This window comes from Dunckerocampus dactyliophorus, chromosome 14 (assembly GCF_027744805.1).
Source record: "Dunckerocampus dactyliophorus isolate RoL2022-P2 chromosome 14, RoL_Ddac_1.1, whole genome shotgun sequence".
In the NCBI taxonomy this organism is placed as follows: Eukaryota; Metazoa; Chordata; class Actinopteri; order Syngnathiformes; family Syngnathidae; genus Dunckerocampus; species Dunckerocampus dactyliophorus.
The window spans coordinates 16833868-16905956 of NC_072832.1; the positions used below are offsets into that span (position 1 = coordinate 16833868).

Sequence of the window (72089 nt, forward strand, 5' to 3'; positions counted from 1 at the left end):
ATCAACATTCACTTTCACATAAGTCCACAATTCATTCCTTTGATACAGTAACCTATGACCACAAAAAATGTCGGCGTTGATTAAAAGCTATTCACAGCAATTTTTTTTCATGGCGTTCTCGTCAGTCCCTTCAATTAGGCCATTAAAAACATTGACGGATGGCAGTTAGCAGAGAAGATTCAAGCAAAGCCCTTTTTAGTTGGCATGGGTTTGAAATGCGCAGTCATGCGACTGGACTCGTAATAAGCTGCCCATTCTTTGCAAAGAAGTAGCAAGAGTTCAACTGGATTGAAAAGGGTTTCCTCCGGTAAGACGACCTGCACTTCTATTCGGAATTCAAGGGGGAAAATGCCCTTTTAGTGTGAGAACGGAGGGGAGACGCCTTCACGGGCTGGTGGTTACGCTTTGGCAACGGCCTCAGCACCGCTTGCCCCAGACAAAAACAACAAAAAAGCCCCAAAAAGTGCCTCAATGAGGGCTCGTTTCATCTGCAAGGTCATCAGGATTCTCATTAGCATCCATCCCTAGAATTTAGATGGCAGACCGTGTAAAGAATGAAAAACACAGAATTTGCAGTAGTGTGGGAGTGAGTGTGTGGGTTGTTTGACGTTTGGAGGGTCCAGGGGTCATTCGGTCGTAATGAGGTTTCCGCTGTCGGACCAAAGTGAAGAGCTCGCCCTGACGCTCAACCTCTCTGACTGCTCGCCAAACCAGATGATGACACGGCGGCGGGTTGATTCATCTTCAATAGCAAGTCATTAACAAGACGGGACCACACGTACAACTCTCGTGTGTGTGTGACTGACATGTTTATGTGAATTTGAGGACATTTGAGGGCAGCAACATAATGATAACTTGATAACTCGTCCTGACCAGTGTTTGTTATTTGCAAGCTTTATTCTATGAATCTTTAAGTTGTAGATCAAATGCCAATGGTGTGCATTGTGAATTATATATATGGAATACGAAGGATTTAGACCTTCCACGATCTTGCGATGTTGCAATCGCATCAGCTCTCGCAAATTTAAGCAATCTCTGCAAATTATGTCCAATTTTTGTCCAACTTTTGTCCGACTTTGTCCAACTTTGTCCAATCCCTTCAACTTCCCCGTACATTTTGGCCAATCCTCAGCATTTTTGCCAGTCGTATCTGTCCCTGAGCAGTGCCCAAACGCGGAAGTCAGTCTAAACTAGGGATCTAACCTAAGGGTATCCAAAGTGTGGCCCGGGGGTTATTTGCGGTCTGCGGCACATTCTAAAAATATAATTAAACAATAAAAGTATGTAAAGAAAAATACAGCAACAGCAAAAATGGAAAAATCACGAGTAACGTTAAAAGAATAAAGTCAAAAGATTAAGAGCAAATAATTGTAACAGGAAAAAGTTGTAATTTTACGAGAATAATGTCACTGGAAATGTGAATTTCTTTCGAATATTAAGAGGAAAAATAATGTCATTTTAGGAGCATAAAGTTGAAATTTCATTTTTTAACAAGCTTACGATGAGTTCAGTGTCGGCTTGTGCTTGCCCCTGCAAGTGCCTCTGAACTTGCTCAGGCTTTGCGGACCACACTCATACTGACCTTTGAGTAGAGGGCCACAAAATATGTCCCGATAGACTGGAAATGGTGCAGGGCCTGCTAGTTTGAGACCCTAGTTTTAACGTATAAAATGTCTCGGTACTCACCGCTATTGAATGGTAATGTAAGATGATCAATGAACAAATGGAATCAGAGGAACGGTATAGAAGTTACAGGAGTGTGAAAAAGTGTTTGCCCCTTTTCTGATTTCTTTCTTTGTGTGCATGTTTGTCACATGTAAAACAACTGAACACAAAATGCAGTTTTTAAATGAAATTGTTATTATTAAGGGAGAAAAAGAAGAGAGAGTAATTGAGATCTATCTGTCTGGAAAAGCTTATAAAGGCATTTCTAAAGCTTTGGGACTCAAACCAAAGTGAGAGCCATTATCCTCAAACATGGAAAAGTGATGAACCTTCCCAGGAGTAGGCAGCCAAACAAAATTACCCCGAGAGCGCAGCGACAACTCATCCAAGAGTTCACAAAAGACACCACAACAAAATCCAAAGAACTGCAGGCCTCACTTTCCTCAGTTAAGGTCAGTGTTCATGACTCTGCTCAAAAACTGCTCAAAAACGACCTGCATGGCAGAGTTCCAAGACAAAAATCACTGCCGAACAAAAAGAACATTAAGGGTCGTCTCAATTTTTCCAGAAAACATCTTGATGATCCCCAAGACGTTTGGGAAAATACTCTGTGGTCTGACCAGACAAAAGTTTACTTTTTGGAAGGTGTGTGTCCCATTACATCTGGTGTAAAAGTAACACCACATTTCAGAAAAAGCACATCATACCAGCAGTAAAATATGGTGGTGGTAGTGTGATGGTCTGGGGCTGTTTTGCTGCTTCAGGACCTGGAAGACTTGCCGTGATAAATGGAACCATGAATTCTGCTGTCTACCAAAAAATCCTGAAGGAGAATTTCCAGCTGTCTGTTCATGATTTCAAGCCGAAATGAACTTGGGTTCTGCAGCAGGGCAATGATCCAAAACACACTAGCAAGTCCACCTCTGAATGGCTGAAGAAAAACAACATGAAGACTCATATTTAAATTTGTTTGATGATCTGAAACATTTAAGTGTGACAAACATGCAAAAAAAAAAAAAGAAATCAGGAAGAGGGCAAACACTTTTTCACACCACCGTATATAAGTTTCACTTTGGCGTCACACAGCAACCATGGTGCCGCCGAAGTGAGAAATCTCAGTGCTTGAAAAAAAAAAAACATGATCAGCAAAAAAGGGCCAAACAACACTACACCACGAAACACAAAACCAAACGGTAAAAAACACCCATAAAATATAAAATATCACTTTTCTGCAGAACTACAATAAGTCTTCAAAAGCTTGCTTGTCTGACCCTTGATGACACGCAGGCTCAAGCTGCTCTGCGCACAGACCCAGCCGACTCTTGCTTTCGTTTCTGCCTGGAGCTGCTGTGACGCACTTCCTGTGACTACAGTAATGACCTGTGCATCACTGCAAAGTGAAGAATCTCTCGCTTCAGAAACCATTGGAATAATTTTGATAATACTTAAAAAATAGCTTTGCAAATCAAAAAAAAAATCTAATTAAATAAATTATGTAATATATTAAATATAGTTTGCCTATGTCTCATTTTAAATGTTTATTTCATTAAATTTGATTTAATTCATGTGTCAGAACAAAAACTTGAAATACCCTGTCATCTTCTTTCTCATGCTAACACGTTCATGAATTGTCCCCAGAGGCGGAGCCGGGTTTAGTGAAGTTGTCAGTGTTGACATCCTTATGATGAAGCACATGTGCGTGACAACTGCGTGTTACTAAAATTCTTCCAACAGGAGCCCCGTCTACTTCCCCACAGGTTCACAGCCCTGATGTGGAGAGTAAGATAAGCCGAGTGTGTGCTTGGAGGTCATGTGTATAGGACCCACATGAATCAAAGTAATGGATGGGTTTGTTTCACAACTTCCTGTGCAAAGTCGCTCCAACTTCCCCTGTGTGGAATAATATGAAGGGCGAGAAATGAAGCTGCGTGGTCAGGCCAGAAACCTCACAATGTAAATGTACCTTTGCTGCCGGTGCAAATCATCACCTGTACACACCTTCCTGTGAACTCCTCCCTGACCTCCATTCTCACTCACACGCGATGAGCAATTGAACTGTCAGTCAAGAGGGAAGCGGGACTGCTGTTCAGGCTGTGCAAAGCGGCTGTGCAGTCACCTTGCAGCACCTATGAGTGGATTAAGCAACAAACACTAAACTATGCGAGGTTTACAAGCTCAAGTAGGCTTATGCATGAACAGAGGGGTTGAAATAAAAACATTTTATGAAAAAAAGGCAGGTATAAAATGCTAATGGGTCACGACACAAGGCTCAAGACAAAACAGACATGCACACGGAGCAGACTTGAATTACACTGCATCTCAGTGACAATAGACTATCACCTTTCCTACCGGAACACAACAAAATACACACAAAAAAAAAACGCCATTTCATTTCCAGCATTGCTCGCAAGTCAAAACTAAACTAAATACTTGTAGAAGAAAGAGATTATTGTTATGGATTGAACAGGCATTATAGAGTGTGGTATTTTAACAAAAGCCCTTCTGAAAAAGAAAAAGTCAGTGACATGACCGTGGGATGTTCAGGATCACTAGTTCCCCTCCTACAATCACACAGACTTTCTGTCTTGTTTGCGAGTGTGTGCTCATATACAAAATACATTTCAGACCAACGCTGGCCACGGTGGTAATGGTTTGTTCATTGCGGTACAACAGAGGTGATATACATTTACATTTAAAGAGAAGTCAGTGGGTTCATATGAAATGATCAGGCTTTAAGGACACGGAAATGTGTGTGTGTGTGTGTGTGTGTGTGTGTGTGTGAAGGGAGCAGGAATAAGTGATGCTCAGAAGAAAGAGTGTACAGTAGGTTTGATGAGACAGACACAAGTGACAAGTGACTACAGAAAGCGACAGTGTAAACAGTGAATGTTATTCAAACAGACGAGAAAAAAACAAGTATAACAAGGCATCAGCTACTCTGAAAGCACATTTCGAAGCTGTGGTCAAAGCTGTTGTTATATAAATAATATATTGTCTACATAAATAAATATATACAGTATAACAGCAATTTCAGTAGAAATTGCGTGTGAGTGCTTAAGCTGAACTGCCATGTAGAATGAATGTTGAAATATTCGACAAATGCAGCGAAATCTATTCACAGACAGTTCACAGAGGATCGAACCGGCAACAGTCAGTCTGGGAGATGACCACTCTACAACCCGAGTCACGCCACACATATAATGTTAAATGTAAAATGGAATTTCACCAACAGGGGGTGACATTGAAATTGTCCATTTTCACTGAAAAAAATGTCACAGAAAATATTGAATTATAGAAAATGCGATAGCCTACATGTCCTGAATGTCCTGAATGAACTGAAAATTTTGGTGTTGAAATGATTTGAAATGGTTGAGAAATGTGGGAGTGGTTAGTGGACAAAAAAAAAGGCGGAATATGAAAGGTTGGAAAGTAAAAATGCAGACTGAGTGTTGAAATGTATAAATAAGGGGAATGATCACGGCGGGATTGAGGACTGGACCACCAACAATCAGGCTGGGAAATAACCACAGGACCTCCTGAAGCATGTCACCCTGTAAAATAATCAGGATGTTATAGTAATCCATTCATCCATCTTCTTCCACTTATCCGATGTCAGGTCGTGGGGCAGCAGCCTAAGCAGAGAAGCCCAGACTTGCTTCTTGCCTACTATTTTGTCGAGCTCCTCCCGGAGGATTCCAAGTTATTCCCAGGCCAATTGAGAGATATAGTCTCTCCAACGTGTCCTGGGTCTTCCCAGAGGCCCTCTACTGGTTGGTAGTGCCCTGAACACCTCCCCAGGGAAGCGTCCGGGAGGCACTCTTACCAGATGCTCGAGCCACCTCAGCAGGCGTTTGTACTTCAAGTTTCTCCCGGATGACTTCTCACCTTATTTCTAAGGGAGAGCGCAACTACTCTATGGAGAAAACTCATTTCGGCCACTTGTACCCACGATCTTGTCCTTTTGGTCACTACCCAAAACACCTGACCATAGGTGAGGGTAGAAACATAAATCAACCAGTAAATTGATGAAGAAAGCGCTAAGCCAAGAGGCAAAGCTCCTTCTTCATCACAACAGACTGATGCCGAGTTCGCATCACTGCAGACGCCGCACCAATCCGTCTGTCGATCTCGCGTTCCACCCTTCCCTCACTCATGAACAAGACCCCGAGGGACTTGGAGGTGCTGATTCTCATCCCAAAGGCTTCACACTCAGCTGCGAACTGATTCAGTGAGAGTTGAAGATCACGGCCTGATGAAGCCAACAGGACCACATCATCTGCAAAAACCAGAGACCCAGTCCTGCACCCACCAGACCAGAACGCCCTGGCTGCGCCTGTCCATAAAAGTAATAGCGATAAAAGTAATGAACAGAATCGGTGACAAAAGGCAGCCCTGGCAGAGTCCAACCCTTACTGGAAAGGAGTTTGACTTATTGCCGGCAATGCGGACCAAGCTCTGACACCGGTACAGGGAGCGAACCGCCTGAATTAGGTGGTCAGGTGCCCTACACTCCCGGAGCCCTCTCAACAGGATTCCTTGAGGAACATGGTCAAATGCCTTCTCCAAGTCCACAAAACACATGTGCACTGGTTGGGAAAACTCCGATGCACTCCAAGGAACAAGCCGAGAGTGTAGAGTCGGTGCACAGTTCGACGACCAGGACAAAAACCACACTGCTCCTCCTGAACCCGAGATTCAACTCTCCGGCGGATCCTCCTCTCTAGAATCCCTGAATACGGTCTCCCTTCTTAAAAAGGGGGACCACCCCTCTGTCTGACAATCCAATGTCCAAACAATGCTGCAGAGTCGTATCAACCACAACACCCCACAGCATCCAAGGCCTTAAAGAACTCTGTTCTCATCTACCACCTGGGCCCTCCCACCGAGAAGCTTCTTGAACAGCGACAGGAGAGCCCACCAAGGAGTCTCCAGGCACTGCTTCCTCAGTGGAAGACGTGTCGGTGGGGCTGAGGAGGTCTTCGAAGTATTCCTTCCACTGGTCCACAACATCTCGAGTCAAGGTCAGCAGCACACCATCCCCACCATACACTGCGTTGACAGTGTACTGCCTCTCCCTCCTGAGACAGCGGACGGTGGTCCAAAATCTCTTCAAAGCCGTCCGGAAGTTATTCTCTATGGCTGTTGCAGTAATTAAAATGTAATATGATTTTTTTCACCAGTAGGGGGGGACAAAAAAATGTTACAGAAAATATTGAATTATGGAAAATGTGGGAATTTTGTTTGAAAAGTCCCGATAGATAGCCTCCATGTCCTGAAAGAGCTGGACATTTTGAAGTTGGAATGGTTTGAAGCGGTTGAGAAATGTGCGAGTAGTTAGCGGACAAAAAAACGATGAAGTTTGAGAGGTTGGACAGTAACAAATGTATACATAAGTTGAATGACTACTGCGGGATGGAGGCTGTGTTGCATTGGCGTCTTTGTCGCTAAACCCTCTTGGCAACATATTTTCTCAAAAGCGACAAGCGACTTTTTCTGCAGTTTTTGGAGAGTTTTCCGGTATTTGGGGACTTAAAAGTGAAAGCCCGTATTGTCCTGCAGTTTCTGTTCTCACTGAGCAGCAACGGGTGCTGCTGAGAGGTCCGCCCCACCCCAAAGCAGTCACAAGCCATCAGTGTGTAGTCAGCTTCCGCGGCACGCTGAGAAGACACTGGAGCTCCACGCATCCATAAATCACACATGCATGAGGCGCGATGCTGCCGGGGTGGATCTTGCCCTGTTTTACAGAGCGGGATCTAAAATTAAATGTTTCTTAATCTTCATTAAATTACTATGCATTACACTCAAGCCTCATTCGGACTCAGTCACTTCCCTGTCAGTGTGTCAGAACGTGTGATGGAAAAATGTTGTGTGATAAATAAAACAGGTAGTCCTAACTGCAAGATAAAGGGTGGCAGGCACTGGCCGAGATAACAAATTAAAATTATTTTATTTTGATGAAGTGATGGCCAGTAGTAAATTAACAAAGCAAGAATAAAGTTTATTTACAGTACTAAACGTAATTAAGGTTATACTTTTTTCCTACAGCATCTGTTACGTCATATGCAAGTGTTAAAATGGTAAATGGTCTTTCCCTTGTATAGATAGCGCTTTTCCACCTCCAAGGCACTCAAAGCGCTTTGCAGTGATATGCAAATTAGCCGATGACGCCATCCAGCGACTTCTCCAACAGGCATTAGCTACTTTTCTTACTGAGGAGCTGGCAACAGCGGATCGAGGATCGTACCAGCAGCCATCGGGTTGGAAAACAACACTGCCTCCTGAGCCGTGTCACCCAGTCGAATAAGCAGGCTGTTACAGTAATGGAAAATGTAATATGATCCTTCACCAGCAGGGGGCGACAAATAAATGTTCCATTCATTTTCAAGGGAAAATTGTCACATGAAATATGAAATTACAGTAAATGTGGAAATATTATGAAAAGCCAATGTGCTTGAATGAGCTGAACATTTTGACGATGGATTGGTTTGAAACGGTTGAGAAATGTGCGGGGATTTAGCGGACAAAAAACAATAAGATTCACACAATACGTATAGCTATGTACAATACCTATATATAAATAATATTTTGTCTGTGTGTGCATGTGTGTGAGAAATTCTACAACAAATGAAGGAAAAAAAAGGTTAAAATAAAATGTGATTATTGACCCCCAGAAAATGTAAAGATACATCTGGTAATACATTTGGTCATTTGGTTTATAAACTGTGCAAGTGAAGGAGGCTGGGTCCACTTCACTCTTGTCTCCACCCTCCTGGACCAGTTTCCTGAACTACAAAAAAAGCCACACTAACATCTTACCTTGTGAGAGGATCATCAAGGAAGAAAAGTGGACACCCGGTAAGTTAAATCACTCTATGGTCACTACCAGTTGTTCTTTTTGGATCATCATTCTCCTGCATGGTCTATTTATCAGTATGTGACAATTATTTATTTATATAATGTTTTATATATATATATATATATATATATTGCATTAGTATGTCTTTTGTGAAGCATATTTCCGTACATGCAATGGACTAAGAGGATGGTTATGGTTTTGTTCGTTTCAAGCATGCTCAAAAAAGTTACATTGGGGAACATCAATATGTTTACACGTGCGCAATTCATGTTTGAAAAAGGGTAGGCCGGAGCAGAGCTTATATAATCCTACCCTTGTCTCCATGTTTCAACAATTACTGATAGTTTGTGTTTAAATGTGGCCTTTTTCGAAATGGAGAACGTGTCACATTTTTAAAATGATATTAAGTGGTTATATAAATGATGACTATAGTAATATTAAATCATAAATGAATACACAAAATAATCATACAAAAATTAATTAACTACATTATAATTACATGAATAAATGAAAATACCAAAACTATACTGACAAAATAAATAGAAAACTAAATTACATGACGATAAACAAAGAGAATATAGATAGCTGAATAAATACAGGGATAAGAACCTGACAGAAACATTGTACAGTATAATGTACAACGCATACTAGATTGCCTGGAGAGCGCCAAATTGAAATATAATAATGTTAATAAATTGTTCCAATACTATTATGAATGAATAATCACAGAAAAAGTGGGGCTCAGTGGACCTCACCGTGATGGAAGTTGCTGTCCGCGGTGCTGAAGTGGATCCCCAAACCCCTCACAAGGCCGTGATTGAAAAGGACACCCAAGTTTCCATTTAATTGTGCCTTCTCATCACAATCAGGTAAGTAAATATCTTATTCATCCTTCACCATGCTTCTGTTAGTACCGTTGGGGGATTTAAAAAATTACATGAGACAATCAAGGATCAGTGCAAGTCAATACACACACACACACACACACATATATATATATATATATATACACATATATATGTACATATATATACACAGGTATATAGTGTATACTTACAGTATATACAATATATATGTATCTATACATATACTGTATATGTATAGATACATATACTTTATGTATATATATGTACTGTATGTATTTAACGCTCCCTCTCTAACAATGACAGCCTTTTTTTTTTTTTTACCAATTTAGTAACATGTTTAATATAGGTGGTGAAATGATGCAAACTGCACATGCCAGACTGTTTCTAATTCTCGCCTAATTCTAATGGGAATTTTCTCTTGGAGATTAATTAAGTATTCAGATGTCTATCCGATTTCTAACTAGTAATTCTGTGACATAAAGCCATCTCTCTTTGTACAGCTTTTTTTATTGGATTTATTAGATTGTGCAAGTAGCCTATACCTGATCATGTGGCCTGTGGCACGTATCCAGCAAAAACAAGTAAAACATTGCACGTCGAAAAGTTATTATGTAATTTTTAAATAGCTGCACATGTGAATTATTAGTAAATAATAATTTAAAAAAAACAATTGACTGCAATACACATCTAAAATTATGTACATTCTTTTATATCTATTATAATCTTACTGCATTTGAAAGTTGAAACTATTAATATGAATAACGAATGCATTTCGACATTGCAAATAAACTGGTAATAATTTTAAAGCAAAATAATTTCAAACAGTGCAAATGTAACCACTATCCTCAAATGCACTAGTAATAATAATGCCAGTCACTATATATACTGCATATATGTTAAATATTTAAATTAATGCACCAACTCTTCCTTTGCATGCATCGTTTCAACACACAGTGGTGCACAATGCCGCCTGTTGCCAGTATTGTATAGCTGAAGGGAGGTAGCTGTGCTGTTTTGGAGGAGGGGATATCCGCAGGGTGAGGTGACACCCTCTGGAACAACACCTAAAAAAAAAAAAAAAAAAAAAAAAAAGAGTATCAAAGCGGCGCACAGACGCTGTCGGGCTGTGATGTTGCAGCCTTGGCACTGCAAAGCATGCGTAAAAGCGCGCACATTAAAGCAGAGAGAGCAACAGGCTGCAGGCCACACATTCATGGGTTGCTGAGCAAAATACACTTTTTGCAAAGAGTTTATTTCAATTTCAGAGTTTTTTGCAAGTTAAGGACATGGGCAGGTATTTGAATGCACGTTACAGATGATGTCATGTATGTGCGTTTGACACTGATGTCGTCCCTTGTAGGATCCTCAAGATGGCTCTTAGGTTGGAAGAGAGCGGCGGAGAGGCTCTGACGGCCCTTTTGTTGTCGTGTGTCACACTCTTGCTGTCCTTCCAAGTGCGTCGTTGGCTCCAGCAGCGCCCGGGCTCGTGTGTCCCGGGCCCCTTCGCCTGGCCCATTATCGGCAACGCGGTGCAACTCGGCAGCGCGCCGCACTTGTACTTCATGCGCATGGTGAGGAAATACGGCGACATCTTCCAGATTCAACTGGGCTCTCGAACCGTGGTGGTGCTGAACGGGGACGCCATCAAGCAGGCGCTCATCAAACAGGGGTCGGAGTTTGCAGGGAGACCCAACTTCGCCTCTTTCCAGTTCATCTCCAACGGGGACGGCTTTGCCTTCAACACCACGTCGGATTGGTGGAAGATGCACCGCAGGGTGGCCCACTCCACTGTAAGGATGTTCTCCACGGGGAACCAGCTGACCAAAAAGACATTCGAGCAGCACATCCTCTGTGAGTTTAAAGCACTTCTGCACCTTTTTCTGGCCAAAACCCAGGAACAGCAGCTCTTCGAGCCCATGACCTACCTGGTGGTGTCCACTGCCAACATCATGAGCGCAGTCTGCTTTGGGAAGAGGTACCCCTACGAGGATGAGGAGTTCCTGCAGGTGGTGGGCAGGAACAACCAGTTCACGGAGACTGTGGGCGCAGGGAGCATCGTGGATGTGATGCCCTGGCTCCAGTATTTCCCCAACCCCATCAAAACCATGTACGATAACTTTAAAACCCTCAACCGGGAGTTTGGAGCCTTTATTCTTGACAAAGTGAAGGAGCACAGGAAAACCATGCAGTTGAGCACCATTAGGGACATGACCGATGCTCTGATTGTGGCCGTGGACAAACTGCACGATCAAAGTGGCTACTTACCAGAGAAGGACGTTGTGCCTGCCACTGTTGCAGATATATTTGGTGCAAGTCAAGACACACTGTCAACATCCCTGCAATGGATCATTCTCATCCTTGTCAAGTAAGTCCGTTTTGGCCATCTCCCCTTTCTTGACGATGCTCACTTTGAAAATAACACAGATATGAACGCTTGCTAAGTGCGATGAGATACTGTTGTGTTGTAAAAAGTGTCAAATAAATAACAGGAGTGTAAATGCTACATCACAGCATATCATAGCAACCCCAAACAGTATGAGCAGGAGTGATTGGATGCTTTTGTGATGCCCTGATCTCATTCTTGAACTCCTGAGTTGTTCCAGAGAAGCAATAGAAATGAAAGCATTGCCGCATATCATAGCAATCCCCAGCCACCATGCCTTGTTAAGACAACAGTGAACAGTATATACAGAAGGGATGACATCAGTTCAATATGACTGGGTGCTTCGTACATTGTTTAAGGTGACAGTGGGACCATTACCAGACTCTAGCTACTTTATCCTCCATGGCCTCATGAGCTGTGATCGTCACCACTCAGACAAGTAATGGCTTTTGGCCTCGGTTAGCAGATGGTTACCACTGCAAGTCAAACACATGAATGGTTTTGGCTTAGTTTTTACACCGGATGCCCTTCTTGACGCAACCCTGACTGGGAATCGAACCCATGCCCTCTGCCATGGAATGTAGAAGAGTGTAGGAAAATGATTCTCACAAATTTGGTTCCTTCACTTCTTTTTTTATGGTCCAAGCTTCTGCCTTTAATGGCAAGGAGCCTCGGTTTGATTCCCAACCAGGATTGCATTAGAAAGGGCATTTGGTGTAAAAACCCAAAACATCTCATGCGACTGCCTGTGAATGCCAAAATCTAATTTTTTTTAAATTAAAAAAATATTATTGTCAATGGGGATTGTAAAAGTAAGGATGGTAAAATTTGGGAAAATGCTTCATAATAATAATTTGTAAATAAAGAGGGTGCAATTCACTCAAAAATGCATCAGAGATGCCCTGTAGAGGCTGGGCTTGTATGGTGATGACATAAAAGCATTCTGCATACACTTTCTGTTTTGTTTTTGCACAGTTTTTTGTCCATGAAATCACCCTTGATATTTTACTAGTTAGCACAGAGAAAAGTAATTGCCCACCCATCCCAAATGAGTTTGATTGGGTTCAAATTGGTTGAACTGCTAACGGACACGATAGCAATGAAAACAACATATGGCAGAAATGCCCACATACCATGCACATACTCCACCCTTCAGGGCAATGAACAGTATAGGAGTGGAACATCAGATCATGGCGGCATTACTGCTTTTTTTGTTCATGATATTATATTTCATCATCATGCAAAAACATGTCAAATATTTCATGAATATTTCTCTCACACAACACACTTTTTGGATTTTAGTCGTTCATAATGCAGGATGTGTTATGCAACATTAGAGTGGGGGAGAATATCATCATTTGTCAATTGTATATTGCTAATTTAGCCTAACCATTCCAAATATTTAGGTAACATGAGTGTGCTTGAAATATCATCAAATTTACAAAAACAAAAGAATAAATGAGTTACAACAACTTACTTTTGTCCTTTCCACATCCTGCAGAGGATTTGATTGATGCAACTTCCTGTCACATTTTTCAGAGGGGGTAATGTGCTTGGGTAGCAGGACTGAGTGAAAACCCAGGGACATGAAAATTAAATACATTTTAATAGTGTATGATTGAAATTACACTTTGAACTTGTGTTGATTGCATTGGACGTGCAAGCTAAAAGCACTTACGAGTACGTCCTCTAACATGTGGGTCTCACCGTGTGACCGAAGGTACCCTGAGTTGCAGCTGCGTCTCCAGGAAGAAGTGGACAAGGTGGTGGACCGCAGCCGTCTCCCGTCCATCGAGGACCAGCCTCAGCTGCCGTATGTCATGGCCTTCATCTACGAGGTGATGCGCTTCACCAGCTTCGTGCCGCTCACCATCCCTCACTCCACGACCACGGACACCTCCATCCATGGATACACCATACCAAAGAACACAGTTGTCTTTGTAAACCAGTGGTCCTCCAATCACAACCCCACCATCTGGTCAAATCCGGAGAAGTTCGATCCCCAGCGTTTCCTGCACCCCAACGGTGATTTGAACAAGGACCTGTGCAACTTTGTGCTCATCTTCTCTATGGGTAAGCGGCGCTGCATCGGAGAGGAGCTGTCCAAGCTTCACCTCTTCCTCTTCACCGCCCTGCTGGCCCACCAGTGCAACATCAGCACAGACCCGGCCAAGCCACCCGGCCTCGCCTACACCTACGGGCTGACTCTGAAACCCAACGCTTTCTCCATAGCTGTCTCGCTGCGGGATGACATGAGGCTGCTTGAAGATGCGGCCAGTCAGAGTTTTGCTGAGGACATGAAGGTAGATCCCTCGGACTCCTAAAAAAAAATTAAGACAAATAAAAAGACACAAGAACTAAATATTTATGAGCTGAAATGTATACGCCACATGTTAATTCCAAGGCGGGTGTAGAATAAAACATGATTACCAATGGCTAATCTACAGCGAATGTATGTGTTATTGGGACACACAGACACATGACTCTGGACATTGCAGAAAACACCTGCACTCATCTAAGTGAAGGACGACATGGAGGCGGCACTGGACATCCTAAAGTGGTCCTTTTATTGGAGTGCATCTAGATAATGTCCACTTTACAGGAGTGCCCACTGGGGTAAAGACCTTCTCATGCAAGCTCCTGCCTAACAGTGACTCAGTGTACAACCCGGCACATGAGCTCATAGAGCATTTTTCAGCCCTGGACATACAGTATGTTGGGATGTATGACTGCTGACATGTAAGATAGGCCTACGTAATGCCAAATATTGCCAATAGTAAAGCTATTTGAAAGCTACAAACATGATTAGCTTGTGAGCTGCTGTATGAATGCATGCGATTCATTTGTGGAAACCTGCTTATGTCGACAGACCGTCTACGTGAACCAACTCGGCATGTTCACCGCATTCTTCTTATTACTAAAAAGTGCCCACTTAAGTCGACGTCGACATATGGTTGGCAGCTTTTGTCTACATAAAGTTTGAGACGCAAAGGGATCATTTCTATGACAACTCGGTTTTGTTTATGTTGATGTGTTGTACGATTGTTAACTTCCTCATTATTGCAAAACAGCGTAAAACAGCAACATGACTACTGTCAACTCTCAGGGCATTTAATAGATCACAGCTGGGCTGTGTAGGTTGTCTTGGAAGACGTTTCGCATCACATCCAAGCTGAAAAGAGTGGAGGCATCTACGTTAAAGTTGAGAAACCATCAAAGTGTGAGGTCTACGACGCCACCTCTCCCCCACCTACAATGCTGTCCTTTCTTAAAAGATGTAGACATTTAGCCTCTAACAAATAGACAACCTTGGTTTCAGGCGTGTCCATGACCACCATTACATCTGAATGGATTGCTAACGATGGTGATACCACCCAAACGACTGCCGTTGGCTGGCAGAGGCCCCATTCAATTGTATCTTAACGACTGTCATTTGACAATACAAAAGAGCGAAACCGTTCTTGTCTGGACATGCCCCCACCCAAGCGCCAATCACTTTACTCTCCACTGTAGTGTGACTCACATTCTACGTCCCGTGCTGGGATATACTGGCGACAGCATCCTTCAGGAATGAAGTTCTTGGCTGACGTAATGAGGAGTTTGCATAAGACTGAGTAGGCATCGTCAGGGGTGGGGGATAACGGTGGGGGAAGGCTGACTGCGCCCAATTCCACCAGCTCTGTGAACTTGTTACAGTGAGTTTCGAGGAAGTCTTCCAGTGCAGTGCCATCCAGGTTGGAGGAGTTACAGTATATCCCCGGGTGGTGCTGTGGCAGTTGAAGCGTAGATGCAAGGGGGGACAACAGCAGGGATGATATCTACATGACGCTGGTGAAGGGGGAGGCTTGTAGATGTTAATGATGGTGACTCCTTCAACAAGTGACAGACAGCGAGACAAGAGAGAGCACCATCAAATTTAGGATGAAACCATCATTAACCATTTTATGTACTGTGAACTTTACAGTAATGCACTTCCTATCACATTAAACCAAACAATATACTGTAACTTTAAATTCCACCAAACAGCAAATCGCTGGAGTAGCAGCAGAGTGCGATCAGCATCATAACAAACCAATGTGACTGGACACGCTCCTCCTCCTCAACTTCATCATCATCACGTTCATCGTCAACATAAACGGTAAATGGGCTTTCACTTGGCTTTTCCACTTCCAAGGCACTCAAAGCACGCTGACACAGTTAGCACATTTACCTACTGAGCCAGGTCCAGTAGGAACAAAGGGGAAGTGTTTGGGAGATCCAGCTGTTATCTTCCCCTGACAGGGACATCTCGTGCTTGATCAGCCAGAGATTTGCAGAGTGCATAACAAAGTGTGATAAAAGTACAGTAGATGATTCCTGATATGCTTGCCATCATGCTGCTTTTATCACTGGCACATTCAAGCTGAAGACTTCATGCTGAGCCAGACATCATAGGCAGCCATCCATGTTGTTAAAGGCTCTATCCCAGACTGCCTTCTTCATATTTATGTCAGACGATGTTATATGGCGGCAAATTAAATTTTTTTGGACATGGAGGGTAGAAAGAACAGCATCAGTAACGTCTACAAGTATATGTAGTGAAAGAAACGGCTGAAATACGTCTGAATTATTATCTAGTTAGCGTATTCTAAAAGACCACGCTCCACCAATCGCCTCAACGGTCGTAGCTCCCCGACAGGCCACATCGCTTTGTTTTAGATTTGGATCATGATTATCTTGGAATACTATTATTTTGGAGTACCATCACACTTCAAGGTCCTGCATAAGAAACTTGCTGAGTTCCATAAGCTGCCCTGCAGGACATGGAGCGTGACGACGAGCGGGCTGCCTCCATGAAACATATGAGTATACAACATGTCATGGCTGTGAAAACATGATTTTTTTAATCCTACTCTTGTTGAAGTGTTGTTGTGTTGTGTATGGTGACTTCAGTGGGATTAACGCTAAAAATAGCAACAAAAACCCCCGCCAGAGTACCATGTGAGAAACGGCAGCGGCTAGCCAAAGCTGGCTGTCGGAAATTTTGAACATGTCCAAACATTGGAACAACTAGCGCCATCTGTAAACCACCTTAAAAACAAATTTAAAAACTCCAAAAAAATGTACCTCTATGTTTTTCCGACGGAATTGTTAAATGGCACAGTGGGACAGGGCCTCAAAGTGCTCATGACACCAAAACACATTGATACTGTTATCTTTTCATCTAATATGGCTGGCTTTTCCTACAGACGGAGTACGTGCACACACACCAGTTATTGGGTTTCACTTTTTCACACAGGGCCTTGTAGGTTTGGATCTTTTTCTCCCTTAATAATAAAACGTTTCATTTAAAAACTGCATTTTGTGTTCAGTTGTGTTGTCATTGACTCATATTTAAATTTGTTTGATGATCTCAAACATTTAAGTGCGACAAACATGCAAAAAAATAAGAAATCAGGAATGGGAAAACAATTTTTCACACCGCTGTATTTAGGAAGAACCCTCCCTCTCGGAACTACACCATGGAATACATTGTTTCCATATTGTTGTGGTGCATTTTTTGTTGAGTTTCTGTTGTTCTTAAATACCTTTTTTCATATGAGGCCCACTTATTGTGTGGCTGGCTTTTGCTCGACCACTCGAGCAGACCGAGCCTGTTCACATTTCCAAAAGACGGCATTCACTGCGTCAGATTCTTCTAAATTATATTTTGCCACATTGTTTTCATACTGGGTCGCACGGTGGTCTATTGGCTAGCATGTTGGCCACACAGTCACAGTCAGGAGATTGGGTAGACCTGGGTTTGAATCTCCGTTGGGAGTTTGCATGTTCTCTCCGTGTGTGGGTTTTCTGCGGGTACTCCGGTTTCCTCCCACATTCCCAAAAACATTCATTAATTGGCGACTCTAAATTGTCCATAGGTATGAATGTGATGGTGAATGGTTGTTTGTCTATATGTGCCCTGTGATTGGCTGGTGGCCAGTCCAGGGTGTACCCCACCTGTCGCCCGAAGTCAGCTGAGATAGGCTCCAGCATACCCCCGCAACCCTAATGAGGATAAGCGGCATAGAATTGATGGCTGGATGGATGCCAAATGCGCTTGTCATTCGTCTTGTATTTGCAGTCGATCTGTCAGTGTCAGTAAGTAAATTCACATTTTTTGTGGTAGATATATTCTCCGAATCTTAGGATAATTTGGGTTTTCATGGCGAATTTGAAGTCAAACAACAGTCAAACACCATACCTGTTGTTATTGATTTTTAAATGTGTGTTATATCTAGGGTTGGGCATTGAGTCTCAAATGTTTTTATTTCGATTCATAGATTCAACGCCCACTTCGCCGATCGTAAGAAATAGCTGCGAACACCAACAAGGAAGAAGCCAGCCAGCATCAGAAAAAAAAGTTTGGCTTAACTTCAGAAATAAGAGCAACACAATGATATTATGCTAAAAGGAGGGTGCCCAATCAACATGATTAACGTTCACACATTCATGGTGTAGAAATAACAGTATCTCGTCTTTGAAGCCCTAAGCTGGACTTCCTCTAAGCAATCACAATCAGGGAAGTCATGTGAAGTCAGTGACATCTGTCTCATGCCGATGTAACCGAGGGCTTCAGGATGCTAGCTGATGTGGAAGTTCAGTGTAAATAAATGACAGGAGCTACGGCTACGGCTAGGCAAGTTTATCATTTGAACAGTAAGTCTCAATTAGCAACAGTCAATGAACTTTCTCAACTTTAAACACACTTCTGGCCTTCACAATAAGAGCGCTTTGGGCTATATTCTGTTTAGTTGTGTTAACAAGGGTCAGGGTGTCATAAAAAATAGTGTACATCAACATGAGGCAACAAACAAACGTATACTACTTCTCTAAAGTAAACATCTTTTGTGAAAGTGTACTCCTGTAAAAAGAAACAAACAGTTTGACATTTATTTATGTACTGCATGGTTGAAAATATGGAGAAGTTCAGACATTTCATCCAAAAAGAACTCTAGTTTATGACCCTGCCTCTAAAAAGCATCGTGTTTTGTTGCTCGACGTGACGTCACAGCCAAGATGGCGGCTGTTCCGAAACATGCTGGTGGCCGTCTGAAAATCACAACTTCATTTCACTTGTATTTTATGATTGTTTACTGGCGGATGACAGCAGTATGACAGAAACACTTTATTAAGTGAGTACTTTCATTTTGTGATTGTTCTTTGGTGTCATGATCACTTTAAGGAAGGAAAGAAACTCAATTTTAATGACATCAGAACTGGCAAGGACGTTCCGGATTGAAATGGTGGTTGGGACCTCTCAATTTGCATCTTATTCGTGCGTGGACATAAGTGTGGATGATTCTTTATATGTGTTCTGTGATTGACTGGTTCCCAGTTCAGGGTGCACCCCACCTCTTGACCAAAGTCATATGGAATAGGTTCCAGTTCACCTGAGACCCTTTGACAGGATCAGCAGTAAGAATGAAAATCAATGAAAGGAACGGACGAGTTGCCAGATGAGAAACTGATATGTCAGACCACAAAGGTTGAATACTGGCACCTGTAAGACTGCAAAGTGAATAGGAAAAGTTCTTTGTATTTAGATGCATTGATTGGCATATTTATAGCAGTTAGCTTTCAATATTGCATGACGTAAAACGTCATTAAAGCTTTGTTCTGTCAAGACTGCATTAACAAGATTGGCAAGAATCTTCGCATTTAATCTCGTGCTTTTCCTCAACAGCAACAATAACATGTTGACATGTAGGCAACACATTCACATGACAAGCTCCTGCCCTTGTGCATTATTATGGCCGACTTTTTCTACACACGGACTGCATGCGCACATGCAGTACAACATGTCACATCAGCATGGTTCTTGACATAACCAGCAAAAGTGTTGCTGCAAAATTTGAGTTCATTTTGGAATATTTTGCATGGAAATTCTACAATGGATGCCCTCTAAGGCAGGGGTGTCAAAGGTTTAAGGTTGAACACAGACCACTCTAGGATGCTGATCAACATTCAATTTGTTCTGATAAAAAGTGATGGTTGGAATTATTAGATTAGATTCAGCTCCAGAACCCTCCCCTTCGCTCTTCAAATGCCACTGTCATCTTGGGATACAATCCACACACAATCCTCACACACTACCATCTATCTATCCATTTTCTACACCACTTGCCCTCACTAGGGCTGCGGGAGGAGGGGTACACCCTGGACTAGTTGTCAGCCAATCGCAGGACACATATCAGCCATTCACACCTATGGATAATTTAGAGGCCTCACACATTCATTAAACACATTTCATGTATGACATGGATAGGTACTCACCGCTAATGAATGCTAATGGAGATGATCAATGAACAGATGGAATGGGATTCACGGTGTAGCCTTTAGCCTTATCGTCAGGCTAGCGCTAGAGGCTAGCAGGCTAGAGGAGGCGTTTCTCCAATTTTTTATATTTATTGCTGCTTTTGCAATATTGCCTTCAGCAGCCATGGCAGAGACATACTGTACAGTAGGTACCCCATGATATGGCGCAATAACATCTGCTTCTATGGTTATCATCACTGGCACCCTTCTGTGGTGCTATGGAAAAAAAGTAGTTACAATTATTTCACAATAACAACAACAATGTACAGTATAACACACTGTAAATGCTGGGAATGTCTGGGATAATGGCAAAGTTCTCTCTTGTGGGACAGCCTAGAGTGAAAGAAGATAGTTTGGTTTAGTTCAGAGGAAATAAATCACTCACAATTTAACAGCATGATCAAGTCTTGAGTTTGAGGACATTCGTGCTTTCACGATTAACGCTTACTTGAGGAGCAGGTAATTAATCCTAACCCCTAACCTTGTAACTCTACCATGAAATCAGATGAGATAAGACATTCCACAAATGATTGGTAGTGTAGAAAAGAGGAGAAACTTAAGTGTAATTATGTCATATGAGACGCTAAAAAAAACGGGTGGGAAAGCCAAAAAAGAATTGAAAGAATCAATTCAGCAATTTGAGCCTGAGGAGACAGAACACCTAAAAGCTGTGCTGTGCTCTTATGCAACCAAGTTCATTCCGTAAAGCCTGCATATACCAAAATCAAGATTAGAGGCAGCGCTGTGCTCCATGTTGCACGAGAAGACATATTTCATACAGTTCTGCAGCCGTCTTACATGAGCCCCTTTTATGCACAGGAGGAAGAGGATGACAATATTTACATGGATGTCACTTTAACTCATTTGGGAAGTAACTATTTTGTCAATAGGCACAAAACATGCCTTGCAAAGTGACTACAGTAGTAGTAAGGGGTTGCGTTCCAGAGGTTCCAGGAAAATCACAAGTAACAATGTCTACATCGTGGTTAGAATATCGCTCTCGCACCCTATAGTGCTTTTTCAAAAATTAATTAATTACTAAATGATGGCCGTTTTGTGGGTGACTATGGCCCATTATTAGTCAAAAAAATATTGAACTACAAGTTATATTTAGTATTCTGGCCACTAGGCGTCAGTAATGTCACAAAACATTGATGAGGCATGACATTACATCATATTACCGTCACACTCCATCACGTCTGCCATGCCATGACAGACGTGATGGAGTGAAAATAAGTTCTCTTCCCATGTGGAAGTGGTACGTTTTTGGCTTCTTATTTTGAAACACTAAATTTAGAATACGGAGATCCCGCGCATCAGCAATACAGTGTAAACGACGAATAAATAGATTTGTAAAGGTGACTATTGGGGCTCTAATAATGGTAAAAATCGTTTTCAATTAACTGCAATAAATGAAGGACGACTGTGTTTTTGACACACAGCTTGTTCCCCCCTCCTCCAAACACTCCTCCTAGCTTGGCATTCTCTGATTTTGTATCACCATTTTCAATAAAAGTGACTGTTGGAATCATTAGATCAGATTCAGCTCCAGAACCCTCCACTTCTCTCTTCAATATGCCTCACACATTTATCAAACACATTTTAAAGTATAAAATGTACAGGTACTCAGTACTAACGAATGATAATGTAAAATGATCCATGGACGGATGGAATCACAGTCATGGTATAGAAGTTATATATAAGTTTCACTTTTGAAAAGAACGCATTCGTGGGCTGCCGAACAAATTGCAAAATCTCAATGTCTGATGAAAAAACATTATTAGTGAAGCATAAAGACATAAACGTAACCTTTTTTTTTTTTTTTTTTTACAATGGCACATGTGGGCTGTCCATTTTGTTATCCGTTTTATCTGTATTATCCGTTTGTTCTGCATTTATCCGTATTTATAAATTGTTTCCGAATCAGAATGAATGAGATGTGCTTTCCATGGAAAAAATTGCCTATTTTCGGACAAATTAAAAAAAAATAAAAAATTGGGCCCAAACATCTGCAAATTTGCAGGGCCGTGAATGCTGAATCAGTACGAGGGGATCCACTTTCTATACTTCAAGCAAAAATCATTACAAATTTCCATCATTCCATCAATCAATCATTACAAATGATGTTACTCAAAGAAGATGTCCTTCAAATCACAACAACAGACTAAATAATGAAAAGTGCATTGGTTTTGCAGATTTAATTATAGATTCTAGTAGCATCCATGATGGAGTATGTCCATTGGGAAAGTTAAATATAACCTTCATGTCATGTACCTGCAAATTTAAAACCCTCACAAATATCACAATTGCCTTGGCGATAAATTAAATCTAATACAGTACATTCAACATCTGTACAAATATGTAAAGAGACATTTTTTTTTAAAAAAAAGCAGATTTAAAGTGATTGCACACATAAAAGAAATCTTAATCTTAAAACAAATCCATGTCTGGCCTGCATTATGCATACATTTTCATTTGACAGCAAAACCATTTAAACAATTAGGAATGGATAAAACAGTCTTAAAATTAACACCCCCAAACGATATAATTTAATATTCATTCATCACCCCCACCCCCCTAAAAAAATCTAAATTCCATGAGTCACAAGTAGGGATGGGTACCGTTCACATTTGAACCGATACCGGTACTCAACAGTACCAATTTTCGGTACTTTTGTGTGTTCATGTGGTAATAAATGTTAAATTTACTATTTATTTTTTTCAATTGAAGATATTTACCTCTCCATATACACTGTATAATCTTTATCAAATGGATCAAAACAACGTCCAACTGTTTATATTGTAACATCGCGGTTGTTTCACAAAATTCTTCCAACAGTTAAAACAAATGAGTACATTCCAGGCCCGTAACCAGATATTTTTCGGGGTGTTCGTTCGAACCCCCTGACCCCCCCTGGTTATGGGCCTGCATTCTATCTTGGTTCCTTGTGCACTTCAAGAACTCCAGGGGGCGATTGTAATCACTGAATGGTTGTGTGTGTGTGTGTAGAAGAAGATGAAGCCACACGTTATCTATCAGATAAGAATCAAAAGCCGTCGGTCTAACGGATAATATAACTTTCTACAGCTCTTTCGAGATGTCGGTAATGTGTGTTTAAATGACATCCGCTTTGGTTCTTGTGGTTGTGGTGCTCACCAGAGGCATAGAAAACAATCACCATTGTAGTAGACACACACACAATACAAGACAAGACAATATACACTTTCTGCTACGTTGAATTATTTTTAATTGCTGGATTACATGTCGATTACATCTAAATTGTTGTATATGGACCACCCCTCTTACTACTAATTTTTCATTTGTGAATACAAATGTTGGTGTTGAAATACAGCTGTTTGATACGTTTCTACACAACGGGATGCGTCCAGGCTTCATGTCATGTATTAAATAGATAGTTTAGTTTATTTCACACATTATTTCACATCACAAATCTATTACTCTTTTGAACGCATATTGTTTTGAGAAGCCAAACTCTTTACTTAAATGTCCCAGCAACTAAGCGGAACTACATCTTGTCACGGAAATCCGACCAGAACTGTACTCGCGGGACTAAATGGGGGTAAGTCACTGTTGAAGTAGTACACTGCTGATGGGGATGTCACACAACTTCATGGCAAAAAATTTGAACTATCCCTTTCAGAGTCTTCCTTGAGAACATACTGACATTTACTATACAAGTCGCTTTTATTGTATCCATATACAGTAGTACCTCGCATAACGTAAACCTCCTTTTACGTAAATTCCACTGAACGAACAGAATTTATGTAAAGTTTTTGCATCGTATTACGTAAAGAATTCCATATAACGTAAAGCGTCAAGTCGGTGCAAGTTCAGATTAACAGAGTACACTTGGTGATGCCTTCTGACGCTTCACGCTCTCATTGGCTGATTATCGGGGCACCGCCTACGCTCTCATCTCATTGGCTGATTATCGGGGCACCGCCTACGCTCTCATCTCATTGACTGACTTATACAGCACGTATGTGAGTTTGTGTGAGAGACAGGCTTCTCCCTTCAACCTCCCTTCCTCTTCGTAGTCGCCCTTAAACTAACAAACAATTAAGTTAAGTTACAAATAAAAATTTTGCACACAGCATTATCACGTAGTGCGTGTGTGTTTGTCTGTGAGACCAGCTGACTCTTAGACTCTTTGAGTCGCGTTTCGACTCAGGCTAGTCTTCTTCCTCCTCCTCCTCCTACTCCTGCCTCCACTTGCGTGCTCCTGATCAAGACATCTCGTGAACGATAAGATTGTTTTTGTTTTTCAGTTTTATTCATTTACAGTAATCTTATTTATTACCTTATTTTATATTGGAATGTTACTCTACTATGTTTATGCTAACGTTTTCTTATATTTTTCCACCATATTTGGTGGACTTTGAATATTTTGAAGGGCCAAAGGGGTGTTTGGAAAGATCTTGGAACGGATTAGGCTATGTACATGTATTTTACGCTTCATATAGCATAAAAACCCTATAACATAAATGTTCTCGGAACGGATTATTTACGTTGTAGGGGTGTCTACTGTACTTAAAAATCTGACTTATTTCAACTTCTTTAGCTTTAATTTGTCTCCCTGTTGGTGTAAACATTGCCCCCTCCCTCTGGCTTCGTCTTCTTCGCTTATGGATTGAATGTTGTTAGAAGCGGCGCCATGACACTCCATGGACATTGGAGTTTTGGTACCAAAACAAGGTACCATTTCATTTTACGTGAATCGATGCCTGGTAGTACCGGTCGAACTTGGTCTGTGACTGTAAAAGTACAGTTTTTGGTACCCATCCCCAGTCAAAGGTCAACAACTCTTCTGCTACAGAAAAACAACAAAACCTAAAAAACAAACTCTGAATGGCTCTATTTATCTGCACAGTCATTTCCCTTCCTTCATCACTGCCTAAGCCACATTCTTACATTCTACACATTCTCTATCCTTTTCTCTTTAATTAGACAACACTCAATCTCAGGAAATGAATACCGGTAAGCATGCAAAAGATATGGTGTGTTATGTATTTAAAGATTAAGTTGTCAAGTGAGTGCCCAAGATATCAAGATGAGTCTCTATATTAAAGGCTGTTTTTTTAAATCGAGACAGATTAGCTTTGTTGCTCATACTTGCAATGGTAGTGAGTATAACTACATGCCATTAGTCATGAGGGGTGTGTGTGATATGAGAGAAAGCCATTAATAAATGTCACCCATTTAACCCTGGACAGATGCCACAACCAACAATCTCAATCAATAACAGGTTACAAGTCATAAAACAAGTGTGTGTGCACATTGCATATTGGTGGTAATTTAAAATATAAGAACAATGATAAGATGTGTGCAGGTAAATAGAGCCAATCTCTGTGGAAGCCGACCAACCAATGTAGCAGATCAGCTGCTTTGGTTGGAGACACATCACCGTGAGTTGGGAGACACAACACAAACAGGACGGAAGGAAGAACCAACAAGGCTCACTTTCCTGTTGAAACTTGGTATCAATGACAAACACACACACACACACTGAAGCTACTGAATACTAGATGGGCCCAGCTAGCCACACTGACCATCTCAATGAAATGACCATATTTCTGCATATTATGACATCTCTTCACCACTGACCTAAAAACTACATGATGTCTCTGACTCTAGCAGCCAATTTGCTCACATGATGACTCACGTCACACACATACACTCACGCACACATACACACTGCCAGTAGCAATAGAACCTATAACAACTGGTCTGCAGGGTGTTGCACTTCCAGTTCCGGGCAGAGAAGGTCCAGCTCCTTCTGTGCGTCTTCGTCCTGTGAACAGATTCAGTGTTCTAGTGCACAGCAGTAAAATATATCAAAGACAAGTCAAATATTTTTTATATATGACACGTTTTCCAAATCTGTTGACTAAAAAGCTGACAAGGGACAAGGATAATGTCAAGTTCATGAAAAATAGTGGCAAATAAAAACTTGCACTCACCAAAATATATATCAGTGATAACAATCATGATGCTTGGACACCACATGATTTTTATTCACGTGGAGGCATTTGGCCCCATAATTATAGCCAAGCAAAACAGAACACGTCCCACACTAATTAATGCACATGATGATGGCGGACGAAAGGTAACAATTGTTATTGGATTTCCAAAGTTTATGTACCTCCTCATTATTGTCTGTGCGTGACTTTTTTTTTCTTCCAATGTCCAAGATTAAAAAAATCAGTCAAGAAAAGACCAAATGTTATCTAAGATCCGTTGAATCATGTACCTCAATAAAGTAACAATTACAACCACGGAATTTCCATTTCACCTACGACTAACAATTTCAAAATACACATAGAATCAAATATTCTTGTACAGATCTCTGCAGGTTCGGAGAATGTGTCATATATGTGACGGTTCCTACCTCTTTTGAGGCAGCTTGCATTGAACAAGCTGCTTCAAACATTTTTCTCGCCTTTTCTCTCTGCCCCAAATCTCTGTAGCACTGTCACATAGAGAGACAAGGAGCGTGAGGGATTAATGAGTACAGCCCACCCGAGTACACCAAAAACACACTCTGGCAATATGAACTTTTAGCAAACATTTGGTATAAATGAACGATTCAACAGCTCTATTAAACATTTACAAAGACCTAATAAATGAACAACATATTTATTATTGCAGTAAACTACTGTAAACTTCTGTGAGAGCTGGGGGTTATTTGCGGCCAGCGGCTGCTTTTTTTATTTCCTATGAGAAAGGAACCCCTGTGAGAAAATAACCTTTTTCGAAAATTAATTAGCAGAAAAAGTTAGAATGTTGAATGAATGAGAACAAAGTCAAAATATTAAAGGAATAAAGAAACAAAATAATGTATGTAATAACGTAATTTTTGTTCAAATTAGTTTGGGGACAGAAGAAAGGAAACAAATATTATGGGAATAAAGTCATAATATGATCACAAAATCAAATCTGAAAATTATTTAAGAAGAAGGTTAAAATAAAGAATAAGCTGAGATGCAGTTTTTTCTTGAAATATATATACAGTAACTTAGCATATCGACATGTGTTGCTTTACAAACTATCAAAGTGGCCCTTGCATCCTTTCATTTTCAGTATGTGGCCCTCAGTGGAAAAAGTTTAGACACCCTTGGTCTAAGCCACTGCACTGTCATGACCATCATGAAGGATTAAGATGGTATCCTTGAACATGTGAAAGGATCTGCTCCTATGAAATGGACAGTGATGACTAAGCAGCGTAGTGGTCTCATTACTGAGACCTCCTCCCTCAAATAAGCCTGTCTTTCCCTCCCTTGCAACGCCCTTTTCGGTGTGCAAGACAACCACAAGGATAAAAGTAAGGAATTGCTATAATTCAGGTAGAAGTTCCGATTTACACCAAACCTCATGGTTGTGGGTAGACTGAGGACCTAATTTAAGTGTGAGTATGTGTTTTGGTGCACGTTGAATACATTTTGGCATTTGAGGCACTATGGTGTGAATGGAACAGTACAATCTAAAATCTCTCTCTCCATCAAGAAATAGCCTGTGAACTCACAATGAACTTGAGTTTTGAACTCTCAACTCTGCTGTGTGCCTCACATCTTTGAGGTGGGGGATCTTATTTATCCAAAGTAGTAGAAACATCTTCAAGTATTGCAATTTCGCACTTTCAAAAGAAGTCTGACAGTATGTACAGACCTTTGCAAGAAATACATAGTTCAGTTTGGAATATCTCGGTTGGATGTCTTCAACCTGCAACAGAGACAAACATGACATCAAGTTACCTTTCAGATAGAAACTGTTTATCTGATTTCATTGCTGGAGGCCTTCGCATTTGCAGTATAAATTTCTCTAAGCACAAAAGCCTTTTTTGGCAGCTTTGCTTCCATGTCGTGGGCTACATGTTACAACAGGGACCATTAAACTGATGGGTTAAGATATACAAGATGCGAGGAAGAGGCTTGCACAGGAATATTAGCCAGAAGCAAAATTCATGTCTCTACTATATAAACATTCAAAATGTGAGAACACACATTAAGCCTGTCTAAACACAGAGGGTTCGGCCTTTTAAAACTTGGCACAGGAGGGATTTGGAAGGAAACATGAAATGGAGCTTTCGTCAAATGGGACACAACAAAAAAATTAAAAAATTAAATATTGAGCCAATAGGATTTTCAACAAAGAGTCTAATGAAAAAAAAAACTGGGGTTTTGAATTGCAGTGGACCATCATATTTTGCCTTCCAAAAGAGATAATGGGAATCTAGTCCTCATTTTATTCGCCTTTTGTGGACTGCAGAACGTTTTGAGATCTGAGAGTCTGCAGTTTCTTTTTTAAATGAGAATATTATACAAATAAATAGTACGGTAATAGCTCAATTACGTTGTCTTCTTATAAAATCAATGTTCAATTTCTTATGTTCAGACAAACGTTTTTTAAGGGATGTTGAGTCTTCTTCAGAAGGGTCAGCTGGCCACTGTGACATGGCGCTTGAGGTAAAATTTCAATATAAACTAGGTCCCCAACGTACAAACATACGACTTGCGAACATTCGGAGATACGAACGCAAGCTGACTGGTCTATATTTTCAAGTATTTTGCCTTGTAGTAACTCAATATTTATACTGCTACATGCTTGACCAGTAGAGGGCACTGTGACACTGCTAATGGGACCAACAGGTAAAGGAAGAAGGTGGGGAGAGAGTGTAAAGGAGAAAAGAAAGCTAAATTGTAGCTGTACGGTGAAACCCGGACAGAGCGTGTGATTAAAGTTTATGAAGAGTTAATAGGCCTGCTTAATTCTACACCACCCACAGAACACTTCCTCTTTTAGAAGAGTCTAACGACGACGACGAGTTGTACTTTTTTACTCCTCCTCCACAACGACGTATGCTCGACCACTCCTCTTCAAAGGTAAATAACATTTATCATTACGTATTATTATATCATTTTTATTATTATTGTTTTTTTTTCCATTAATTATCCTCGTTTAATATGACTAGTACATCCAAACTCATATTTACATACATACACATATACTGTATATGTATACACGTACATGTAGTACCTATATCATTGGTAATATTACCTTTTGTTGGACTTACGAACAAATCGACTTGCGAACGGTCGTCTGGAACGAATTGTGTTTGTTAGTTGGGGATCTAGTGTACCTTTAAAAAAATTTGTCTGAACCTTAAAAAAAATTAACATTAAGCACAGTAATCCTCCCCACTTTGAGCTTCAAATTTGACGACTCCATCCATTCATCCATCCATCCGTTTTTTCAAAATATATTAATTAATAAATCATGCTGTTTTGTGGTTGAATACAGCCTGTTATTAGTCAAAAAAAGATGCCAACTTAAGCTAATTTTATGTAGTTTTTGCCTAAATTCTGCATTTTCAAGCATATAAATGGCTAAATGAGCTAAAATACAAATATAAGGCATTCATGAGACAGATTCAAAGATGTTGTGATGATATGTAGTATGTATGTAGTAGGTGTCAGTAATGTTACTGTAATGATCGGTGAGACACACAAGCACCAGACTTGATGGCTGGAACAACAGGCTTTTTTTGCAGGTTTGAATGATCTCACAAAATGTACAATAATCCCTTACACAGGCTACTGTTGCGGCAATCCACGGCAAGCTAAAGCTCAACTCTAAACCCCCATCATCACTTCCTGTCCGCCCCCCACGCAGTTCCCCTGACAAGTGCGAGTATTATTCATGTCTTAAATGGTTTATTTTCTGTTATCATTTCTACTATATTGTATAATACGAGTGTAAAGATGACTATATGGGTGTTATTTCATGTCTTGAGGGCTCTAATAATCTTAAAAATGTATTTAGAAGGTTTTCTATGCTCTAAATACAAAAATATTCCAGTTACTGTATAAATAATGAATCCTCCTTCCCCTCCTCTCTTGGTCTCCCCTTTGCTCTCCCCCCTTTATCGCCCAGTCATCCTGTCCTGTTTATGTCTATGTAGGGACGGGTGATTGCACAATTTCACTTGTACCTATGTAAGTGACAATAAATCTCCTTCCTTCGCGGAAATTCACTTACCACTGTCGGGTCTGGAACCAATTAACCACAATAAACGAGGGTTACTGAACTGCTTTACGCAAACCTTATAGCCTTTATCCGTTTAAAATACAACATCTGAACCAAATTGTAAACTATGCCTATGTTAGAGTGCTCTGATATAGTGAAGATCGAATGCTGTATATTGACAAAATTTATAGTATACATCTTGACTGAACTCACACGACAGATAAAAATATTTATTTAAAATAATATTACAACACTTGTGAAAGCATGTTTCTTCTTGAAGCAAATGGAAATGTCTGCAGAGATGAGAATAATTTTTTAACATAATGGACAGACTGCAAAAAGCATGAAGAAAAACTGTACCTTCAGAAAATTTGTCAGTGCGTCTTCAATTGTGGCGCTGGGAGGCTCTCCGAATAATGCAGCCGCAACTTTCCGCTCGATCCAAGATAACTGGGCCACCTGCAAAAGACACACCTGATTGGAGTCAAAATTTGGTGACCAAATCACGGGAGGCTAAAAGGTATTAATTTAATATATCCACATATTATGACTATAACACTGTTACTTACTATTTTAACTTAATATTACCAATATTCAGTGTACAGTATAGCCCTAAATCAGACGTTTGCATAATTGCCAGTGTTTTGCATATGTAAACTTTTATGGATGTTTTAAGAGACAAAAATTGAGCAAAAACCATGAAAAAAATACAGATTAACTTTCTTCGGTTGCTTTTTTTTTTTTGCATTTTTTTTTTTAAATGTCAAAGGCAAGACGGTGCCGCTTGTGAGACGACTGCTCGTTGAAAAGAGCAATACGTGCTTTCATGTTAGAGAGTCTCCAAAAGTGCCAAATAAAACCAGAAAGAAAAAGCAAAAGTTGCTAGATTTGTTGCTTTTTTACGATGGTGGATTACATTTCTGTGCACGGACTAAATCCTGAATGCTATGTCAGCACTCTTTTTCTGTCACTAAGTCTTGTCAGACTGGTCTTATTTTATTTAAAAAATAAAATAATTCAAAATGCATTAATTGTACCGTGTTTATCAAATTTAATATATTGTTACATTGTTAAAATGGAATTTTATTTGGGGGACACTAAACAGTGCTTATAAAAGTTCAAGCCTATGACTTGAGTCGACCTGTCTTGAGACTTGAGACGTGACATGGACTTGCACGTCAATACTTGACACTTGACTCACTTGACTGTTAACCACTGCTATTTGCACCCATGCGCATTCGCACTACCATTCTGGAAGCAACACTATAAACTGTAATCTGCAACATTATAAATACAATAATTACTTACTTATTCTATGTAAATATAATTTTATCCTTCTACTTTATATGCAAACTTTGTATTTACTATTTTTACTTTGTAACAGAGAGTGACGTTAAACTAGAGTAAGTTCCATGTGGTAACATTCATGGCGAATAAAACTAATTCTGACGATATGTCTCTACTATTTTTATTTTTGACAGTCCAAATATGTTGACAAGCACACCGAAGATTCTCTCTTATTGTACATATGCTCCTTCTCGCCACAATGACCGCAGCCGTGCGTAACACTGTGCCAATTTGTTCCTGCCGTCCAAATGTGCTAAAAAAGATGCAAAAACACCAACCGCAAACAAGATTCAGCTTTGATAAATCACACTGCAGGTGCTAAATGATTACATTTGCATCTCCTCCTCTCATTATTTTACAACACGCAAAATGGATTGCCAGTGCTATTTTGCTCAAATGACAGACGCAATCCTGAGTGCACAGTGTTAGTACATCAACTTTGTGCACACAATCGAGTTTGAACGTGTTTTACATATGCAACATAAGCAAACCTTTGGTAGATCAGGCCCTTTGAGTGCTGAAAATTCTAACAAGTAAGCTACATGTTCCCTTTAAATTTGTATTTTGATCTGTGTTAAAAACTCAGAATTGAGACATGTGTGCACATCAACATATAACAACATGCTTCATAACATGATTTGCACCTATTGTTCATTCATTTGAGTCAGTGGTATCAATTGGTGTTAATATGAGTGAACGGTTGTCAGTCTGTTCAAGTGATTGACTGGCAACCAGTCCAGTGTGTAGTCTCCCCTTTGCCCGCACTGAAGAGGCTAAGTGATAGATAATGGATGGTTTATCCACTTAAAACTGGCACAGTGAGGTGGGAAAGGCTAAGAGCTTGGGAAATCTAGTGGTTAGTGAGTTAGTTGTGGTAACATCAAATTTCCATTTTTTTCCATTATAGAAAACGAAAAAAACATTCATCCACTCATTGTGCGACTGGTTGGGAGTTTACAATCGCTCCTCATGACAAACGACTTGAAATAGGTCTGATTCAGAATCTGAATCGCATAGTGTATGGGCAGCTTTGGAGCGAATATGTATTTCCAACCTAAAGTAAAATCCAGTGCTTCGCAGGCTAAGGGCAAAAGAAGCATTGAAAGCATTTACTTTTCCTATATTTTTCGTGAGTGCAGCACCGGTAACTTCCCACCTATGTGTTTTTTAAAATGTTTTTTGTCTGACAATGATAATAGCCAAAGGAAGTCTGCCTTGCACCATTCATCCGAGCACCGACTAATTGCAGGTGTAGTATTGCTATGGCGTCATCGTGGCAACTTTCAAACAGAGGTACTTGCTGAGTGCAAACAGTAGATCATTGTGGAACATGCAAACATGACAGAGAGCCTATAAAACTCTATGAAAACATCAGGCGTTAGTGCAATGCTCCTGACTCCTACTGCGATTATGAAAGGTGAGTCTTGTTGACGAATGACAGTGATATCCATAATAGCTTTTTTCCTTCCTGGGAAATAGTGTGACACTGAGAAAGAGAAACACACTGCAGGCTTGGAAAAATAAATACAAAATATGAATCATGCAGTGCTCCCTAATAAACCACTACCACTTACAGACTGGCCGACCAGACATTGTGAAAACTGCCGGGAGCTGCATTAACTTGAACAGAAGCTGGATGAAAATATGTTGTAGCTACAATCTGATTTAAAGCTAACAATGGCCGGTGTCCTATAGCCCTCTCCTGAACATCCTCAGAGGGACAACAATCCTGGAGGAAACCCAAACAGTGGCAGTGATTGAGGGGAAATGGTAGGCGTGTTTGCAAAAAGACACAAGAGATCGTGTCAGCTTTCAGAGTGGAAGTGATTGTGGATGTGGAGAAAGATGTGAGCGATAGTGTCACACACAGCGTAGCACCAGCGGCCCAGCAGGTAGTAGGACATGGGGTCTTGAGGCTTCAGCTCGATGGCTTTATCCAGATGATCCTGAGACGGAAGGAAACCAGACAGACAGGGGGAACATTTTCATTGTTGATTCATGATATGGCTGCTATTTCAACCGCCCTTCTGTTCTGACCTGATCTGTCCTGCTTCAGCAACCCACAAGTATTTCACAAACACTTCTCACACACGCGATCACAACCACACTCCTCCTCTCACACACCTACCTGCTTGCGTTTCCATTCATCCTCTGCACATCCTTTATTTACACATATGCCCTCTCCTTTTGCTCACCTGTCAGAGAGTTTTGCAGGTGTACTATGTTTGGGGGAGGCCACTGACAGAGGATAAAAGACTACGTGCCGTTGTTACACACACACACACACACACATACACACAGGCACACGCACCCACACACAGTCTTATGCAACAGTAAAAGACATGGGAGTGGTTGGCCTTAAGTGTGTAACCATTCCCCTCCACTCCACAGATGAGAAAATTTACATCTGACATATACTGTAGACTAAAACGTATAGAGCATTTAATGACTTGACTGCAACCACTTACCTTAAAAATGTAGCCATTCTTGATCTTGTTCTGCATTGTGTCATATTCGGCCAAAATACCACACATGATGGCATACCTGAAAGATAATACCAAATTAGCAATTCATTTTGCCACTTATTTATTCTAAAGGATTAGCACCCTACTGTGTGGGTTTTAAATTGGGTTTGGTTCTCAAACGATACAACAAAACTAAATGGTATATGTGCTAAGTGGTGAAATCAAGTGTTTCATGCATACTCTAATTGGTCACAAGCAAGCAGACTTTGCCAAGAAAAGTACAAGTACAAATGCATACGTATCTTAAATATTAGCGCTTAATTCTGTCCGTTTTGCGTTTCTTTGCCATTTTTTCTGTTTGTATTTTTTTTACACTTTTTGCTAAAGGGGTGTTAATAGAAAAATGAGAGAAGAGAAAGAAGAGTGTGCAGTATAAACTGACACTTACATAAATGGAATTTACACTCAAAGTGTTTAGGGTTGGGTATCGTTGACATTATTAACTCATAGCAGTGCCAAATCGGTACTTTTAAAATGGTGCCGGTGTTTCAATGGTGCCTGAACCAGTATTTAAAAAATTGAAAAACACAAAATTTTGTCCAAAAACAATTTGCCTTTTTATTTTTAGGGATTTTTTGGACATCCAAGTTGGACAGAATAGTAATTTAAATACTTCACTAACATAAATAAAATTATAACTAAGCAATAAATTCACCAACATAAAATACAATCCATGACAAATTGTCATAATTATCACAGCAAAATCAGCAGTAATACAGCCAAATTTGCTAAGTCAGTGATTCTCAACTGGTGGGTCGCGGATATGGTTGGGCATCGAGTTCAAGAATGTTAAATTGTTGCATGAAGAATACCTATACAGTTAATATGGTAAAAATGATGGTGACAATTTTACCCTCCAAAAGATTACTTCCATTTATTTCTCAAAAAATTGCTCAAAATTCACCCAACAAATGTCCTGAAAAAGACTGTGTTCAACATTGGTAATGGTAATATTTTAATTTATTTGAACATGCACCATTAGAGGTTCTTCTGTATAGTTTTCTCCAAATATAATTCAATCTTTCTGTTGATTAGAATATACGAACAACATTAATTTTAGTTTTTGAGTTCCTTTGTTAATTCCTTTAGCTTGCATGATTAAATTAGTCCTCAATTGTCTTGACTGCATATTCATTAAGCTAGGTGCATTGGCCCTCCTAATGTGCTCTTGTTCATTCAGATACAATTGGGATCATGGAATAATCAATCAATGGTCACTGCTTGAGGTTGGTTCCTGACATGCACTACTGACGAGATTCTTCTTTCTGATGGGAATAAGTGAGAGGAGCTCTGCTGTCACGTAAACTGAGTCATGAGAACCAAACTGAAATTGAAAACCCACCAAAATGCAATCCTTTTTAGCAGGGCTCTGTACTTAACAGTGTCAACAGAGATAAGCTGCTTCACCTTTCTCCTCCGCCACACTAATTAACGCAGTAGACTTAGACTATGGCAAGTGGGGGCAGGAAACGGAATTATTTGAGCTTCACTGAGGGTTTGGAGAAGAGTGGAGGAAACTGATCAAAGTCTTTTCACTGCACGGTTGCTTTAATTCTGCTGGTACTCTGTCAGACACCGCAGACTCACATAAACACCTTTTATATGAAGGATCAGTGTGTAGAAAGGTCATCTGACAGTCTCGACTGACATGATGGTGCTGATGGTAGTTGGAATCTGCAACAGCGTGTGTCTGTGTGTACTGGAATGCGTGAGGGGATTTATTTGACACTGCATGTTTTGGCGATAGGCTCACAGTCTCCTCATTGGGATGAAGCACGGGCAGCATTTTTTTTTGCTAGTAACATTTAAATGTCATACTGCAATTTACAGCAAAATGATAAGCAGTCTCTAGTCCAGGGATGTCCTAACTTTTTCCACCGAGGGCCACAACTTTTTCAAAAATTCTAATTTTATTTTGTTTTGTTTCTCATAATATTACAACTTAAAAATTTTTTTTTTTGTTAATACACTCCTGATCAAAATTTTAACATTAGTTGAAAAATTGCAAGAATTTACATTTTGCACTGTTGGATCTTAAGAAGGTTTTAATGAGAGCTTCAAAATACAAACAGAAGCAATGGGAGTATGACAAAAGACATTTTGAGTTAGCAATTTATTGCGAACAACAATTAAACGGAAATAGAATAGATTGTCTTAAACCATAGCTTAAAAAAACAACAACCAAACCCCCCTTCAATAGAAATAAAATTTCACAAAAGGGACTCAGTAGTGAGTAGCTGCGCCATTCTTATTAATCACATCAAAACTTATTTTGGGCATGCTTGATGCCAGTGTTTCCAGGAGGAAGGTGGGAATGTTGCTCCAGGTGGTGAAGATGGCTTTATGGAGGGCATCCACTGCCTGGAACTGATGTACATTTTTGTAAACGGCTCCTGCCATCCATCCCCAACTGTTCTCAATTGGATTAAGATCAGGGGAACACGCAGGAGGGCCGCACAGTGGCCGAGTGGTTAGCATGTTGGCCACACAGTCAGGTGATCTGGAAGATTTGGTTAGAATCTCCGCTTAGGCATCTCTGTGTGGAGTTTGCATGTTCTCCCCGTGCGTGCGTGGGTTTTCTCCAGGTACTCTGGCTTCCTCCCACATTCAAAATACATGCATGTTAGGTGAATTGGCAACTCTAAATTGTCCGTGGGTATGAATGTGAGTGTGTGGTGGTTTGTCTATATATGCCCTGCGATTGGCTGGCGACCAGTCCAGGGTGTACCCTGCCTCTTGGCCAAAAGTCAGCTGCGATAGGCTTCAGCATGCCCCCGAGACCCTGAAGAGGAGAAGCGGTATAGAAAATGGATGGATGGATACAAAAAAGGCCTGGGTCGCATTTGAAAAAATGTTGATTGTACTGTTCACACTGACATAAAAGAATCAAATACAGGTCATATACAAACAAAAAAAATCTATATTGACCTCCAGTATGAAGTCTTAGTGAGAAAGTTGTCATGCACAACAGATCATTAAAAAATAATTAAATGATAAAGTCTTACAGATCATTTACATATTCATTTTCTTAAGTACAAATCACTGAATTTGGACATTTCCTGATCCAGTAAGGCTGCTGCTAGCGTGCCTGCTTACTGTCACACTGCCGAGTTGGATCATGGCGCATACCAGTTTCTGCTTGTCAGTGTGTTTGTAAGCATAATATAACGTTGCAGAAACATTTATTATACACCATGACTTTCAAAAGCCCGTGTAATGTCTTTCATGCAGTGCTTCTCAACCAGGGGGGCGATCATTAGATAGATATTTCAGTTTCTCAATAGTATTTCAAAAAGGGGTGAGGGGGCATGACAGAAAATAACTGAGAACCACTGCTTTAATGTGTGAAATCATTATTCTTGCTAATCGGACAATAAAATACTGACAAGCCGCTACTTTTTGACACGCTGAGAACCCTGCGGCTTAAACAATAATGCAGCTAATTTATAGCTAAAAGAACAACAGTTCCCGTAATGCTTAGCGTGCTGATTCAGGAAGTAGTGAACTGGAGTAGTGGACTGGACGCTAACATCATATTTTGAAGTTTTATGCATGATCTGACAAATCTTTAGTAAGTTTGATCAAGTGCAGAACTACTTATACAGCTTCTGCTTCGGCGGCAGCTGTTGAACCCCGATGGAAATAAGCATTTCTCATCTCACTCACACTCATTGGAGTGGACAAGCGACTCTGGGAACACCGGGTGTAGGTAGGATTGCAAGGTTTATAGTGTGTCTTTCTGTGTAAATATCCCATATTACAACGTGGAGGAGTGGACAGTTAGAGGTATATACTTGCTCACTTGAACTTTATTGTAAACTTCAGCAGCAGGTTCAGTCATCCTTACACACACTGGCCCGGCTCACTTTCTGTTATGTGTCGCTCCCCCTGTGGTCTGTGTTAAAAGGTTCCTACTCAGGCTCCTGAGTTATCATCATGCTGTGTGTGTTTTCCATCCACCCATCCATCCATTTTCTATGCTGCTTATCCTCATTAGGGTCGCGGGGGTATGCTGGAGCCTATCCCAGCTGACTTCGAGCGAGAGGCAGGGTACACCCTGGACTGGTCGCTAGCCAATCGCAGGGCCTGTGTGTAATAAACCACACACACACATAATAATAAAGATGATTAAAGGATTCTCTGGCCAGAATTTGTTTAGTGTCCCAACTCTAAAAGAACCATTCTTCACAAAGACTGAGTCGCCAACATGTGGATGCTCTGTTTGGGCACAGTGTATGGATGATAATGGAGATAATGTATGAAAACCGAGATATATTTTTGACAATAAATTTGAACAAAAACCAAATCATATGAAAGCTGGGGAGTATAAAAAACTATGTTCCACTCTAAATAGAATTTAAAATGAGGGTTCAAGAATTTGTGTAACTGTACTGATTTTGTTTGTGTGTGTCGCAGACGAAACTGAAATTATTTGTCTCCCTTTTTTTCCTAACTAGCATTTTAACTAGGGCCATCGAGTCTCGAGCTTCGATGGGACCCGGGACCAACATTTTGATTCTCCAGGGACTGTTCAATTTTAAAAATTTAGATTCCTAGGTTCGATGCCCACTTCACAGAAATTGCCGCAAACACCAACGAAGAAGAAGCCAGCGAGCACCAGCGAATAAGAAAAAAGTTTGGCTTAACTTCATGAAAAAAAAAAAAGAGCGTCTCAGTGCAACATTTGTAACACGGTGATATCATACAAAGGAGGGTGCACGACCAACATGATGAATGTTCACACATTCATGACGTAGAAATGACACAGTACCTCATCTTTGATGCGCTATGTTGGACTTCCTCAAAGCAGTCTGAATCAGGGAAGTAAAACAATAAATGCCAGTGTAAGCCAGGGTATCAGGATGCTAGCTGATATCGACGTTGGGTGTAAATTAAAGAATGGGTGCTCTAGCTACGGCTAGGCAAGTTTATCTCTGTTAGCAACAGTCGAGGGACCTTCTCAAGTCACACAACACACCTCCAGCTTTAAAAAGGAGTGCTTTGGGCTATACCCTGTTTAGTTGTGTTAACAAAACGGGTGTCATAAAAATAGCTTACACCAACATTGAGGAAGCAAACAAAGTACACTACTTTTCCAAAAGTAAGCATCTTTTGTAAAAGTGTACTCCTGTAAAAAGAAGCTTTTGTTTTGTGATTAGGATATCATGATTAATTGTGTCGAAGGCTTTTGTTAAATCCATAAATACTGCAGCTGCACACTTTCTGTGATCTATAGCATTGGTAATTTCGCCTATAACTTCAATTACTGCCATGGAAGTTGAAATCCGTATTGGCTATCCACGAGTAAGACATTTTTATTTATAAATTGTCCAACCTGTTGTTGAATAGCTTTTTAATGATTTTGGAAAACTGTGGTAATAAGGACACTGGTCGGTAGTTTGTGAATTGATGTTTGTTTCCATTTTTAAAAATTAGAGGTACTTTAGCTATTTTCATTTTGTTTGGGAATTTACCAGTCTGGAATGATAGGTTACTACGGTACGTTAGCGGCTGTGCAATCTCATTTATGACCCTTTTTATCATTTCCATTTCTATTTTGTTACAATCGGTTGATGTTTTTGCTTTAAATTTATTAACAATATTGATGATTTCCTTTTTTGTAACGTTAGTGAGGAACATGGAATTGGGATTCCTTTCTATAATTTAATCCCTTTCCTCTACTGGTGGGTAATTTGGGATCTTTTTTTTCCATTTCCGGTCCAACATTTACAAAGCAGTTTTTGAATTTTTCAACGACCTCATTCATATTGTCATATTTGACATTTCCATCTGTGAAATAATGAGGGTAGTCTGCTTTCTTAACACCATTCCGTATAATACAGTTTAGGATGCCCCATGTTGCTCTAATGTTGTTTTTGTTCTTGTTTAATAATTCACAATAATATATTTTCCTACACACTCTCAAAATGTTTGAAAAATGTTTATAGGTTTTTTCTGCTTCTTTAGTTTTTTGAATCACAAATCTCCTATATAGTGTATTTTTCTTCTTACAGGCATTTTGTAGTCCTTTTGTCATCCACGGCTGATTTCTCTTCTTTTGCTTATTAGATACTTTTCTCAGTGGACAATGTCTGTTGTAGCACTTCATATAAATATTAAGAAAGTTTTTATATGCCTCGTTCACATCATTCTCGCTGTATACGCACTCCCATTTTTGTTTTCCAAATCTTTCCTAAAGGCGGTAATACTTTCATCTGTATGTGATCTTTTGAATGTCATGAAATCATCCCTCTTTGTGTTTTTTTAGTTTATATAGTTTATAGAGGTAGTTTACAAATCGTAAACACCGGAAGATGGTCAGTAATATTAATTAGCAGTCCACTCGTTGTGTTGTTATCAAAATCAGTGGTGAATATATTATCAATTAATGTTGCGCAATGATCTGTAATTCTACTTGTTCTGGTGATTTTAGGATAAAGACTTAAACTGTGCATTGTATCTATAAAGTCATATATTCTGTTTTGCTTATATGAATTCAGAAGGTCAATATTGAAATCTCCACATACAAAGATTATTTTTTGTCTAATGTCTGTGAATGTTGCTTTGATCCAATCCTCGAATATTTCAATGCTAGACTTACGTGTTCTATATAAACAACTTATTAATACATTTTTTGAATTTTTGAGAACTTAGGCCGCCTGACTGTCAGAGGCCGCAAAAACTACAGATGTGGTGACAACAGGGCAACAGGGGCCCAGAATCCCTGGCAGCACCCCTGCTCCTATGAAGTGATGACATCCACAAATGGCCAACCACAAAAAAACGTTGCATGCTTAACAATGCGAGTGTCAGAAAGGCCCTGCAACTTGTAGTTGGACAGCAATCATTTTTAATAATGACACGTTAAGGTTATTCATTGTAATACAATGTACTGTATTCTGAGCCACTAGATGGCCACCATTTAGAATAAGCACATGAGTCATTCTGATGTGATGAGATGTAATGGCCTCCAAATGTGAAGGTTGATTCAAAGTATGTTCATGTAGCATGTACAATTACGGTCTGACTAATTTCTCAACACATAGTTAAATTAAAACAAATTAAAGGCAGATTAGATCCTGTTAAAATCAAACGTATGATTGACAAAATGTTTTAAAAAATAGGGTTTGTGTGTCACCTAACTGGAAATACTGAATGAAGTTTCAAAATAAACTTTTGGCTGGCATCCAGGTGAAGCAGGTTAGCTCCAGAGAATGAGAATGAGGCAAGTAGGTAGGTAGGACAATACAGATAAGTTTAAAAATGTAAAAATCTGTGCAACAATCAAACTTCACTATCAAATGCATTTATTTTTAAATCAAGTGCAACTGCTAGTTGTATTAAGGTTGCAAAGTAAACCTATTCCAGATGATGAGCAAGTAAAAACAAAATTGTATAGACGGCTATGGAAAGGTTCCAAAATCTTTTCATTCAGCAGGGCAAAGTAAATAATGCTTCGTAAGTAGTTTCAGTGGCACAGCAGAAACTAAATGGCAGCTCGTCGAAACAACATCTGCGTCACGCAAGAAAACAGGCGACAAGTTTTCTCACGGCATCGGTGCACTTTGTAAACAGTTACCTCAAACATAAACTTCCTTGTGACACTGCCTGGTACCGTTCCCAGTCTCTGCCTCTCCCTTTTACAATGTACTTTGTATCCGTTAATCTTAGACAGCGTTTCTGCATGGTTTAAGAAATGTACAAATTGCATTAGCAGAGGTAGGATTAACAATTCGGCTTTGGAAAAGCTGTTTCTTTTAATTAACTAAACAAACACTGCATTATATCCATTGAGTGATTTAGCACATGCATGACCTCATGCTAATTATAGTTTAACAAACAGTACAAACATGGCTGCTGACTCAGTTGAGGTGTGTTTTCCACTAAAAGGTTTAAATGCATTCACAAATAAAATAATAATATGCTCTCTACATTATATGGAAAATAACAACCCCCAACACTTTACCTTGTGCAGAATATGGAAAACGTCACACCATATTTGAGTATTTAAATAAAATAGGAATGTGCATGATTTCTTGAAACTGTGTTAAGTAAGTGTGATCAGTAGTCAAGTTTTGACATGAGCATCATTTCCGATGAGGAATGCACCACTGAGGCCTGCACAAATACCAACAGGACCTCTGATGCCATCATTATCACTCACCGAATAAAAGCAAGGGGATTTCGCAAGCAACCAGAGAGGTATACCAACAAAGCGGTCTGAATTCAATTACCGGTACATTTTTATTTGGCCTCATCGTAGAGAACATGCAACTGTGCATCACACAGTGTGTCAGTGTGACCTATTCAAACAGGGTTCCTACAGATTTGACATTTCAAAATTGCATACTTTTTCCAGACTCATTTAATCGATGTGTATCATTATACATAATCTATGAATCAATTAAACTTTTTTGTTATTTGATTAATCGTTTTTTGATTTACAAATGTAAATATCCTTTTATTTCAGCCTCTCAAATATTTCCTGAGTCATCCATGACAGCAGACCTATTACCTGCAGTGTCTTGGCCCTCCATGGCACGAGTTTGACACCCGTGTTCTAGGGCCTAACCAATTACTTGATTAATTGAAAAACAAGCTTCAGATTAATTGACTAAGAAAATAATAGTTAATTAGTTGCATCCCTAGTATCATGTAAATAAATGTTGGAATTAATAATTTGTTTACATTATTCTGAATATGTATGCCATTATGTCAAAACATAATTTCCAGTAGATTATAGCTAGGCGATGTAGCTCATACAAAGGCTTGGAGGAGGATAAGACAGGGGGTTGGCCATTCAACTTGTCAATCTTCCCAAATGCTTCCCGGGATGTGTCACCCACTGTGTGCTCACACACAAACGTCTTAGCTGCCCTAGCAAACGCCTTCGAAAAACAGATCAATTTCTTTTTATTCCTATTCATAAATAAATTAAGTGGTATCTTGGAAACATGGAATATTTTTCCATGCTTGGGTTTCCATTTTCCATACTTTTATAGACCTGGAAATTGATCAAAGCAAATTCCATCCATCCATCCATCCATCCATCCATCCATCCATCCATCCATTTTCTATAACGCTTCTCCTCATTAGGGTCGCGGGGGTATGCTGGAGCCTATCTCAGCTGATACTTTTCCATACTTTCTATACTTGCATAGGAACCCTGTTCAAATATAGAGACTTTGATGTTTTGCTTTAAATGGAAGCTGTGAAGAGACAAATGAAGAAAAGAAAAGAACGTACCACTGGTGACTTTCAGCGCAGGTCGGGTTCAACGCCACTGCCTCCTCGCCAACCTGCTTTCCTGAGAGGAAAGAAATGGTTATGGTACTAAAAGTCATCTTTGCTCTCGAGACAAAAAACAGCTATAATTTGCAAAAAAAACCCAAAAAACAACAGGTCTCCCATGTGAACACCGGTGATAGAAAATCACTGACGATTGAAGGCTTTTTTTGTGCGGTGCACCTCTCTGAAAAACAAACTCCAAGCTCTTACTGGCAGACGGTGGGTCTGTATTCATTTAGTGCTTCTAATTTGCTGTTGTTTTTGTCTTAGATTTACACAATACATAGCAAATAAGATAAATTAGATCGCTATAATGTACGTATGTGTTGAAAATCTTTTCCAGTGACTAGCTAGCTCGCTGCTAATGCTTGAGATGCTAATACTAGTTAGATCCAATCTCGCCCTCAGTCATGGTCACATTGACACAAGCCCCCAAATAGCTGTCCACGGCTATGCCTGCCGGTAACTAGCAGCTTGTAAAACTAATTTTAGCCGGCATTGATGAAAGCAAAAAATCATCCGAGAGACAGCTCGCACCTAAAAAACCCTTGTTAGCCAAGGTACCACTGTATAAATGATAATAAAAAAATACCGGCAGTTATTCAGTACCTTCTCACTTCTCTCTAGCAGTCGACGTAATCCATGACAGCTCAACTCACAGTCACAGTAGATACAAATAACTTTGATCTTGTTGCGAGGGCCATCTACCAGGGCTTTGAAGCTAAACTTATCATTCAAAATACCTTTTCTTTGTTCATTTCTGCTCAACATTTGTTCCCGCTTGTGGCTCCACATCCACCGCTGCCTTTCCTCAAACTACGGTGTGGGTCGCGGGTCAAACAGGACGTGAGCACGTTAATCGTGCGTCAAAAAAATAGTGCCATCGAAGGAAAATTCCGTTAACTTTGGCGGCCCTTATTGAAATACAAGTGATATGTAGTATTCTGGTCACGAGGCGGCAGTAATGACACTAAATATTGAGATATTACCTTACATTACCTTAACACCGCATGAAGTCATTAAGTCAGCCATGGCATGTCCGACATGATAGAGTGAAAAAAAAAATCTCCCATTCTGTGTGGACGTGGTAGGTTTTTGGCTTCTTAAGTTTATAAGAAATAATTTCTAGGCTAACTGGTTAGCTCTCTAGCTTGCTAGTTTGTTAGCTTGCTAGCTAGCAGCCCTGCAGCATAAGACTTTATTTTTTAATAACTGACAGCGCAGTGTTGTAAACAATGAATAATAGGAATGTGAATCTTTTTTTCATTTCCTTAGTCATCCATCCCTGGGCCGCACGGTGGTCTGGTGGTTAGCACGTTGGCCAACACAGTAACAGCCTGGAGATCGGGAAGACCTGGGTTCGGTTCTCCCCTGGGCTTTTCTGTGTGGAGTTTGCATGTTCTCCCCGTGTGCGCGTGGGTTTTCTCCGGGTACTCCGGCTTCCTCCCACATTCCAAAAACATGCAGGTTAGGTTAATTGGCGACTCCAAATTGTCCATAGGTATGAATGTGAGTGTGAATGGTTGTTTGTCTATATGTGCCCTGCGATTGGCTGGCGACCAGTCCAGGGTTTACCCGCCTGTCGCCCGAAGTCAGCTGGGATAGGCTCCAGCATGCCCCCGTGAACCTAATGAGGAAGAAGCGGTATCGAAAATGGATGGATGGATAGTCATCCATGGAAGTAGACCTATTTGTATTTTATATTGATTTGTTGAATTGTTTATTTACCTGCTTGGATTCAATCAAAATTGTACTTTTTTTTTCCACATTCGCCTTGAGGAATGTCAGTCAGCCTACTAAAGAGTGTTGTACCTCTATTCAAAAGAATGTACTTGTTTCCAGTGGAACACATTTACACTGTTTTGTTTGTTTTACTTTCCTAATTAAATATTTTAATTGGATGTGTAAATATTGTTTCTCAATGCCAGATGCATCAATAAGCTAGTGGAATGTTCACAAGGTGTGGAGTAGTTGTATAATTGCCTTTTCTTTCCATTTCGTGCCAATTAGAGGTGATTTATTTGCAATGAAGTCTGGATTGTGCCATACGTGAGCACTTGAACAGTAGGTGAGATTCCAGTGTTTTATTTCATGCCAACTTTCCACCACAGTGTCAAAAGTGCTGGCTATTGAAGTGTTTGGGTCAAAACGTAGCTGGGTACCTGTCTAGTAACAGCCAAAAGTAAGACACTGTTAGGTTACCAGTTTCTGCATGTTTCTTCTTTTCTTCAAGCGTGGAGCTGATGTCATGCGCATCGCAGTAAGCTCTGATTAGCCGCCAAAGAAATGCTGAGTTCTGTCCAAACTACAAAAGTAGAATTTCGTAAAGTGAGTTTCATTTCACATTCACAATTGGACCAAAAATAAATATTAAAATCCTGCTGATTTAACAAACCTCTTCCTGTCTTGCTGTTAGGATACACAGACTTTCCCTTTTGTCCGATTCCGTGCCCTGATGCAAAGAGTCGATCATTTCAAGTAGGTTCGCTAAGTTGTCTGTCGTTTCCTGCTTTTCTTCCCATTGTTCATCATTGCTCTGCTCCTCTTCATCAGAGTCTGTCAGTGCAGTTATATACCTGTAGGAGGAAATGTAGAAAATATGTACCTTCAGTTTGCTGTCAACAAGTGTAATTAAAATGTAATTTTTGGGATTAATCCTGAATCAAACCGACCAGAGCAAACAACATTTCTCAGAAAGCTTTATGCTAAAAGTGTTCGATGCATACACAAATAGGGCTGCAACTAGTTATTACAATTATACCTAACTATTTTTCTTAGTTGATTAATCTGAAGCTTGTGGTTTTGATTAGTGAAGTAATGGGTTAGGTCCTAAATCAGGGGAAACTATGGCTCGGGAGCCAGATATACTGTAGCTCTTTTGATGACTGCATCTGGCTCTCTGACATTTCTTAACATGATAACATTTATTTATTAAAATTTTTTTTCACTGACATTTTAAAGTAAAACATTACAGAAATCAGTGTTTAAAATAACCTAAAAAATCAAATATAAAAGCATTTTAACCCGTCCATCTATTTTGTACCATAATGCGGGTCGCCCGAGCCGATGCCAGCTGTCTTTCCAATATTTTCCGGGTCAGACACCAAAACTTGATTACTGGATAATGCAGGAGCATACATGGGTCATTGAGATGTCAAGAAGTAAACTTCCCTCCTTTAATCAAATAGTCAGCTAGCTAATTCTGCAGAGAAAATCCTTTTGACGAGGAAGATGGCAAAAAAAAGAAAGATACAGCATGCAAAAAAAATTAAAGGGTCAATTGGCAATGTCCTGTTTGTTAATTAATAGTAGTCAATTAGAACTTCTTCATGTTTTTCATGAATCGCTTGTGAGGGCTTTTGTAAAAACACAAGTAGGTTTGCTAGTCACTGTGAGGCACGCAACACTTGCATTAGATGTTTTATTGAAGCCTTTCAACTACTGGGAGTATGCACGAACACCTTAAGCCAACACTTTGAAAGCAGGAGTAAAATGCATTTCTGTGTCAACAGCATGGGGAGACATGAAAGACACAGCCAAAGGTGAAAAATAAAAACAGCTCCATGTGCGTCATTGGTGGTTAAGGGAATATTTCGGGCTATAGGCCATGGTTTTAGAGCGACGTGTCAGAGCGGGCTACAGAGACAAAATCAGCGACCCAACAGGTGCCTTATGCCGCAGGCTCCATCCTAACTCCACCCGCAACACACACCCACCCCGAGTGCTGTGATTACAAGAGTAATATGAGGACATTTGAGCTCTGCAGATGTGCACCATAATTAACAAAGTCAACAACATCAACAGAACCACATTGGTGTGCTGACAAGAAGTTAACTATTAAATATTTACCATGTTTCTAGCCTGCATTGTGTTGCTAACATAAAAATACAGCTCTGAGAATACACATTTTCTGTTTAAAATATAAATGTAGCATTTTGATAATTATTACAAGAAAAATATGCATGCTTTTCATTTACACCGACTTGACATCAGTCCAAAAAAAATGGGATGGGCTTTCGCCATGGTGACACACTTTATGGGGCTTGTGTCATATTCATTCATTCATTCATTCTCCCATTGATTCTTTCGTCTTTTCATTCATGGAGGAGCTCAACCTCCTTCCCTGCAGGTATTTTACTCAATGGAGTGACAGGCGGCGGAGTAATGGCGGAAAATTACTGTACATTCCTGTCACGCCATTCTACAGCTCATCAGTCAGAGGCAGGACGCATGTTGATACAATGTATATTCTGTATCTTTATGCAAGAACTATCATTATGTTTGCAATGCGAAATATTGTCCTGGTCATTTCACATGACACATGTATTAACATATAACGTACCACTTGACATGATTGTGTCTCTCAGTTGGAACATGAAGTGAAATTACTTTCTGCAGTCAAACCTGATTTGCAAGGGAAGAAAAAATTGTTCTACAAGTAAACATAAATTTCCGTTCTATAAAAAAAGAAAATACTCATTCACAAGTTATAAGCTGTAGCTTGCGTTTTTTTTTTTTCCATTTGAGTAAAAAACTAAAGCTGTTGACTTTTGTTTTGTTTTGACATGAATGTCATTGCAGAACATGATTTTTTACGTTGTTTTTAATTTAATTTACTTTTTCTTTTATATTGTTTCTGTAACATGATTTATTTATTGATTGCCTGATTATCTCTCCTAAAGCACTTAATCAGGTCAAAAAACTGCTATATACATAAAGTGTACTAGACTGTTATAAAATAAACATGACCCATTTTATTTATGTATTTATTTATTTATTTTTATTAGCAGGCTCAAGGCCTGGTGGTGCCATCAAATAGATGAAAAGCGGCCCTAAAATTCAATAGCTAAATAGCCACAACAACAAAAGCCGACTGTATTTCATTCGCTAATAATATTGTTAAAAAAATACACATTAACTGCTGACTTGAAACAGTTCATGTTCGGAGTCTCTGGAGACATGGTTGGTGGAAAGGAGTTTCATGAAGAAGTGTCTTTAAAAAGTGATGAAACCTTCCTCCTATGTTCAAGTGGAAGAATTCCTGCTCTGAGTGGTTCCTTGATTTTTAGTAATCAGAGGGCTTTCCTCTGCAGCCTGTCTAATAGTGTAAGTCCAAACAGGACAAGCATACTCCATAAGTGGTCGTATGTATGCCTTGTCGCTGGTGATTCATGCTCGGAGAGGGAGGAGGTTTTTAGTATGGCCCAGGATGCATAGTCTTTCTAACAGTTGTCTTAACATGCCCTTTGATACAAGGAGTCCATGTTAAGGTGTTGGTCATGACGACCCCACACACAAAGTTCACAAATATGTACGGTATACTGTATGCATTATAAAGTACAGTGGAACCTTGGTTAGCGTACTCCCCGGTTATCATGTTTTTCAGTTAACGACAAAGATTTACACGAAACTTTTACCTTGGTTTGCGTACAATATGGCGTCTTGTCGTGGTATTAACACACTGCGTGAGTCTAACTGTGTTATTAATTACAAAATGTCCTCGGTAGCAGCCTATAACCTTAAATATTCATGGAAAAAGGAACCCGAAGTCTGCGCCGTTGCCATTGATGTGGGCAGCAGTGGCTCAGGAGGTAGAGCAGGTCATCCAGACACTGAAGATTTGGTGGTTCAATCCCCGCTATATAAAATCGAATCCATTATATTATCAGCAGCTGACTCTGTCGTTTTTTGCAAGTCTCAAAAATGTTAACGCAAAACATGTTTTTATAGTTTTACAAACAAAACTGTTCTAAATGCACATAAATGATGAATGAACGGGATAACTGAACATTTAAACACTACTGAATTCTGAATGTGGTGTCCGTGTTGATCTCTCTGACACATCGTATCTTGCCACATTGTTTACTAGGGGTGGAGGAAATAATCAATTCTTAGATGCATTGCGATGCGGACATTGACGATTATTAATCGATTCCTAAATGTCAATGATCAATGCTGATGGAACAAAAAAAACGGAACAAAACTACAGAAACCGGAAGTGCCACCCAGACAGTTTACGGTGGTGTACCTAAGTACCATGGGTGCCTCACACGGGAGGCGACAAACATTGGCGAAAACTCATCGACAACGCGTAGCAAACCCTGCACGAGTGGCGACGAGTGACTGTGGCCAGTTACACTGGTGAGTGACGCGTTCACATCCAGAGCGAATTGTACAAGTCTCCAACGGTTTTGATTGGCAGATGTGGAGGGAATTTGGGGGTGTCAAAGTAGTTCAGAAGAGGAAGAGGACTTACATAAATGTCCATTTAAATTAGATAGATGGATAGATGGATAGATGGATAGATGGATAGATAGATGGATAGATAGATAGATAGATAGATAGATAGATAGATAGATAGATAGATAGATAGATAGATAGATAGCTTTGACCTTTGTCAGCGATATGTATGCTCGTAGGAGAGCTACCAAGTGCACAGAACTAAAGGGGACATAAAGGGAGCTCTCAATAGAGCTTAGCAAGTCTCCTCGGTCACTCTGTACAACAACAAAACTGAGTTACCATGCCTACATCAGCGGGCCTGTGAGCATGCAGCCTAGCTTATTCAGCATGTAGCTGGTGATAGAGCCAATGAGAGCCTCCCATCTGCAACAAATGGCTGACAGACTAAATAAAGGCTTGGCAGGTCTCTTCACATGATACTATCTGCTTTCCCACCAACCACATAGTTGATAACGTCATTGGGTTTTAGCTAAACTTGTCTGAAGGAAATACGCTGTTGAGTAAAAAATAGCCTGCTATTCATTAGTCATCGCAATTGAGCGTGATACGTGTGTTTGCACCGTCAGTATACCGTAGTTTGATTTCCACTAGCATTTTTGTGTAGGTGTAACCCTTTGTTCTTAAAAGAGCACAAGGCAGGAGATCATTTGTAAATGGAATTTGTACAAAACTGGTGGAGATATTTGAGCTAGCTAAAATGAAAAATGGAAACATACAATTGATATGAAGCCCGGTGGGTTGAGAGAGGTGGACATTGGACTGAGTTCACTCACTGGATTGCAGATTACCAATACAGTATATAAGAATACTCTAAATAATCTACAAAGTCAAAACACACGACATGCAAGTACATTCATGCGTAATAAAGATGTGTCACTTCATGACAGTCATCACTCTTCTAGAAAGTAATTAATTACAGCCGCCACCTTCCACGATAGAAATAATCATAACGACACAACACAAGAAAATAATCCATTTAGTCAGGAAAATTCCCATAACATAGCATTATAGAAATGATGGCATAAGCAAACAGGCAGAAGCACGAATACCTAGTGTGAGCGCAAGCTAGATATAGAGATACTTTATTTTTGGAGAGGAAGATGTAATCAGGTCCATGTTACGATGGGCCTCAGTTCAGACATGAGTAGATATGTTTGGTCAAAAACGTGTGCTTTGTCTCATAGTGGCGTTTCATACTGTATTGCCACTTTTTATGAGTGCTACGGTCTGAGCATTGCTGCTTTTCAATTACTAAAGGCAAAAGTGAAGGCAGCAAGTCCTACAAACAAGCAGCAAGTGAAAATGTGCAGCCATTTTCACTGAAGGCCTGGTAAATCATCTCTAGGGCGGAAACTTGTGAAATCTATGAGCGCCAGACTTCCAGCAGTCATCGACCAAAAAAGGATTTTCATCAAAGAAATGTATTCAGCAATGATTTTATGTCAATTGTTCAAGTACTATTGATGCCCTGTAAATAAAGCAGCATTTTTAATACCTTTGCAAAAATGGCTGTACTGTCATTCCTAAACGGTAAATACTATATTTCTTTATGTTAATAGTTTTATTTAAAATCCATTAAAGGCAAAAAAAAACAAAAAACCTCTGTTACTGTCGAAATATATCGCACATCAGTGTATACGGGTGTCTTTAATTGCACGTCTGCTCAGTGAGCAAGGCACTGTACTTTTATTGACTTCAATCAATGAATTTGAGCATGTCTCTGTGAATACAGACAGTTGTTGCACAAACACTCCCATGATGCCACCAGGAAGACAAAGCCTTTAATCGCAAAGCGAACGATGAACTCCCGTTGCTGTGTGTTTACAACAGACTACCTGTTGATCAGGCTAGCCTGTCACTAAACAAAACGTTTACTTAAATCAACAGCTCTCTGACATAAAATGCCATAAATGCATTAATAAAAAGGAAAACAAGCAGCTGTAACGTCCTTGAGCTACAGCAGCATGACGTGAATAAATCCTGTGGGTGCAGTTTAAGGAATTACAAGTCCCTACAAGACACATTTAAATGAAGTCTATGACAGCTTGGCACACTGGCGGGTTGCTCTGATGTTTGTTGGTATTTATGAAGGAATTAAATATTTTAAGTCAGGGGGTGTCCAAAGTGTGGCCTGCGGCTGTTTTTTTTTTAATTGTCCCACGGCACATTGTAAACATACAATTAAACAGGAAAATGGGGAAAAAAAAAAGGAAAAAAAATCTAATTTGTATAGGAATAAAGATGAAATATTAGAAGAATAACGTCATAATATTACAAGAAAAAGTTGTAATTTTACGAGAATATTTACAAGTAATATTATGAGGGAAATACATCATTATTAAAATAGAAAAATCAATAACAAATAAAATAAAATAATAAAAGTTTCAACATTAAAGAAAAAATGTTATTTTCTAATGTAGTCATATTATGATAAACAAATGAAAAAACAAAAAACAGATGGGTTGCAAAAAAACTATAATTTTACGAGAATAAACTCAAAATATGAAAATAAAGTTATAACATGGCAAGAAAAAGAAAACGGAAATGTTGACATTTTTGGAAAATAAAAACAACAGAAATAGAAAAACAAGCCAAAAAAAAGTGGAATTAAAGATAAATAGTTTATACGAACAACACACTTTTTCCACCTATATCACAAAGCTTAGATGCAGGCTGTTTTTACTTTAAATATGTATAACTTATAAGCATATTTAAATGGGTTCCAAAATACCAAAGTGGCCCGCCCAGTCTTTGTTTTTTTTAGTATGCGGCCTTCGCCTTTGACCCCTGCTCAAAATCATCAAACACAAAGGCGAGGGGCAAGCTGCATGATCCTTAAAGGGGTGGAATTTTACACTTTTACTACTAGCCCCCGCACTCTTGAATCACACAAATAATAGAGCGGCAGACAAGCTCTTTTATCAAAGGGGGTGTGTGTGTGATGTGATTTCTTTTATACAAACATGGGCTGCAACTGAAAGCATTTGATGCGGCCAAAAGATGTGACTCAAGGTCTACGTGCAACACGGCGAGACCAGATCCAACACATTCTGTTAGACCAGCGGTTCTCAATTATTTTCTGTCATGCCCCTACTGGAGAATGGGAATGTTTTTGCACGCCCCCCAGCAAAATGCTGCAAAATGGAGAGCAGTGAAGCATAAAAGCGTATTCAAGAGTCAAATTCTATGCTGAGTACGACAAATTCATACATGTTGGCAGGTCTGCACTAATATTCAAAGTCCTCCCTTCCTTCCACGCCCCCCCAACAAGTCACCATGCCCCCACAGTGGGGCCTGCCCCACTATTTGAGAAGCACTGTGTTAGACCAACGAGGAGGGTGAAATGTCAGGAGAGAAGACCAACTTAATATTTAGCCATAAAATAGGACCCATATAGAATATGTGTTGGCGTTTTAAGTGTCTACAGAAATGACATGACCAGAAATAATTTGAAGATGTTAAAACCAGTTGGATGTCAGTTCTGGCAGGTGATAGAAGCCATCATCTTGTTTCTAACCTGTGCATCTTTTCATATCTAAATCATCTCACATTTTATTCTTTGTTTAAAAAAAATAAAAATAAAAGTGTGGTATGTCATTCTTAAGGAGAGAAAAAGGAAAAGCATCATCCAGGCTGAATGGATATTTATTGGCATTGATTTTGTTATAAATATGATGACAGATTAATCATAGTGAGGACAGTAACAAAGGTGGGGAGGAGTCGTACAACTCTGATCCAAGGTTCAGTGCACACTGTCAAGTATGTTATGATGTCTTCTTGGCACTACTTGTACGTTACTTCCTCAACAAAGCAGCACAGGTCGATTCAGGTTAAAGTACTACAAAGAAAGACAATGCCAATCAGGCACATCTCGAATGCCAACCATATCAAGTACTGTTTCGTCCTTCTCTAAATTGTTAACCTGATATAGATACTGTACTCTTTCTGAATTGCATGTCGAGCAAATATATAACTACAGCCAAGAAAAACAGCCGGCTCGACTGCAAAAGACGTTAAAACCCTGACTTAATCATCATCATTCAACCAGTGAGGTGTGTTTTTAGAAGAGTTGATTTAAATGGTTGTCCATTCAAAAGAGCAACAGCTGCTGTTTATGTTATGGACGGCTGACATGAGTTCAAGGCATTTGGCTATGGATAGAGGTGGGTGACTGGGCATGTGGTCCTTGATAAGGCTGCTGTTTACACTAGAACCTGAGGCAAATTTACATGATTGTAAGTTACACCACACAATCTGGAAGGGGGCTCGGCATTTTTTGTATTGCTTATGAAGTGGCATTTAAAGAGATGCACAGGTGGTTTACAATTTACCAATGCCGCTATTATCAGCCACAACAGGTTTGCAAATCCCACTTCAACAATGGGGTGTACAGGAATATGTGTGTCATGATGACACTGCAGAAATCTAATACATACACTGTCTGCCCTAGGACCTGCCAAACTTGATTTATGTAGTACAGTGGAACCTGGGATGTCAAACACGATCTGTTCTGGCTTTTTAACATACATACAATCATTAAAATTGAATTAATCCAATCCACTGACACCATAATAAAACTGTTATCGATCCAGCCAATGTTTTAACATTTTACCTTTTTAACTGATATACAAATGTTAAAATTGGAAAAATTAATCCCCACTGATAATGTTAAGCTGTATAACAACACTTGCTGTTGTCTATTAGGCCTGGGCGATAAACTGAAAATTTATCGTTACCGAAATTTACTACGATAACCAAAGTTATTTTACTCCTGTCGATAAATTCCGTGTTTAAAAAGAAAATAAGCATTTTTTTGTCTGTTTTGACTGTGTGTGCTGGTATGCTTTGTTCATTCCCCTTTAAGACGAGGTACAGCGTGTGTAGTCACGTGACTCCACCCATCCAGCCTGAACAAGAAAAGAAACAGACGATGAGGGAACAGGTGATGGTTCAAATGAAGAAGCGGCTGTACAGTGCCAGCATTTCACTCACTGACGCGCCTAGAAATACTGTAGACTAGGCAAGACTATAGACTAGGGCGCGCATGTTTTTCAACCCTTTCATTCGCATTTTGCTCCTGAAATAAGTCCATATAAAGTGAATCAAAGTAGAGTAACATTTGGGCGCATCTGTATATAAATCTGCAAGTCTCCTACAAATTTTCTTGGTTCACATCGGCAACTCGCATTGATGCGCTATGACATCTGAGCCGTACAAGCTGCACTTGCTGACATAGCTAACTAGCCATGTTATCAGTTGGATACTGGCATGCTGCTGGAAAGATGACTGCTCTCTGTGACTTGAAATATATGGATTTTTAAAGCCTTTTAAAAAACAAAAAACATGTACGTCATGACTAATTATGCAAAATTGACAGTTCACAAATAAAGAACAAGATAAAACATTATAAGGGTCTTTATAGGAAACCATGATTAGTTTGCTGTTGGTAGCAGTTTTTAAGGATTCCATGCTTTATTTGATGTCACGAATAGATGGTCACATGGCTACAAGAACATGTGAAATTCTCTTTTCGTTGTGCAAATGGTCATTTTGATGATGATTATCTATCCAGTTTCTAAAGCCAACATGGTGGACACATATAGGCAAATAACATGACAATGGAATGTCTGGAAGTGAATAGAATTGTTAGAAAAATGAGAAAGTCACTATATTTATAAATGGCATAGGCGATTCCGGTGCATGCTTATCAAAATAAAGTGCAGTGAAATATTTTTAAATATTTTATATAATTTTCACACTAATTGTGGTCAATATGTGCGTAAATAATCATCTATATATGTATGTATATAGCGTATATATCCATTCATACAATATACTGTATTAGCTAAAATTGTTTTGAAGTTTAAAAAAAAAAAAATTTTAAGGTGTTATTTTGTAGTGGTACACCGCCATGATCAATTACTGTACATTTAGCGGAAACCCTGTTCTCCTTCAGAATTTCTTGGTAGACAGCAGAGTTCATGGTTCCATCTATCACAGCAAGTCTTCCAGCTCCCGAAGCAGGAAAACAGCCCCAAATCATCATACTACTACCACCATTTTTTACTGTTGGTATGGTGTTCTTTTTCTGAAATGCGGCGTTACTTTTATAGCACATGTAATGGGACACACACCTTCCAAAAAGTTAAACTTTTGTCTCGTCAGACCACAGAGTATTTTCCCAAACGTCTTGGGGATCATCAAGATGTTTTCTGGCAAAATTGAGATGAGCCTTAATGTTCTTTTTGTTCAGCAGTGGTTTTCGTCTTGGAACTCTGCCATGCAGGCCGTTTTTGCGCAGTGTCTTTCTTATGGTGGAGTCATGAACTGAGGCAAGTGAGGCCTGAAGTTCTTCGGATGTTGTTGTGGGGTCTTTTGTTAACTCTTAGATGAGTCGTCGCTGCTCTCTTGGGGAAATTTTGGTTGGCCAGCCACTCCGGGGAAGGTTCAACACTGTTCCAACTTTTCACCATTTGTGGATACTGGCTCTCACTGTGGTTCGGTGGGGGGGGGCAATCACTTTTTCACACCACTTTAAATATGTGGTTGCACCACCTGGCAGTTTCCAGATATGGTAAAAGTTAAAAATACATTTCAAAATGAATTTAAACACTTGGAAATGCTATTTCAACATTGAGACTTATTTAAATATATACAGTCCCAAAATCAAAAATGTGCATTATGTCAGTTTTAAAATTATTTGGTAAAATTGCCTTTTTAGAAGTTTATTTGTAATTGATCTGTGTACTCTCCAGCCTCACTGAAGAATACATGTCCAGCTGGGAAGAGGAGGATTTTGTGTTGCAGTGAATAAACCAACTTGGCACAAAGCTTCAGCCTCACAAAGGAGGAACATGGTGGTAGAGGAAGTGCGCTGTCAGGAGGAGGCTGAAAGAAACACACAGGCTGTCTCTCTTGCCAAGAAGAGAATAGAAAGCTCACCTGTAGGCAGCTCTGGGAAATGTAAGCAAGAAACATCAGCTACATCATAAGAGTTACATATGATGTGCTGCCATCCCCAAAAAACCTTCACCAGTGGTATGGTGAGGACCCAACCTGCGCCCTCTGCCCAAATTCAGTGACTCTCAAACACATGTTGGCCAGTTGTAGGACCAGCCTCACACAAGGCCTCTGGAGGCACAATCAGGTCCTCAAGAGTCTGGCAGCAGTCCGTGAGAGCAAGGTGGACACCATCAACTTCTTGCCCTTGAGAGCTGCCTATTCCATCTCTGTGCCAGCATTCGTTCGAGAGTGACAGAAACAGCCTAACCACCCAGCTACCAAACCAGAAACTGGACAGCTCGCAATGGCCCGGGATTGGAAGATGCTAGTTGATATTGGCAAGCAACTAATCTTTCCCCCAGAGATGGCAACCACCACCTTCAGACCAGACTTGGTGCTATGGTCCCCTTCACTAAAGGTGGTCTACATCATAGAGCTCACGGCCCCACGAAAGAAACTACGCTACACAGATCTGGCAGCAGATGCACAACAACAAGGATGGAAGGCCAAGGTCTATCCAGCTGAAGTAGGATGCAGAGGTTTTATGGCTTCTTCTACCATCAGGCTTATGAAAGACCTTGGCATTCATGGGCAGGCTCTGCGACAGACAATAAGATCAGTCTCTGAAGCGGCCGAAAGAAGCAGCCAGTGGCTATGGATCAAGCGCAAGGACACTTGCTGGGTTCAAAGCAGAGGGGGGCACACACCTGGGATGCCAGGTGTTGCCGATGAGCTCTCTGAAGGTGACATGGGCCTTTCAGTGGGCCTATAATCGAAACACCAATGAAGGAGGGTACCCAGCTGATGACCCTAAAGAAGTTTTAAACCCACCCCCTTCCTTCCTTTCCTTTTTTGTCTCTCCTGCAAGGTTCTGCTTTGTGAGAAAAACCCAACAATTCTGTATTTTTTAGTTGCTGCTGACATTTAAAAATGTCCTCTTAAACAGGGCACTTTATTTCATATTTTGTTCTTTGTGCTTTTGGTATTTGCTGAGGATTTGAGCAAAGCTAAAGGTTTGTTAGAAACACGATTGATGATTATATTATACGTTTTCTATTGTATATTTATTTCATTTATTTCATTTATTTATTTATTATTTTGCGGCTATTTTTCAATAACATTTTTTTTATTTTAATGAAAAAACTTCACACGCATACTTGACGTTGCCTAAACTCACTTTGTGGGAAAAGTATTGGGATATATACCGTAAATCGATATTCAACATAAATATATCGGGATATGAGTTTTGGACCACATCGTTCAGCCCTCCTACAGACTTGTAGAAAGGTGTCCATTACTCCTTTCATTTTTAATGTAGGTACAGTATGTAATGGATGCCAGTTAGTGCAGCTTTGTACGTGTATGTTGTTAAACCTCACTCCCTGACATGGGCATCCCCGCTGGACATAGAGCTGACAGTTTGAGATTTTAGCCTGACTCTCATTCTGCGTAACCTGGTTTCAGCCCGGACGGAACGCTGAGCTGGCTGAGCTTGGCGGGTCACAGGTGTAAAGGCCATGTGTTCTAATAAACCATAATAGCACATTTAGTATAGTATAATAAGCTATCCTCCATCAAGATGTTGAATACTTACCCCCCTTCACTCTCTGCTTCTTCAGAGCTCCGCCCCCCTCCTATGGCGCCAGCAATGCTCCCTGCAGCCCTTTTCCTCCGCGTTGGCGTTGTCCTGTGAAGGGGAGCAGCTCGACGTGCCTCTGTCCTATCACCCCCAGCTCGACGTGCCTCTGTCCTATCACCTCCCGCCAGCTCTTCGCTGGCTTGACCATGCACCACTGGCATAGCATTCTTCAGTGCCTTCATCTCATCTTTCAGCTCTGACACACACTGAATTAGGGCCTCGAGGCGATCCAATACCTCAACCTGTGCCCCGGGCAGACCTGGGCTATCAACTAACCTCATGCCAGTTGCAAGTTCATTGTTACAGGACAGGTAGTGTGCTGGCAATGAAGCTCTCCGTCTTGTCTTAAAGCTGTGGTAACATGCCACTGCAAGGCCGATGCCAGCCAGGGCTCCCAGAAACAAAACTTTGTTGTCTGCCTGGGACATCTTGCAGGTCTGCACAGAAAGAAAAGATTCAGATCACTAATTCTAGAAAAAAAAGTCAAAATGTCAATGGGCAGCACAAGACATATAAGACATAACTTTGAAACTGGGGTTATCACTGCCATCGAGATGTCACAGACCTCGCTAGTAAAACCAAAGACACATTAGAACATCAATATGTAAATAAAATATATCATATTGGAGCTACTAGTGTTGCACATGATGAGCTATTTAAAAAAAAAATAAGTGAGCAGCCGCCAGCTGTCACAACACATTTGTAGCATGATTTAATCAGTGATCCGCATTGACAAATATATCTAAAGGTTGGACTTCCAGGAAGCTTGCTATATGTTATTGCTATTGTTTAAGAAGCCGGAGAAGCGGCCAGTGACAATGTATTTGCTTTCTGTTGAATTTACACTGTGTTATTTACCTGTAATTGGAATCGATCTTTGTGCTGTTAGCTTGGCACCCTGTCAGCAAGCAAAAACAAAGTTCTGCGTGGATGTTATCAAATTAAAATAACACTGATGCACCAGCGTAGTATCGCGCTACTACATATCTCACTACGTGGTGTCTTACTTCAAATTAAAAACACCTTGCTACAGTATTATGTACCTCACTTCCAGAGGAACCTAAAGCTGTTTGTCCTGACAGATCCGTGGTGCATCAATGAAAACAGTCCGTGTACTTTCATGCAGGGGAAGGACAGGTTCCGCTTTGTGAGCCTACGCAGCACTTGCCTTGTTTTTAGATTTGTCCTGAACTGAAATGTGGAAACTTCAAAATTAAATTATTAATAACATAGTAAATATCGGAAATGTGGTGGGATGCACGGGACCTTTTATTTCGTTAGGCTCTATACACGGAACCAAATGTTTTCAGACTTTATGCAGTTTAACTGGCAATTGTTAATGTAATATGCAACGACAAACAAAATATCCAACACAATCAAACAAAGTTATTGCTTTTTCATTTACATTTTCGTTTTCAATGTTTATAAATGTAAAATAGTAAGTTTAGGCACTCACCTCTGAAATTTCACCAATACTGTATTTCCCTTCAGAGCACACTGAGAGAACACCAGCACTTGCGAAGCTACTAAACTATAAATATTATCATATCAACCTTGGACCTGTGCATGGTCAGTGCAGGATGTCCTTGCAAAGGTTTATTTAAGTGTAATAAATGGCTTTCACAGAGCTAAAGATTAACTTTGATTTGTTCCTTTAAAAAAAAAGAATTCTTAACCTTCATATTGTTCAAATGTTGTGATCTTAATGTACAAAAAACAGTAATGTCGTGTTTCCACCTTTCCATTGTCATTGTACCTACTCAAATAACATTATTTTAAAAGTACATTTGCAGACTGGGTTGACGCAAAAACTTATTTAAATGTAACATGAAGTTCCTTCATATAATGATTCACTTTGAACACTGCATTTTTCACTTGGCCTTACCTGCATCCTGCCAGCACAGGGAACATAAAAGCCCACCTGAAATTCTGAGACATGGCTGGGGGATGGTGGGGGTGGGTGGGGGGGGCATAGATATTGCACAGATATGGGGATAAGGAAGGCATATCCAACCATGGCCATGTTCCCATGTTCCCATTAGATCAAAAGCCGTGCATAAGTATTGTCAACACTGTAACACATCTGCATCTGCACATCTCATACTGCAATGGAAGAAATAAAAGCAGCTACAGAGTGTCCTTAGTGAATTTTAAAACCCTAGATAACTGAAAACAGTATAATGTAACAAAAATGAGAGTGTAAATTAAAACATCATATCCCACATTTTCACATACAACAGTGAAAAGCTGTGTTGTCCTCTGTGCATGACATCAACTCATCAGCAGTTACAGTAGCTAGCATAATAGGAGGGTAACCAACTTCCGCATCAACTGTATGCCATGCTGTTAAGGTCTTGTGTAACAAAAAGCACAGTATCGCTCAACATTAGCATTGACTCAAAAAAATTGGGGGAAATCCAAACCATGGGCCTACACTTGTTCAGCTTAAGTCTGGCTCACCTGCAAACACTCCATGTTCCCAAATTAGACAGTTACTGTATTAGTGTGCATTGAGATGAAACCAAAACGTGCACTGATTTGATTGTTATTAATGAATGAACAGTAAACTTTTATCACAAACTGTAAGGGCTTGCATTGTTAATACTGTTCTGGCACAGGCTGCCAAGCAGATTAAAATCAGGTAGTAATCAGTCCAAACACTAGAAACAGGAATAAACAGAAACCTGCCTTGGGCGGCTTGAGCAATGGTACTGAATAACATTACTGAACTGACAGGGTTGGTGAGTGAATGGGGAGAAGAAGTGGAGTTTTGGTGCAGAGGGGGCTGTGGATTGTAATAAGCCAGTTTGTAGAAATGAATGCTTAGTAGGCTGCGGGATACGGCAAGAAAGGATGATTCAGTACAATAGATACAGAGAATAGTATTGGGGTAAAAGCTGGTGATAAAAAATTCTGAATATAATGTATATCACAATATACAGTATATATAGTGAAATAGCTTGTATGGTAGTTGCAATGGCAGTGGTAATACACAGTACAGTGTATATCCATCCATCCATTTTCTATACCGCTTCTCCTCTTTAGGGTCGCGAGGGTATGCTGGAGCAATCCCAGCTGACTTCGGGCGACAGGCGGGGTACACCCTGGACTGGTTGCCAGCCAATCGCAGGACACATATAGACAAACAACCATTCACACTCACATTCATACCTATGGACAATTTAGAGTCGCCAATTAACCTAAAATGCATGTTTTTGGAATGTGGGAGGAAACCGGAGTAACCAGAGAAAACCCACGCACGAAAAAAGGCCCAGGTCTTCCCGATCTCCAGACTGTTACTGTGTTGGCCAACATGCTAACCACTAGACCACAGTGCGGCCAGTACAGTGTATAATGACCATCAAATTCCGTAATATTGATGTACTGTAAATATTCCACAAGAGGTCAGTACTGAACTATCCAATGGCGACATATTTCTTTATATTTAATGACACTCATGATAACATTATAAGTTTATTAAATATCTGAAATCTAAGGCCTGTCTTTTGCTCTCAAATGTAAAGCACTCACCTTCAGTCTACATTTCTTGACCTGCTGTTGCAATACAATGGGCTTGCCGCCAGCGTGTAAGGGGTGATGGATTAGTACAGGCTTTTCACAATGAGAGAACTTCATGAACAGGTGCGGTCCTGTCTACTTTAAAGTAAAGTAGCATGTCACACAAACACACGTCTTTACTGTGCCTTACCCGGTTTCTACTTTGTAACAGGCACTGCCCTCTGGTGTGTAATCAAGAACTCTCCATTCCTATTTTAATAAGCATATGAACAGTATTTGTTTTTATTAATGCCTACAAGCCTGATACGATAGTTTAAGCTTATAATTCCAACAGTCTACCTGGAATTAATTATTTGCCTTATTTTATCTGTAAAAGTGTCATACAATCTGCTATATGTGCTTGTGTCCCTTTTTTTCAGGAGCACTTTAAACATCAGACCACATCAAATAACAAAATTGAATTTTACAGTGTTTTTTTTGACTGAGTAAGATACCCGGAATGTACATGAATAAAGGCTGTTTGATGTACAATATGAACCATGAAAGATAAAACATGGACTATTAAAGAGTATGTGAACGTCCTTCGATTTTTACGTCCCAGACAGTGCAGTGGGTAGGTTACGTTGCGTGTCACATATTTGTTGACTTGTGTTTGTTTGGCACCGTGGGTGAAGTAGTTGTCTGGATGGCTGCATGTGAAAAGCTACTTTGACTCTTTTATGTTAAAACTTTAATTTAAATACTCTGGAAGCAACTTCAAACGCTTGGCGGACCAGATGTGGCCCCCGGGCCGTAGTTTGCCCACCACTGTTATAGACCATGTTTAACCTCATTAGAGTCAGGCGAACTGACAGATCATCTGTGCCCAACTTTAACAAATCATCTCAGGGAAGCTCTGCTGAGCGCTTGTCAGGTTTACAGAGGCCTTGACCTGACTTTAATACGTCGATGTAACTGGCATGAGTGGACATGAAGCTCACCTTCAATGGTACAGTGTATCAGATATTTGCTGTTGATACTGCTGTAAAAAAAAAAAGTGGTGGCATTGGAAGGCAAAAGCTGAGGTCAACATAGGCAACTGCAACTATTCAACATGGCCAGCAGGGGGCACCCAAAGAATTGGTTTTGAACTGACAGCAATATTTTGTTTCTACATCATGAGCACAGGTATGGTCTTTAAGAACTTTTCATAGACCAATACTATGACCAAGCGCACAACAGCACACTGTGGTTATGGGTGGAGTATGACAAAGATGAAGGTAGCAGACTCCTGATCCATCTGTGGTGCATGTTTGCCTGCAAAGATGTGGAAAGACTCAATCACAACATGTCATGCAGTTTCCTTGGTGGAAAAAATGTGGCCACCTTTGCATTATGACTTAAGTTGGGGTGATAAATAAGGTGGTAGGTCTGCAATTGGACAGCATGTACTGTAAGTCACAAAGACACAATGGACATTTGTGCATAATATCTCAAACCATATATATATATATATATATATATATATATATATATATGTATATATATATATTTACACATATAAGATATATTTATTCATTTTATTAATGACAAAGCGTATTATTATTATTATTATTATAAACTCTTTCTCCTTACATTACATTTTTTTTTTTTGGGGGGGTTCTACTTGTACATTTTTTTCCCTCATACTAATATGATTTATTCTCATAATAAAAATACTTTATTATCATAACATTATAGCATTTACCCAACCCAATTTTCCTAAAATTTTATCTTAATTCTTTGTTTGGTTTGTTTATTATAGTACAACTTTTTTTCCTATAGTATTCCAAATTTCTGCTATTTTTTTCTATTAATATAATGACTTCAGTCCCTTAATTTTTTGTCTTTATTCTTGTACAATTACTGCTTTTTGTTCACAATTTTCCTGTATTTTTTATTTTATTTTATTGTTCAATCGTATTTTTAGAACGTGCCGAGGGCCAATAAAAAAAGCAGTCGCGGGCCGGGCCGCACTTTGGACACCCCTGGCCTAAATTAAGCATTTCCAAGCATAAATGAATGAAAATGAATTAAAAAGACTAGTAATACAGTATCTGTGACTTGTGTGCGCACTTAAGAAGAAGGGCCTGGGCGTGTGTGACTTCAGCTGGCTAGAGAAGACTGTTAGCTGAGTGCTAGCAGCAGGTTAGCAGTGTAGAGAGCGGCCAACAGCAGCTCCTGTGTGAATGTTCACAGCATGTGTTCTCTGCTTGTTATTAAAGCGATTGAAGTGCGTTGTGAGTCTCTCCTTAACCACAAACAGCGACAGTAGAGTAGTATTTTACACTGGTCTCTAGGTGTCATTAACGTTACAGTGATGAGACAATAGCCACTAGGAAGTACGCTGTCAATGCTAACGTGTGAGTCTTTCTTTTCTTATTTATGTCTAAGATGGCTGATTTTCTATTATTTTGTCTACTATATTGGGTAATACCAGTGGTAAAGGTGACTATAGGGGTGTTATTTCATGTCTAGAGGGCTCTAATAATGGTAATGAAACGTATTTAGAAGGTCATAAACAGGTTTTTGATGTTCTAACAATGAAAATATTACATTTATTTATATTGAATCCTACTTTGTGGAAATTCACTTATCGCGGGTCGGGAACCGCTTACCTGCGATAAAGGAGGGAACTGATTATATTGGCCTGCATGTTAAATCTCTGATATTGCCACTCCAATACAAGCAGTCCATCCCAGACTTCGCCCACGTCAGCACGTCCATCCAGCAGCGCCTGGACAAAGCCCACATGATCACAACAAGAGAGTGTGCAAAAAAGACGTTGCAGGTGAGTGCAAAACTTGTCATGCACAAGTTTCCCGCGGTGGCACAAAACCGGGCAAGTTTAATACATATGAAGCAGCATCACAAAAGCAGCGTGAGAATTTTCGCAACACCCTGGCTCCCTCAAACATCCAGCGTGAGAAAAAAAAAAGTCTTTAGCTCCTGTGTAATGGAAAAGAGCCAAGCCCTGTCAGTGGTGAGTAATGGTGTGTTTAAATGCTTTACTGAGCACATCCAACCTCGCTATACTGTATCAAGCCTAGCCGCCACTACATTGTCAATAAAACCATACCTGAGATGCATAAAGGTGTAAATGGGTCAGGTTTTCAGTGGCTGACCACTGCTTTCTGTTGAGTAATATCGCTTGATCTCGCCTTTTCTAACGCTACAAAGTAAGTCATAAAAGTATGTATGATTCATGCTGATATCAGATCAATATTGGTTTTGGCTGATACTCAAGGCTGCAAAGTCGGTATCGTGTTGGAAGAGAAAAAGCTGGGTCCGGACGCCCCTACTTTTTTATGTAAGATGATGTAAGTGAACAGGTATACATATGGGTAAATATGGGTAAATAATGTCAATTTTAAACAATAAACAATGTCAATTTTAAACAATATTAGTTGATTTTTGTATAAGACATTTCATAAATGAGACCACAAGAGCAACTCTTTTATTGGTTGGTTTTTCCTTGGTCTTTATTGAAACTGGTTTTAGAATACAACACTATTTTTTGTACCGTGTATGTGCAATTATTGTGAATTCCAAGGCAACACCAAACCCTGAACAAACCGCTATGCCACTCATTCCCACCCTTTCGAGATAATTTTGGCTCATCGGCCACAGTGTCGAGCGCAGGTCTGATCCCACGAGATGCTGTCTGAAACATTACCCGAAGAGGGTATTGTATTACGTAAGATATAACTCATACTACTGCAGAAGACACCAATAAGACTTTATTAATTTCAGTATTGCAGCAGCATAAATTACATTCCATAAACAAATCAGACTGAAGCCGGGTGGTCTTTGTGGATCATTTCAACCACTGCTGCAAGTTTGTTTACAGACATGGTAACACTTAGCAAGTGAATGGCTGAGATGTGGAAGCACAGCAACACAACACAACAACAAATCATGAGGTCAGAATATGAGGTCACTTTCTTCCAGACCCTAGTTAGCCGCAAAATTGCTGACAGTAAAATCATAATCCGCATTAAATGTCTATGAAAGTTTCAGACATTTGGTTTAGGGATGCTGCAGTCAGGGTTTTATACTGCCGATTCCGATAGCAATCATCCATGAGTGAGACTGGCTGATACCGATACCGATACTGATCAAATGGATTAACTGTTAATTTTTCAATTTATTTATGAGTGCTATTGGTCAGCAGTGGATTTTTTTTTTTTGCCTTTATTTGTGTGAAATGATTTTTGTACTATTTGACACAAACCTGCATTTAGTTTGATGCATCTTTTGGAGTACTACAAATACATGGGAAATAAATGATTCAATAATTACTTTTTTAGATCAGGATAACAACATTACCAGAATAAAATAATATCAATGAATATCTTGTGCTATTTTGTGGTCACTTGTCATTATATAAAAAGCAGAAATTCTGAATTCAACAGTTATAATACAAAACTACTAACAGTTGAGGTAAATATTTTTGACCCTTTGGTGATGATGCATATGAATGTGCTTCATTCACCAATATACTTTCAATATGCGGAAATATACAAGTGTTGAAAATGTCAGGACCAATAATAAGAAAGGTAATGTCCACTTCGACCCACAACCTAAAGTAGGCTTTGAGTTTTGGCCCCCTGTGCAATTGAGTTTGACGCCCCTGATTTAGAGTCTTTCTATTTACGTATTTCTATGGAGAAAAGGTGAACATTATCATTAAGGATCTGCAAGGAGCAATCGCCCAATTGAAGAATCGTGTTGTGCCCCGGCCACCTTCTGCCAATCGTGCGAAAGGTTGGGAAGTGTACCGAATTTGAATGCGGATCAGAGTGCTCTCACCAGCCTAACGTGCCGGACTTTTGGTGTTAAGTAGGCCCAAGCACGGTACGATTGGTCCAATATGAGTACCGGGGGGGGTCTTAGAATATTTGACGATTCGATTCGGAAGAGTCTGAGTGACTCCCTCACAAAAAGTGACTGTGTTCATCTTGCTTTCTGTGTCACTACAGTGGTCCCTCACAACATCGCGGTTCGATTATTGCTCCCTCGCTACATCGCGTTTTTTCAGAAATGAATGAATTAATAAATGATCGCTGTAATAGACTATGGTGTATTATTATTAAAAACATATTGAAATACAGGTGATATGTAGTATTCTGGTCACTAGGTAGCAGTAATGACACAAAAGGTTGAGACATTACCTTACATTCAGTTACCTTAACACCGCATGATGTCATGAAGTCAGCCATGGCATGTCCGACATGAAAAAAAAATCTCCTCCCATTCCGTGTGGAAGTGGTCAGTTTTTGGCTTCTTAAGTTTAGAAGGCTAACTGGTTAGCTCTCTAGCATGTTAGCTCGCTAGCTAGCGGCTGTCTTGAGTCCCTGCAGCATAAGGCTTGCGCAATGTGGTATAAACAATGAATAATGGGTCTGTAAAGGTGACTATAGGTGTGTTATTTCATGTCTACAGGGCTCTAATAATGTTTAAAAAAAAACATATTAAGAAAGTCATAAGCAGGCTTTCTATGCTCTTAACTATGAAAATATTCCATAACATTGAAACCTTTATTGCGAAATGTATTTATTGCGGTGGGGTCTGGAACCAATAAACCGCTAAACGAGGGATGACTGTAAATAAACAAAGGTGCTGTTGTTGCACACCTACCATGTTTATTTGTTTATCTGAGTGTTTTAGCACAAAAAAACAATACAAAACAAAGTTTGACGATAAGTCAACTATGGAAAAAATGTAACAAATCGGATTCAAATATGAAAATCCTTCATCAAAGTCAGCCTTGGGGAGTATACCCTAAAGGACGTGGGTTTTAGCTTAAGGTCAATTGGCCACAACAGAAGGGGGTCACAAGAGCAAATGGTAAAAAGAGAAACTTTGATCTGCACCATAATGAGTTTTTTGTTTGGCTCATGTGTTATGCTCCATACAAAGTTCAATGGAAATGTGCCATTTTGCAGAATTCTGCAAACTAACCAAGTAAACAACCAACAACTGGAGATCAAACATAACCTTTGACCTCATCCAATTTGCACTTGCTGGGGGTAATAATAACCACGATTTGACAAACGCAGTCTTAATGAAACGCTCAAAACGGTTATGCAGCCAAAAACAACTCAACAATGCAGCTCCCCCCTCATCTGCAAAAGCTGCATTTTCTCCTGTTGCTCCATCACTGGCTTTTTGCATGTGGTTGTTGAGTGAAAGCCACCACAGTGCCGAGAATAGCCGAGGGTGGGCAGGGCCAGCAGACTTGCATGTGGGCTGCTGAGTGCAGTGCTGTGGAGTGTCTTTCAGCCGTCCGTTGGCCTGTGGAGTGGAAGCTGCTTCCGCATGCATGCCGGTGGTCAGCACCAGGCCTACACACCCTCAACTATTTTTGTCTTCTTTCATTCTCTCTCGCCCCCTCTATTTTACACACACACACACACACAGCCACCTTTTAGCAAATATTTGGACATTTAGAGGAGGCACATAGATGAAAAGCATTGAGAAAATGTAAAACATATTTCATGCTGCTCTTTTATTTTCACTATTTACACTCTGTCATTAATTTTCGGCAACGTAAGCTTTCCTGGTAGTGCAAGCAACGTCAGCCTGTGGCTTGAGGAATGTCATCAAAGCATAAGATGAGTAACGTTATAGCTATTCTTGGACAAAATACATCATTCATCAGAGAGAAATGGACTTTTCAGGATAAGGCTGACATTCTTGTGGCGTTTATGTTGCTTATCACAAGATTATGTGGATCTGATTAAGACCAATTCCATAATGACTGTTTGGCTGCACCGTGTAATCACAAATAAATGTAAAGCATTCCTTGAGTTCAGCATCTGAACGTGTCAGCAGACTACCCCACCGGGAGACATCAGTTCAAAACAATTTAATTATAGGCTATCCGGGAATTCCTCAGCTGCACAGACCGGAAATGTTTAGGAAAGGCCTCATTTAATACATCCTCCTTTCAGTTGTACTTGATTGGCTTAAATCTGCAGTGGTCAGCAGCAAGGGCCATAAGTGGAATATGGTTTGTCTATCCAGATACAGCGCATGTGCATGCACAACAGCACTTACTCATGAAAAATGTATGAATTTTAAGCTTCGAATTCTCTGACTCACACGCCCTCCCTTTTCCTCCCTCTTTCTCTTGCACAGCCGCTGGACGCATGCAGACTGCTGAGCAGTACTGCCAAGGTCCACTTCTTATAATTAAGTGACCAAACATGTGTTTTCTCTCAAAAAGAACATTGTTTTGCTGTTCATCTTGCTCCTTGGTAGCCTTGTACTTCCATGACACTTTAGTCTGTATCAACAGCTGAAGGCTCTGATTGACAGACAGCCGCGGCTCCAAAAAAAGAGATATAAGCCGCCGGATGTGTCTGCCTACATGATTTAGCCTTTGGTGTGCGACAGTGGATGGAACCCCCAACCCTCGCTCTGTTTACCCACGACATGTCAAATACCTACCATATGAGACAAGTGTAGATCTTTGTTTGATCTACATTTTGAGGGATACGGGATATCCAGTCAGAGCAGAGGGCTTCATTTTCCTTGAAATGGCCTGATCCTCCATTTTCAGTGTATATGTATATGACACGTTCACCTAACCTGCAGAGATCTTCTTTTTTTTTGTATTGTGAAATTATTGAATCCGAGCTTTTCTATCTACCGTATATGCCGTATTTGCATAAGTTTATCTCATCTCTCATAATTCTGACTGACTGGTGACCAGGTGACCAGGTGTAACCCACCTCTCACCAAAATACAGTATGAACAGAATAGTCAGTACAGTAAATTGATTACACTAAGTCCCCTACTAACGAACATCTGACGTGCAAACACTGGTAGATACGAACACAAGCCGACTGGTCTATTTTTTCATGTGTTTTGCCTTATAAGCCCATAATTATTTATATTTAAGTCCATATTTCACACGCTTGACCAGTAGAGGGCACTGTGACACTGCTAATGGGACCAACAGGCGATTAAGACCAGTGGGAGGAGACTGAAGAAAAGCTAAATTTTAGCTGTACATGCAACCTGGCACACCTTGTGATTAAAGGTTATGAAGAGTTAATAGGCCTGCTTATAATTCTACATTCTACACCACCCACGAAACACTACCTCTTTTAGAAGAGTCTAACGACGACGACGATTTGTCCTTTTTTCAATATCTCCGCCTCCTCCTTCTCCACCACAACGACGTATGCTCGACCACTCCTCTTCAAAGGTAAATAACATTTATCATTACGTATTATTATATCATTTTTATTATTGTTTTTTTCATTAATTATCCTTGTTTAATATTACTACTACATCCAAACTCATATTTACATACATACACATATACTGTATATGTATACAAGTACATGTAGTACCTATATCATTGGTGATATTACCTTTTCCCCTACTTAAGAACAATTCGACTTAAGAACGGTCGTCTGGAACCAATTGTGTTCGTTAGTTGGGGACTTAGTGTATTCCATAATTTTTTTTCAAATACTTCTTAGTCCCATTTAGTTTTATTAACCGAAAAACATTTGTGCATACCTTTGATCTGTATGTGAAGTACATGCACTATACCCTTCTCCAGGAAAAGCCATGATATTTGTTGTAAAAATCTGATCACCTCCTGGTGAGCTTGGATATAGAATCCTCCATCCTGGCAGTCAAACAAAGGAAAAAAATGCTGGCTTTTCTTCTCTATGGAAAGATGGCAGTGACAAGCACCTTCCAGCTCACGCATGCCCCTGCCCCTCAGGACAAAGCGAGTACTGCAAGTGCCTCCTCGTATTTTAACAAGAAGATTAACAAGAATAATGATGTCACACTTACAGTAAAGACATCACACAGGCTATAGAAAGTCATGGTGTCTGCAACATCATATTACTGACAACATGCTGACAGACAGAAATTGTCCGGCGCCATGATCCAACTCAGTGCACTCACTGAGTACATTTAGGCGGTAGGCAAGGCTTGCGCATACAATTGAATGGACAAATATTAATATTTAGTTTAGGTTATCATTATTCGTTTTTCATCATGACAGGCTCTGTCATGAGGCTCCGCCTCTCCCGTGACTGCATATCACTGGTGTATATATTTTTACGATTATGATACTGTTTTTAGATGTAATAGTGTTACATAAAGGGTTAGTTTGGGAAGTCGACCAGAGACAACAAGGAATATTCAGGTCTGACAGCGGCAACGCTGCAAATTCTCCAAGTGCACGAGCCACAGTGGCGTCAAGTGTACAAAATGTGACGTTCACCCGTGCCTGAACAAAAGCAAAAACTGCTTCCGTGCATTCCACGACTGAGAGGAATGTGGTAGAATATGTTAATTGTGGTTTGTTTTATGTTCTGTTATAAATAAAACATTGTTTTTTTACTGTTATATTAGTGTTATTATTTATAATTATGCCTGTTGTTGCAAATTTGCAACATACCCAAAATTCTAATTATTTTTTGTACTATAGTCAAATTAACAATGTCAACATAATTTGCAATCTACTTCAATGCAAAAACACACATTTTTATATACATCTATATAAATTTAGCCGTTAAAGGTCATGTTCAAAAATCCTATAGTCGACATGTTTGGACAAAACATCACAGTTAAACCGAGATTTATTGGATTGGTAGTTTTAAAAAAGTATAAAATGGTACGGCGTTGTTATCTCTGCTTCGAGTAATTAAACTTAAATAGTAAGTAAATTACTGTTGTCAAATATACCTTTTCTGTTCTGTTTAGTGTGTAATAATATCCATCCATTCATTTTCTATATCGCTTATCCTCAATATGGTCGCAGGGATATGCAGCACCTTATCTCAGCTGACTTCGGACGAGAGGCGGGGTACACCCGGTGTAATAATATTTGCTTTGTAATTTCTACTTTAGTGCAAAGCATCCAGATTAAGGTTACTGAGCTCACACTGCCATACAGTATATTTCTATTTATTTTGCACTTCTTTTTTTGTTTCTTATTCTTTTTTCTTTTTCTTTCATCATTGAATAATTGATCCATTATTACACATTCTTTAATGACTTTTTTCCCTCTCAGAAAATAGTAACTTGTCAACATTTTAAACACAGGAAGTGAACAAACTATCAGTCGTTGTTGAGACATGGAGACCGAGTAGGATTATTAAATAAACTCTGCTTTTTTTTTTACTTATTTTCGGACATGCTGAATTGCACAAGTGAAAACATGTAATGCTCCTTAAGTTAACTTGCAAAGACGTTTGAAATAAATGCATTTATTTGCATATTTGCAGATTATCAATTGTATGTCAAAGGGGGAAAAAAGAGCAGCAATCATAAGGCCATTTTAGCCAATCAGATGCCCAAAGAGTCATTATTGCAAAAT

At 39.9% G+C, this 72089-nt stretch overlaps 2 protein-coding genes across 7 annotated transcripts; one reads left to right on the forward strand and one right to left on the reverse strand.

Moving 5' to 3' along the window:
- The first annotated feature begins 8476 nt into the window (after positions 1 to 8476).
- LOC129194344 (cytochrome P450 1B1) lies at positions 8477 to 17097 on the forward strand. 2 transcript variants are annotated; one of them, XM_054799512.1, is made up of 4 exons: positions 8477 to 8520; positions 9251 to 10681; positions 10748 to 11752; positions 13491 to 17097. In XM_054799512.1, exons 2-4 carry the CDS (start codon positions 10674 to 10676, stop codon positions 14092 to 14094), a joined length of 1617 nt encoding a protein of 538 aa, XP_054655487.1. In that variant the 5' UTR covers positions 8477 to 8520; positions 9251 to 10673; the 3' UTR covers positions 14095 to 17097. The 2 variants fall into 2 exon arrangements, with proteins under 2 accessions (XP_054655487.1, XP_054655488.1); XM_054799513.1 differs by having other exon boundaries at positions 9251 to 9390.
- Positions 17098 to 20073: 2976 nt separating this feature from the next.
- LOC129194134 (regulator of microtubule dynamics protein 2) lies at positions 20074 to 59677 on the reverse strand. 5 transcript variants are annotated; one of them, XM_054799120.1, is made up of 11 exons: positions 59652 to 59677; positions 58151 to 58632; positions 45707 to 45887; positions 45514 to 45616; positions 43270 to 43330; positions 33967 to 34042; positions 33367 to 33444; positions 30512 to 30610; positions 27794 to 27847; positions 26517 to 26597; positions 20074 to 25919 (listed from the first exon to the last, which is right to left on the reverse strand). In XM_054799120.1, the coding sequence occupies exons 2-11, from the start codon at positions 58621 to 58623 to the stop codon at positions 25842 to 25844; spliced, it is 1284 nt and encodes a 427-aa protein (XP_054655095.1). In that variant the 5' UTR covers positions 58624 to 58632; positions 59652 to 59677; the 3' UTR covers positions 20074 to 25841. The 5 variants fall into 5 exon arrangements, with proteins under 5 accessions (XP_054655095.1, XP_054655094.1, XP_054655093.1 ...); XM_054799119.1 differs by lacking the exon at positions 59652 to 59677 and adding an exon at positions 59239 to 59303; XM_054799118.1 differs by lacking the exon at positions 59652 to 59677 and adding an exon at positions 59054 to 59278.
- Positions 59678 to 72089: the final 12412 nt, after the last annotated feature.

Excerpts from the sequence above, each read along its gene's own strand:
- LOC129194344 (XM_054799512.1), top strand. Across the intron at positions 11,753-13,490 it reads ATCATTCTCATCCTTGTCAA|GTACCCTGAGTTGCAGCTGC; the intron begins GTAAGTCCGTTT and ends GTGTGACCGAAG.
- LOC129194134 (XM_054799120.1), bottom strand. The coding sequence starts at position 58,623 with ATGTCCCAGGCAGACAACAAAGTTTTGTTTCTGGGAGCCCTGGCTGGC. Across the intron at positions 45,888-58,150 it reads GAAGCAGAGAGTGAAGGGGG|GTATATAACTGCACTGACAG; the intron begins GTAAGTATTCAA and ends TTCCTCCTACAG. Across the intron at positions 45,617-45,706 it reads TAACAGCAAGACAGGAAGAG|TTTGGACAGAACTCAGCATT; the intron begins GTTTGTTAAATC and ends CTACTTTTGTAG.